Source organism: Camelina sativa, chromosome 2, assembly GCF_030686135.1.
Source record: "Camelina sativa cultivar CO46 ecotype springtype chromosome 2, ASM3068613v1".
Taxonomy (NCBI): domain Eukaryota; kingdom Viridiplantae; phylum Streptophyta; class Magnoliopsida; order Brassicales; family Brassicaceae; genus Camelina; species Camelina sativa.
In genome coordinates this window covers 19,094,556-19,149,684 of record NC_141881.1, presented here as the reverse complement: position 1 = coordinate 19,149,684, position 55,129 = coordinate 19,094,556, and the positions used below count along the sequence as shown (strand labels likewise).

Genomic DNA, 55,129 nt, shown 5'->3' with positions numbered 1-55,129 from the left:
CATTTGAGTTAAATGGAGTTACATGTCTTTAATTATAAATAAATATTTTAATTTTTTATAACCTAAAATAAAAAGAATATCAAGTGGCTGAATCAAAATTCACATGATTTGGTTGTTTGTTGATATAAACTCAACACTTACACATAATATTTCAAAATAAAAAATATTACTTTTTAAGTGACAAACTAAATTAGTTTTCTTATAAAATTATATGAATTCTTCAATCTCAATAATTTTTAAAATCCCAAGGATAACTTATATTTTTTTTGGTTTTCACGTATCAATTTAATTTATAGTGCTAGATTTCATACTAATGGTTTCATCTTTAGAGAATTTAGTGAAATGATATTTTTAAAATTATATTTTATTTTTATATTTAAGTTCCAGTTGAATATGTTTTGTTTTTGGATCATTTTTTTATTTTGATTAAAGACACAAAAAACCAATTGTTAAATTATGTTCTTTTTGTTTTCAAAAACCTCAAATCATAAAAATATATATATATATATATATATATATATTATATTGATATCTGCAGATTTAACAATTGGATCACAAAACAAAATAGTCTTTATAAATGGATAAATGGATAATTATATTGATCTTTAAATATTATATTGATCTTTATAAATTATTAAAAATGATACATGAATATGTGAGATATCCATAGACATAATAGATAATTACATATGGATCATTTCAACTTTATGATCTTATTGTGTGGTGAATATTGTAAGGAAGTATGAAAATAATGACTTATAAGATGTTAATATAAAATAGAAAATGGAGATAAACATTTTAAAAGATTAAAATAAATATATAAGATATACATATCATACAAACTCTAAAACTAAGCTTTTACAATGATATTTGATTTGATTTTTATAACCCATATAACAACAATAACAAAAAAAATACAAAACAAAACAAAACAAAACAAAAAAAAAGAGATTTGAGAGTAGTGGAAGAAGATGAGAGACTAAAAGAGTGATAGACTAAGAGAATAAGATAATGAGTATTTATAGGAAGAGAAATGATGAAAAATTACATTTAGAAAAATGAAAGTTACAATTCTAATTTATTGTTTTGTTTTAATACAATTGATTAATACAACTTAGTGGAGAAATAAAGTTAATGCATAATTTATAGGGAGAAGGTATAAAGATTTCAGTTTTATATTATGTGAGTTAAATGTGAAAATTAATTGTTTTAAATTTGTGTTTTAAGATAATTTTTTTTTGTTAAAATTGCATTGCCAAATGGACCAATAAAGAGAGACTGAAACTCTACTTTTATATATATGATTACAGATGAAGAGTTTCTTACACTTCTTTCGAAAAAAAAAAAAACTTATTAAAGCTATATACAAAATGATCGATTAAACATGGCAAGTCAAATTGTCTATTAATTTTCTTAGTGGTTGCACTTACCCCACGAAGAGTCGGTTACGAGAATCTTTTGACGTTCCATTGACAAATAATGAAATGGAAACAAATTTTGTCAAACTCTCATTGTTCATCAACAACTTCTTTACCCGTGCTTATAACATTGTTCTTTTTGTTTGCGCTGTAGCTCCCGAAGAGACTTTCCATTTCTTCTAAAGCCACACCTCGTGTCTCCGGAAGGAAAGTGAAGAAGAAGACCCATGCAGCGGCTGCAACTCCCGCGAAGAGAAGGAACGCACCACCGATGGTGAGACCCTTAGCAAGAGACAAGAATGTCATTCTGATAATACCACTCATAAGTCTATTCAACATCACTCCCAAACTTGCACCTTGAGCTCTTAGCCTCACGGGGAATATCTCTGAGCAGTACACCCACGTCACGGGGCCTGCACCTATTGAGAATGTTGCCACAAAAGACATCACTGTTGTAACGCTAAGCCCTATAGCCCACTTGATAGTTTGTCCGGGGTTCCTGTTAATTATTGTAAGGCTAGTTCCAAGTGCAGTCAAGGAAATAAACATTCCCCCCATACTTGTAAGCAACAAGGCACGACGTCCAAACCGATCAACCACACAAGTCCCTACCACGATGAAGAGGGTCTTGACAACTCCAACAGCCACCGTAGCTAAAAGCTGGTCATTCTTGGATCTTAGTCCAGCCTTTGAGAAGATGGTCGGAGAGTAAAGCACGACCGCATCGATTCCAGAGGCTTGCTGGGCGAAGTGGATGCCAAGGCATGCTATTAGGATGTGTCGAACGGACGGGGTTGGTCGGACAAGAAGGTCCTTCCATACCCCTTTCCCAGCAGTCTTCTTGTTTGGCAAGACTACAACATCGTCTGTCATATCATCAGGGATTCCAGCCGCACGTTTGATGTCATTGAGCCTAGAGATGGCTTCTTCTTTAGTGTTTGAGGTTTTGTCAAGAACTTTAAAAGCATCTCCAATGCGACCTTGGAGGACTAGCCACCGTGGGGACTCCGGCATTGCCAACACTCCTATGGCTAGGAGTACCGCGGGAACCGCTCCAATGCCTAACATGAACCTCCAGCCGAGATGCTCGGGTAGCTTGGAGAAGAAGTAGTTGGACACATATCCTAAAAGTATACCAATGTTGATAAATATCTACATAAAAAAATAAACATATTATCATCAACCTCCATGTAAAATTCTATATATATATAGTTCAAATAATAATAAAGGTAGAATCTATTGTACCTCAGGGAAAGAGCTAAGGAAACCACGCGAAGAAGCAGGAGCGACTTCAGCGGTGTAAACAGGTGCAATCATCATAGCATAACCGACACCGATACCAGCTACAAAACGACCCACCATAATGAAAGGATAGTTTGTGGCAAAACCCATGAGAAGAGCACCACAAAAGAAGAAAGCTCCTGCCAACACTATGGTATATCGTCTTCCAATCCAATCCGAAGTTCTACCGGCCGCGCCTGAACCGATTAGAGAGTAGATATTTAGAATCCCCATAAGAATCTCAAGTTGTATGTCCGACAGTTTCAAATCGTCTTTTATGAAAATTGCAGCTCCACTCATCACTCCTATATCTGCAACATCCATAAAATGTAAGGATAATTATCTTAACCGTAAAATCAAACCAACCAACCTTGATATGGGCCGTTAGTGAATGATAATAATTCATAACGTATACGAACCGTAACCAAGGATGATAGACGTCATTGATGCTAAGATTGCACAAGCAAAAGCAAATCGGCTTCTATTCCCTCTTGGCGGCTCGGGCTCCGCAACAACGACACCTCGTTCTTCTCCTGAGGAACTCATTGTGTCCACCGTGATTGTAAAACTTACAGTGAAAAAGAAATTGGTAAGGAGAAGAGAGTGTTTTTAGCAGGAAAAAAACAAACTAAGTTTATTGTGAGTTACGAAATCTATTGGAACATGAGAATTTAAATAGATGTGGGATACTCACAGTTGAAGCCAACTAAGATCACATGCTTTAGAAAGTAACAAACAAGCATCCAGTTAATTTAATCAGTTACAGAAACTATTTACTTGAAATTCCAATGATAGAAATCAGATATCAAGATACACATGGTTGTACTCTAATCTACTAGATTTGTCCCAAAATTTGCAATTTATAGTTGGAACAAATCATTCAAGATTTTAAGATTTGTCGTCCCACTTTTTTTTTTTTGTTTTTGGTTATTACCTTATCTAAATTTAGAAACATAAGTAAATATACATTCACAAATTGTTATAATTCTAATTTTAAAGGCAAGAAAAAAACATATGGTTCACCGTAAAAAAGATTTTGTTCTCTCCAAGAGCCTACTGCATAGAACAACTCAAAATTTGTTTAAGTAAAAAGATTACTAGTTATAGTACTAGAATGCAAGCTGTGGAGGTTTTAACTATGATGAATGAAAAAACTCAACCAAGTCACCTTGGTCCAGTGGTAAAGGAAGAAAAGTTCTACCACCTGGGTTCGAGTAGCATTGACCACAGGGGTTCGAAATTTAACATGGTTTCTCCCGACCCCAGAAAATTAGTTTTTGGACCATTCACATAATTGGCCATGGAAAAAAAAGAATGCAAAAACTCATAATTGGCCATTTAAGCGTGTAGTTATTTGCAAGAAGGGAGAAACTCTGAGGACCAGAAAAAACACAACTATCCATATCAACGTAAAACAATTTTTTTTCTTCTTCAAACTCAGTTCAATGAAATGTAAATGTACTTAACCATCCACAATCCAATCTATTTATTATTATTTTCTTTTAATTATCTAGACTTTTTAGCAAAAATCAAAAGGCAAAAACCAATTTAAAAACCCATTCCGTTGCTTGTTTGCTCCTTCGTATAGGTTCCCTTGCTGGCAGCTAGGTTATAGAATAAGGATAGCTTTCCATTCATGGCCTAATTCAAAAAACATATCAACGCAAAACCATTCTTTTTCTTATTCAAACTCACAATCCCTTGAAATGAAAATGTACTTAACCACTATGTGAAAGTGTACTATCCAATTTTTTTATGAGGCATTTAAGTCAGTTGTTACGTGTAGACATGTAATAAGTTAGTAGTACTCTAAGTACCTGAAAGGACCGACCTTTTTAAAAAAAAAAATAATAATAATATAAATATAATAACTACAACTAGTGGTCCCATACCCACTAGCCACCTAACCACATTCACAATCAACAGCGGAATAACAAAACCAATATCCAATAATAATCCAATAATAATCCAATAACAATCCAATATCATAGCATAAGCAATATCAAAATACCAAACAACAAGAAACATGAAACCAGCAACCTAGCAATGTTTCTAATGACTCAACTCTAGCAACCTAGCAATGCCAGACAACATCCAATCGAGTCCCTAGAACATCCTCCTCTTCATTGCCTTGATTCCACGATCACACTTTGCCTTTACCTGCACCACAAACACAAATTGAGATGCATGAGTATTTGATAAACACTCAGTGAGGCAATCCTCCCATCTACTGGGCTATACACACAAGCAACAATGATTCCAATGTTCCAAACAAACAACAAACCAAGCAAACAAACCAGGAAATCAAACATCGTCTCGCTGGAAGGGAGGTGTCGACCGACACCAGCCAAGTGTCGACCGACACTGGCCTTGGTGTCGACCGACACTACCCCACAGTGTCGATCGATGCCCAATTTGCTGGTGTCGACCAAAACCAAGTGGTGTCGATCGACACTCCTTCTGCAACTACGATCCGCGCGAAGTCGATAGTCGAATCTCGCTCTCAAATCTCCTCCAAATCGTCCAATACTCGAAACCCAAGCCTAATACATCCATAAGAACCTGTATCAACCAATCCCAGCAAGAAAAACACACAAACAAGCAACAAACAAGCAAGAACAAGGAAATCAAAGGCTTAGATTAGCCATGGTCATGCACTCACCTCTCTGCAGAAAGATTCTGACCAATAAGAACGAATTCCCTCACTCTTAGCAAGCTTCTAGATCCTTCCTAGCTTCCAATCTCTCAAGAACAGCCAATAATCTCACCAAAAATTACCAAAAAGCTCAAAAACACACTTTTTCCTCCTTTTCTCTCAAAAACAACAAAGCGGCGACAGAAGAACTTCCCAAAACCCTTCTGGTCGACAAAACACTTAAATAACTTGGTTTAATGGTTTTCCCTAAACCAATCCGGTCCAAATCGATAATTAAATCGAACCGGTCGAACCAAAAATAATCAGTGTCGATTGACACCTCCTGTGGTGTCGATCGACACCCTCACCAAAATACCAAAAAAATGATTTGCGGGTATTATAGTACCTAGCAACATGATTACAAGAAGAAAAAAAAAGAAAAGTGTTTCCACTAGATGTTATGACTGGATTGTTGTTTTTGTGTCGGTCATATCTATATATAACATATCCTTATTGGTGCATGTCACCATGAAAATTCATTTTTAAGTGTTGAATTGATACGTGTAAATAAGAGTTGAATTGATACGTGTAAATGATTTTTAGTTAGGAAGTGTGGCGATGAATTTTGGTAGATATAGTTGGTTATCCCCTATATATTAATAGAGAAACATTCTTCACAAAAAAACTAATATGTCGCGTTTACATAAGTTTTGTGTTTTTTTAATAAATGACATTACATCTCATTATTATTTACATAAATATGTCATTGACATGTAAGACAATGTTTTTTCTATAAGTTTTTAAAAATTAAAGATTTAATCAACAATTAAAATTCAAAAATATATTTAATTATCAATTTCATAACATATTTAATTATTGGAAGTAAATTACATTTCACAAACAATAAAAAAATCATTCATTTATTTACCACTTTTATACATTTTTTCATTGCATTTTTTAAACTTAAAATTAGTTTAAATTAAATCGATTAGTCTAAAAAGTTTTTTTAATATATTTAATGGCATAGTGATATAGATGATAATGTGAAACTTAAAATATTTGAATTTGATTTTAAGAAACACAAAAACACATCAAAACTTTCTATACCACCTTAAAACTATTTTCCAAATTCAAATATTTCACGGCTAAAACGTATTTTACAGAAAATAAACGTAAATTTGAATAAACGAAAAAAAGTTTTACTTACATATTTTGTTTTACAAAAACGAATCTTAAATTTTAAATAATAATTTTACTCATAAAATTTTATTTAAATCGATTTATCCAGTATATAGTGCGGGTTGGTACCTAGTCTTTTTCTAATAAACAGAAGAAAAAAAAAGGGAGATTCTCAAAAATAGCACAAAAATAAGTTTTTGTTCCAAACTTAGCACAACATCTCTAAAATTCCAAAAATAGCACTAATTAATCTTCTAAAATTAAATCCTAAATTTAAAATACTAAACCCTACCCTTCAAAACTATACCCTAAATGTGAAATTGAGAACCCAAACATAAAAAAACAAATTCTAAAAATTATTTTAAAATATTTTAATGTGTTAAATAGTGCTATTTTTGGAAATTTATAGAAGATGTGCTATAATTGTCCATTAAACTTGGTTTAGTGCTATTTTACGGTATTTCTCAAAAAAAAATAACTGGCTCATAAACTAACTGAAACCCAATATTTAGAAATTACATTTCTACAAGCCAATTGTACCAACTAAATAGAAACGGTATGTTTCTACAAGCCTCAATAAAATTAATCAGAGTATTTATCATATAACCACATCTTTTTATCGGATAATTACATACTAATATGTTATATTTCCTAACATAAATAAAGGCGACCATTTTGAATCAACAAAACAATAAAATTTCTCTCAGATTCCAATTCGGCAGATCGGATTCCGTTTAATGAGGCCGAGATCCACCTGCGATGAAGAAGAAAATAGGGAATTATATATATATATATTATATGGCAATGGAAACAAGGGAATGTTTAAGAAGAAAAAGATCTTGTGGTTACCTTGTGTCCAAACAAATCTCGGATGTTGTCGATACCATATAATATCATTGTTGGTCTGGTTTATGAACAAAAGAGAAAAACATTAGAGCAATTAACACATCAGATGTTGAGGGGTAGGGAGTTCAAAAAATTATACCTTTCAAGACCAAGACCCCAAGCGATGACTCTGACGTCCTCCGGAAGACCAATTGGTAGAAGCATTTCGGGTCTGAACATTCCCGAGTTTCCAATTTCCACCCACTTGTCTAATTTTTCATGGTAGCTGAAATCCAGTAACAGACAAGGTTTAACCATTTTCAGTTTAGTCTCACAGTTTATGCATTTTACAAGATTCAATATATAGTTTCCACAAAAGCTACCTGAAGATTTCCATACTTGGTTCTGTGTAAGGGTTGTAAGCTGGCTTGAACCGCAGCTTTGACATACCTGGAAAAATATAATCGCATGAGATTTTGATTCACTCTCTCGAATTTACGAGAACCAAAAGTATCAAATGGCGAGATTAGGGAATTAGCATTTACCTAAGCGTGAGAAGAAGTCTTTTAATACACCAATCAGGTCTCCCAATGTAAGGCCCCGGTCACATATCAAACCTGGTCAAAACATGAGATATCATTTAGCCGGTTTAGTATGCAAATCCAAAAAGTTTGACGGATCAATCCCAACAGTGACAACAACAACATCTGCCAATCAGTACTATACCTTCCATTTGATGGAACTCTGCCAGATGGGTCCGATCAACAGCCTCGTTTCTGAACACACGATCAATTGAAAAATACTTCTTGGGGACAAAAGGTTTCTACAGAACAGATAGAAAGAAATCTAGTTATACTACTGAAATTTGGAAACATAACACAGTTAATAAGCTAAAATTGTGGTCAGACCTGTGCTAGTGCATGAAGCATCCTAGAAGAGACGGCCGTTGTGTGAGTTCGGAGAAGATTCTTGTTTGCTTCTTCTCTCTTCCAATCACAATTATACCTTCAATGCAAAAGGCCATGTCAGAGTGATTAAACATTAGTTGCCACTAAACAAATAAATTATACGAGGCACAATAGCCAGAAATACAAGTCACTTACCCTCTTGATCCATATCCACCAGACTCATGAACACGTTTCACCCTCTCAACATAATCTTCTGGAAGTGTCCTAGTCGTACAAGGAGCTACACTCAAAGAAAGATTTGCAACTCAAAATTAAGGGTTGGATAGTCATTGGGGTCATCAATCTAGCAACCGAGAAAAAAAACTGCCCCAAAATAAAATCAGTAGTGACTTTAAGTAGTCAAGATTTTGTACCTTTTAGAAAGAAGGTGTCGTGAGAATCACGAGCAGGGTGCTGCTGCGGCTGGAACAATGCATCAAAATTCCAGAAGCTACATATTATATAGGAAACAGGTTCAAATCAACCCACGGATAGCAAGAACAAGTGTCTAATAACATGTTCATATATAAGCCTAGCTATATACCTGCTCTCCACAAAATTATTTGTTGGCATCTCCTCGAACCTGTTACCACAGAAGGGCTCACCATTAATAATTGACCAGCAACAGAAAAATGGAAAAACTACAATATATGCCAAGAGTCTATCTCACCCCATCTGAACAAATATGTCTTTAAACTGCTTCCGGACCTGAGACAACAGGAAAAAGAAAAGAAAAGACTAAGAAGTTTGTTGAAAACCCAAATCCTAGGAAAACAGTAGAAAAAAGATAGCCATAATATGCAATTGAGCAAATATGAAACAAACACAAGGCTTACCTTGAGAAGAGGGTGAAGAAGACCAGCCTCAACAGGTGCTCCTTTAGCATTGAAATTATACTCCTTAAACTCTAACTCTTTCCAGCTGCAGGAAAGTACCAATTAATGTTATTGTATAGTATAATATCTACCTATTCGGTTAAAAAGAGGCAAGGAATAGGACAAACTTTTGTAGGTTTTCACGAGTCAAATCGGTGGACACCATCTTTCTCTCGGGAGCATAATTAGGACCTTTCTTTATGGAAGAATACCCATTCCATTTCCTGAGAAGTAGAAAGGATAAGTTCTTGATATAGAGCCTCGCAAATTAATAAACAAAATACAAAAGATAAGTAGAGTCAGAGTTACATTTGTTCTATGAGATTTTTCCTGCCTTTGAGAAAAACGATACCGGCCTCGTCAATTTCCTGAAGGATATAAAGAAAAGGACACTTAAATCAATATCAATTATACTATTAAGGCAAATACATCGTAGAAATCTCTACTTAAATGACAGGGCACAAACCTTCCCATCTTGTATATGTAAAAGCAGTGCTTGCACTACATCATCTACATGTTGAACCTGCAATAAAAAGATATATACAGGCTTAATTGATTTTCAAGAAAACCGTACCAAACATCCAGACAAGAAGAGGCAGCAAACAGAAATAACAGGGGATAACGAACCAAAAGCAGATAAACAGAAACTAAATTATTTCAGAACAATCCTGCATTACCTTTCTTGAGACTTGCTTTTTTTCCATCTCCACCCACTTGTTTTCTTTAGCATATTTCCAGGCAAAACTGTCGATCGAATCACCTAGCTTTTTCTGTAAAAGAAAGAATTTGAAGGACGTTTGTTTAATAGCATCATGACTAACAAATCCCACGATATCTATATATACATACATATGCAACAATGTGATTACCTTGAGCTCAACCGCTGATATGCTACCTTCTTCTGGCACAGCTAAGAAAAGTTGAACCTCTGGTGATCCTTGTGCGGCATATTTCTTTCCTTCTTCAGTCAAAACCCATGTCTTCCTAGTAATGTCCTGTAGAAGTAATCAGTTTTTGGTTATAACAGCACAATGAATTAAAATCCGAAGCTACTCCACTTAACCTTGTTAATGATAGAAAAACTTGTGGGAAAATATGTGTAAACTCAGAATCTCGTCAGAATTTCTTCAGAGAAAAAACGTAAAACAAGCTTGATACTAACAACAAGCCACTAGACCCTTGTTAATCGAAACACTATCAGTTTTGTCCTGATACACTGTATTAAGCCTAATAAACGCGCCCGGTGACAAGATCTAAGATTACAAATATACGAGAGTACCTGAGCATCGATGTAACGAAAACCCTGTAGCCTTCTGATGACATTCTTGACTTGATCGTGGTCAAGGTTGTGCTCGGCAGAAAATTGACCTGAATCCGGGATCTGCTCATTGTTCTGCAGGAACCCTAGTATCGCTCTCTCTGCCATGGAATAGCTGAAAATTTGGGATGCAAGGCCAGAGACGCTAATCGAATCGAATTAGATGGTTCTTCTTTTGGTTGGTAATACGAGCCCGAGCCTTTGCCACTGATCTAGTTTGCTAGCTAAAACAGAGAAAACATAAAGCTTAAGCTTCCTTTAACCCCAGCCTATTTACTAGAGAATTAAGGTTAATGTTTACTAGAGCTCTATGCCATCTATATATACATTTTTAAAAACCGGACCAGAACCAAAAGTCTTTCGGGTTACTGGGCTAATTAGTCGAACTGGTTGACCCACAGGTCAATTATTTAATTGGTTTGTTTACATTTTATGAATATAAGAAAATGTAATTTATAAGATTGTACATTTTAAAAATATAAATTAAACATTAGTTATATATATAGTTAATCTATAAAATAAATTACACTTTTTAATAAAAAATAGCTCCGCCGTGTACCGCGAGTGAATGTCTAGTTGTATTTATTTTTAAAACAATTAACAAAATAATAATTAAATATGTTATCATTTCTCACACAAATTTAATAGTAAGGCAAAATTTCACTAAAATTTACTTACAAATATACAAGTCAAAATTATATTAATTTCTTAAAATTAATATAAATATTAATTTCTTAAAATCAATATAAGTAAAATATTCTAAAAGGGCTATAAAAACATATCAATTAATATAAAGTTAATAAAAATAAAAAACATATAACTTATTATTAACAAAATCATATAAAAACAAAATGATATTTTTATGTTAGTATTATCATCTATATATACATTTTTTTTTTTTGAGACATTTAGCAAATAAATCCTGAAGTTGCAACATATTTACGATCATGCCATTAGCATTAATTATTAATTTATTTTTATTTAATTAATTAATATTAAGTTTTGATTTTTGGAAACAAGATTTTCTATCCTAATAAAACTTCTAAAACAATAGGAGCCACTTCCTTTAACATTAAGTATTAAGTTTATAATTAATTTAATTAATATTAAGTTTCCAATTTTACAAAACAATATTTTATCCATATAGATATTTCCTAAACAATCGGCCTAATCAATAAACAACAATATTTTTAAAACCGGACCAGAAGATGAACCAAAAGTCTTTCGGGTTACTGGGCCAATTAGTCGAACTGGTTGACCCACAGGTCAATTATTTTATTGGTTTGTTTACATTTTATAAATATAAGAAAATGTAATTTATAAGGTTGTACATTTAAAAATATAAATTAAACATTAGTTATATATATAGTTAATCTATAAAATAAATTACATTTTTAATAAAAAATAGCTCCGCGGTGTACCGCGACTGAATGTCTAGTTGTATTTATTTTTAAAACAATTAACAGAATAATAATTAAATATGTTATCATTTCTCACACAAATTTAATAGTAAGGGAAAGTTTCACTAAAATTTACTTACAAATATACAAGTCAAAATTATATTAATTTCTTAAAATTAATATAAATATTAATTTCTTAAAATCAATATAAGTAAAATATTCTAAAAGGGCTATAAAAACATATCAATTAATATAAAGTTAATAAAAATAAAGAACATATAACTTACTAAAAAAATCATATAAAAACAAAATGATATTTTTATGTTAGTATTATTATCATAATAATTTAAATAACAAGCTTTCAATAGTTATTATAATTGATTATAAAAAGAAGTATATTACCCCTGAATTATCTCCAATTCATTAAAAGAAACTTAATTCCCAATAAATACAGATTTATATATATTCATAAATAAATATAAAAATGACAACAAATTAGGGGATATCATGATATGTGATTATTTATATATATCTAAGTATGTAAACTAATTAATCTCAACATTTAGTGTGATTATTCATTAAAAATGGGAATATTGATAACCAAATAGGAATATACGTTCTAATTGTATATTCATCTTTTTTTTTTTATTTTGGCCAAGAAAGTTCCTTGAGTTAATTTTTTTTTTTAACGGCAAACAATTATATTATTATAAACATGTTACATAATACATGATATATGAACAATTCAAAAACAACCATTAAAACAAATAAAGGAAATTGAATATAATTTCGACGAAGAAGTGGAAGTAATCCTGCTTTCTTAACGGAAGCCTTATAGGCAACAGATGAAATCTGTTAAGTCCCCTCTTCGTATACTCGTAAAAGGCTAACATCTTGTAGATGAAACTCCTAAATGCTTTTCGCATCACTTTGATTAAACCAATACACTGATATGTTGCTTGAAAAGCTCCTGGATCATGTCTTTTGAAACGTTGTATGCGTCTTTGCCGGTTTGTGAACATGAATTCTCCGTTCATAACACCTAAACTTTTTAACCGATGAATAGAGAGAACATCATAGTCAGACCATGTCGAAAGTAGAAGGCCAAAACAAAGCCTGCGTAAATCAGTTCCTTCAATCGAGATGGTTAACTTGTTGATTCCCGGATCGAAAATCCAAATGATATCTCCATACAAATGGTGCAGAGAAGAATCATCGGTTGAGAACCGGACATAACGCCGGTGAGGAATACCACCGGAAACAAACCCTATATAGGGACAACCATCCCGATTCAAATGAATCGGTATTACATGAGACAAAGGACATCGATCGGATGAATCTGACCAATACGGCAAGTTAAGATGATAGGCTATCGAAATTGAAGAATAAAACAGAAGCGAGTGAAAGCCCAAATCTTGAATCACCGGAAGAGAAGCATATATCACCATCGTCACAATATGGCTAAGAGCATAGATCTGAAATCTGTGATTTGTCGTTATTTACACTATAAAAACCAGAAACTTGCAGAAAAAAAGAGAAGTAAAAACTAGAGAGAAGTAAAAACTACAGTAATTTTAGTATATTTTGTTATAGTTACATAAGAAACATGCAAAATTGTTGTGATTACAAGATAAAACATAAGAATATATGAATTTGATTTTTAAACCACACAAGACATATTGCAATAAATAATAACATTTTATCAATATTTTATCTACCATAAAACCTCTTACACATTCAAATATTTCATGGATAAAACGTATTTTTCAATACGAAAAACGCAGCTTTAAATAAATAAATAAAAAATTTTAGTTACATATTATGTTTGATACAAACAAATATTGGTTATAGGATAATAATTTTCTTTAAATCGGTTTATCCCGCACATAATGCGGGTTGTTACCTAGTTTATATATATCCTTTACAACCGACCTAAACCCTTAATTAAAAGTAAAAATACCAAAACCAATTTTTAATAAGAAAAAGGAAACACTATAATAACTTGAAGAAAATAATAAGTTTTTCAATCCTGTGGACCCAAGTGAGAGAGTATGGGATTACTTGACCCCCATTAATTAGAAAAAAAATATAAATTTTATATAATGTAAATTTACCAGTTTTTAATACAATTTATTATAATCAACCCATAAAAAATCCCTTTTATAATAAAACAGAAGTACATAACATTGTTTTGTAGACTATATAATTAAGTTGATTACAAATAGGTTAATAGATTAATTGATAGATTAATTGGTTACAAGTTAAATAGTGGGTGCAACCTTAATTTATTGTTTTCGAAAATCTTAAAGAGAATATCTAAAAAATCATTTGACATCATCTAACTTACCATAATAATTTCCTTTATTAAATTATTCATCAAATAAAATTCTTTAATATCTAACTTAACATATTAATTTGTTAATTATCTTTATACTTCACCTCTCATTTTTATATGTGAGTCTATTTTGTGAAACAAATAAATTATCATGTTATTTATTATAGTTAAAAAATAGTTTTATTTCTATATATTCCATAATTTTTTTTTTTTAAACAAATATAAATTGTTCAATCTATTAAATATTCAAGCTTTAGTAATATTATTCTTTAAAAATAATATCTATTGAATTAAAAAATTTACTGAGTAATGAGTCAAAATTTGAATATGTAAATTCAATTTCATTTTTTGTTGAATTTTATAATTTTATATGATATAATAAACTTTAAATAATTTATTTTGAAATATTTTGAAAATATTGAAACTTGATATAAAAGTTAGAAACTATAAACCTTGTAAATTGATTTGTTATAGCAATGTCAATAATATGTCGCTATAATATGAAAGAATTTTAAGAAACCAAGTATATTAAAACAAAAAGTATAACAATATATTAAATTACTCATAATATAATAAATCGTTTTTTAAAAACCAAATTTACAAAATTATGTCTTATAATGACATTCATGTCATAATGTAGAATAAACATTGTTGAAATAACTTCACATACATAAACTAATACAACATATTAAAATTTTATTTTCAAAATATAAAATATACAAAATTTTGTATAAAATAAAATTTAACCAGTGTTATAGCACGGATAATTATCTAGAATCATTAACAATATACAACTTACATAATAGGTGTTTTTTTCAAGCCATCATATTTAGCATATGATTTTATTGTATAATGTTTTATTCAAAAAAACTATTAAAAACAATCACATAAATTATATTTTATATAAAATTTACAATATAAATAAAATGAATTTCAACCCGTGCTCTAGCACGGATCTTAATCTAGTATATATATATATTAAATCTAAATAAAACCCATAACTCAATTTTTTTTGGTTCCATTTTCTTTCAATATTTCAGTAGCCCTTTTTTCTATGTATGGAAATACAGTTTTGCTACCAAAAAGAATTGTGAATTAATAAGAGTCAAGGATTAAAAGAGCCACGAGTAAAGATGTCTGGGAAGGATCTGAATTGTAACGTCGTGAGCAACACCAACCACCGAGAATGAGAGATTCTCGTTCAATACTCTGTTTCTGTGTATAAGAAAGTACCCATCTTGAGGCAGAGTTAACCCACCCCTCTCTTCTATCTTAATTCTTAACCAACTCGTTCCTCGGTCCTCGATGATCATTCTTGATCACAACGATACAATTGAGAGTTTCAACGGAAGTGTTTTCATGAAGAGCGGGGTGTTTAGACTAAATATATATGAACTCGACGGTTCAAGCTGATTCTAAGATCGATCTATCTATGCCTTTGACCCCATCCCCATGCATGCATAATCATATAGTATTTAATTTAATGGGGAAAATTCCTAAAAAAAACCTCAACTTATTTTTATTTGGACGTTTAATACCCAATGGTTTTTGGTTGGAACAAAAATACCCGATATATTAAATTATTGTCAAATAAAACCTTATCTTTAAATTGTTAGTAAATTTTAACCTGGGACTTAACAGCGTTAATTGGCCGTTACAGAATTTTTAACAGGCGTTAAAATTCAGTTAGACGTTTTTAAATGTATATATACAATCTGTTTACTGAAAATACAAATGTGTCACTGTAGCCTAGTGGTAGTGTGTGTATTCTGTACCCAACCGAACCAGGGTTCGAGACCCTCCACTTGCTGTTCCGGTTTATCTTCCTCTTCAATCGCCGGCGTAAGACAAAGACCGTGACCTTATCTCCATGGACTTTTCCGTGACCTCGCTCCGATAAGTCTGGATCGTCTTCTTCTTCTTCCTCTTTGTCTCTATCTATCTTCTTCTTCGTTGTTGAGATTTTCAGAAATCTGATTCGATTTAGATCTCGTCTTCTTCTATGCTCTGTTCAACCAATGGTTCAGATCCAGAATTCTCTACAACAGCTTGCGGTATTACATCAAAAGCAGTCGACAGTCTAAAAAAAAAAGGCAAACAAAAAAAACAACGATGCAGGAGGCTACAGCGACACATTCATATTGTTAAGTAAACGGATTGTATATATATGTTTAAAAGTGTCTAACTGAATTCCGTTTAACGCTTTAAGATAAAGTTTTATTTGACAATAATTTAATATATCGAGTATTTTTATTCCAACCAAAAACCATTGGATATTAAACGTCCAAAAAAAAATAAGTTGAGGTTTTTTTTTAGGAATTTTCCCTAATTTAATCTTAACTCTCTTATATATGTAACACATCTTCCTTACATATTGATTTTTTGTTTCCTTCTCTTTTAGCCATATCATGTTTTATTTTCTTGGTTACATTTTCTTAAAAAATTGTTCTTAACATATATATATATATATATATATATATATATGGAAAACGATCTGTATCCCCATAGGAACTTTCATATAGCACCACAACTACACAGAATTTGAATCTCGATCTCGGTCCACACAAACAGGAAGTTCCAATCTAGTTTTCCCCTAATTTCAAAATTTAAAACCCAGAAACACATAATCATGGTTTACAATTGGTTTACTGTTGCCCAGGTAACCATTAACCATAAAACAATAAAACTAAACCGGATTAACCAAAATTCAATATCAAACCGAGAGAAATTTATCACTGTAGTGTAGGGGTTCATCGTTCGTCTTTCATCTCTTTCGACTCTCTCAAAAATTGTAACTTTGCAATTTCAAAATATTATTATTTTTTTTTTCTGATTTGATTCTTCAAGCCCATTCTATTTTAGAGTCAAAACTTTATTATAGAGCAACATTTGCTCCAACCCTACTCTATATTTTACTCTAAAATAGAGAAAATGATGAGATTGCTCTATATTTAGAGTAACTCTATTCTTAACTCTAATTTTTTACACTATCTCTATTTTAGAGTCAAGTATAGAATAATACATTGGAGAAAAACCATGCTCTATTTTAGAAATGCTCTATTTTAGAATTATTCTATAATAGAGTAAAAAATAGAGATATACAATGGAGGTGGTCTGATTAATTTGTGACCAAAGTGTTTATTCGTAAAAAGCCTCTAGTCGAAGAATCTTGAACGTCGATTTCTATCCTTATTGATTTGATCCAACGGTTAGATTAAGCATTGTTGATATAGGTTGACAACGCAGCGTTTTGAAGACAAATATTAGATTCGCTGACAACAAAAGGAAAGAGAACATAATTAAAATTAACATATCACACGAAAAAAACATTTATTTCATGGATTGACAACGTTAACATAACTTTGCATAAAATAGCCACTAAATAAAATATTAACGAAAATACCCTTGTAATTAAGTAACTAGTTTTTTGTTTGGTTATCAAATGTTACATTCTTTTAGTTTCTATAAAAAAAACAAAAAAATAATATAAAAATAAATATTTGGAGGTAAATGTCAAATTAAAAACAAAAAAAAGTGAGAAGAGATAGAGAGAGAGAGCAGAACTTGAACTACTAACCAAAACTATTAACTTGAACTTGAGGGAATTTTGCACTTACACCCACTTTTCCCTAAACTATTAACATACACACCCACTTTCTACTATCACTATACTTTTCTTATGTAAAATTACAATTTACATCCTCCAACTAAACTAACATTCTCTTTTTATTTTTTCGTTTTCTTTCTCATTTCTCTCTCTATTATCTCTTTCTCTTTTAATATTTTATTTGTTTAACATTTGTTTTTTATTTTCATTAATATGTTTAAGTTTAGTAACTTTAGTTGTTCACAAAAAAAAAGTTAAGATAAAATAATTTATGAGACTAATCTAAATCAAATACAATTGAATTGGTCTTGATAGTCAAATCAACAATTTATAACTCTAAACTAAATTAATTAAATAATTTAGAAATTAATGAATTTATTTAACTAAATTTTCAATATGAAATAGACTGTTTGTTCAATATGAAATAGACTGTTTGTTCACATACTTTAAGTTTAAATTAGATGCATAATGGATTAACAAAATATTGCATTCATAAGTAGTTATCCATTTGGATAAGTTTTAAGGAACTTTGATTTGTTAACATTACCCACAAATTCTATTGGTATCCACATGACCATGAACATATGGATTTGATTTTGTCGTTGTATCCTAAACCCTAAATTTCTATAACTTGCAAATTCGGTTGGTATCCACATGACTACAAATATATGGATTTGATGTGTTGCTAGTACCACATTTATGGTCATGTATTATGAATTTGATAAGAAACTTTGATGTGTTACTAATACACACATTATGGTCATGTGTTACTAGTACCCATAAATTCTATTGGTATCTACATGACCACGAATATATAGATTTGATGTTGTCGTTGTATCCTAAAACCTAAATTTCTAGAACCCACAAATTTTATTCGTATCCACATGACCATGAACATATAGATTTGATGTTGTTGTCGTATCCTAAACCCTAAATCTCTAGAACCCACAAATTCTACTGGTATCCACATGACCATGAACATATGGATTTGATGTTGTCATTGTATCCTAAATCCTAAATCTCTAGAACCCACAAATTCTATTGGTATCAACATGACCATGAACATATGGATTTGATGTTGCCGTTGTATCCTAAACCCTAAATCTCTAGAACCCACAAGTTCTATTGGTATCCACATGACCATGAACATATAGATTTGATGTTGTCGTTGTATCCTAAACCCTAAATCTTTAGAACCCACAAATTCTATTGGTATCCACATGACCATGAACATATGGATTTGATGTTGTCGTTTTATCCTAAACCCTAAATCTCTAGAACCCACAAATTCTATTGGTATTCACATGACCATGAACATATGGATTAGACGTTGTCGTTGTATCCTAATGTAGAGTAGTTCATTTAAAATATAGTAATATGAATCTTAAAATATAGAAAATATAAAATCATAATTTATTGTATAAAAATAAATAGATAATTTTTTGATAATAACTATTTAAAGTGACAACAAAAGAAAAGTAAGAGTAAAAGAAAAATAGGAGAGGGAGAGAGAAAGAGAAAGAGAAAGAGAAAGAGAAAAACCATACCTTCAACTTTTATTTCTTATCCACAAACAATCTTCACATCTACTAAAACAATTGGCAACAACCAATCCAACGGTGGAGAATAAAAGCAACATAAAGAATAGAAAAGTTTTAACTTACCACTTACCTTCTATGCTTCTGAGGACAAAAATGTAAAAGAAACAGGGACACATAAGCAGCAAACTTGAGAAAGTATAGAGAGTTGGAAAAGTAGGTTATTGTGAAAGAAGTCTCCACCAAAGTGGGTGTGGGTGTTAATTTCCCATATTTTGATTCCATGTTTGTATATTATATTATTTTATATATTATATCCTTAACTATTAACTAGTAACTGAAACAATAGATTTAAATTGTTTCCAAATCTCCATATATGAACTAATTGTTTTTTGAGAATATGCAATAGATACCACAAAAATAAAAAAGAATTAAGTAACTACCATTGATGTGACAGAGTGTTCTCTCTCTTCATATACAATTACTCTTATACTCATTACATATATTACATGTTATTTGTTTAAATATCATACTAGGTGATACTCCGTGCTACAGCACGGGATTATATATTTAATTAGTTACTTTTTTTGTAATTTATATTTTTGTAATGTAGTTTTTTTTTACTTATTTTCTTTGTTTATATAGTGTTTATTTGTATATTTGGAGTTATACAATAAATTGGAAATCTTAACAGAGTAAGTAGTTTGTAGAATATAGTTTTTTACGGAAATAGACACACCGCCATATTGGATAGTAGTTTTGTAAGAGAATAGACACTTTACAATATCGGATAGTAGTTTTGTAAAAGGATAGACACACCACAATATTGGATAATAGTTTTGTAAGAGGATGAGTTTTGCTTTCTTCTGGTTTGTCATCAAAAGAGGAGAAGTTGCTTGTTAAATTTTAGTGTGAGATATTTCAGTGGTTAGGAAACCATTGTATTTACAGTGAGATTAGGTATATTTAATTTATCATTTAGAAGTTAATATTTGATATATCAAATCTCAGTAAAATTGTAAAAAACCAATAATTTATAGTTTGATAAAAATACATGTTTTCACGGATTTAACTCAAACTTTTTTTATATTTTAAAAATTTTAAAAGTAAAAATATTAATATTACTGAAATATTTTATAGACTTTAATATATTATAATATTTTAAATTTTTGACGAAATTCAAATATTTATAATAATTTAAACATTCTATAAAAATTTAAATATTTATAATATCTTAATTTTTTTTAAAAAGTAAATATATTATAATATGTTTACTTTTTAAAAGTTTAAATATGCTCAAATATAGAATTAAATTAAACTGTTAAATTTGGATACCTGATAAATCAAGCTTCCTACTCATTTGTACTCAAAACATATTAGTCATATATTTATAGTGATTATGAATCATATTCCTCAATATTTAGTCGATGTGGGATATGTAATACACATTTTCTAAAAATTAGTTCACAACTTTACATATATATAATTTCTGCGTTTTTTATTCTTTCCATATGTACTAATCATAATTAATTACTATAATTTTGTTAAGGAAATATTGAAAAACTTAAACTAAATTAAGATTTATTTTTATTTAATTGTATTAAATTGATTTGTTTTTTTGTAAATATCTCACAATATAAAAGCAAATCAAATAAGTTTACATATATATACAATTTCGTATTTAATCTATTAATTATTTTGGAAGCAACAAAATCACAATCAATATTAAATCTTTATCATATAAGCAGAATGATTTATTTATTTATTATATAGTATACTATTTTTGTTTATCTATACAGTTAACTACATACTAATTTGCCATTTTAAATATATTTGATATAATTCATAACATAAAATCATTTAAAATTGAAACATGTCAACTTTTTATCAATACAATTTAATGTCACGATCCAGTTAATAGCTAACTTTGATAACCAAATTTTATATTAAAAGATTCGGTTCGGTTATTGATCTCCATGGAAATCTTTTACTACATGAAAATTTTTTGCCCCACAATAGACACACTTTTGAGTTATAAACTTGCTAGTAACTGAAACGCACCTTAACAATTCGTCCAAAATAAGTAACTTATTAAAGCTGTATCTTACTCTTTTTTCGCAAAAAAAAAGAAACTTATTAAAGCTGTTCAAAATGTCCGATTAAACATGACAAGTCAAATCCTCCGCTAATCTTCTTTGTAGTCGCACTCGCCCCACGAAGACTCGGTTACGAGAATCTTTTGACGTTCCATTGAACAAATAATGAAATGGAAACAAAAAATTTCTCACTCTCATAGTTCATCAACAACTTCTTTACCCTTAATCGTAACATTGTTCTTTTTGTTTGCGCTGTAGCTCCCGAAGAGACTCTCTATTTCTTCTAAAGGCACACCACGTGTCTCCGGAAGGAAAGTGAAGAAGAAGACCCATGCGATGGCCGCAACTCCGGCGAAGAGAAGGAACGCACCACCGATGGTGAGACCCTTAGAAAGAGACAGGAATGTCATTCCGATAATACCACTCATAAGTCTATTCAACATCACTCCCAAACTTGCACCTTGAGCTCTTAGCCTCACGGGGAATATCTCTGAGCAGTACACCCACGTCACGGGGCCTGCACCTATTGAGAATGTTGCCACAAAAGACATCACTGTTGTAACGCTAAGCCCTATAGCCCACTTGATAGTTTGTCCGGGGTTCCTGCCGATTACTGTAAGACTAGTTCCAAGTAATGTCAAGGAAATAAACATTCCGCCCATACTCGTAAGTAACAAGGCACGGCGTCCAAACCGATCAACCACACAAGTCCCTACCACGATGAAGAGGGTCTTGACAACTCCGACAGCCACCGTAGCCAAAAGCTGGTCATTCTTGGATCTCAGTCCAGCCTTTGAGAAGATGGTCGGAGAGTAAAGCACGACCGCATCGATTCCAGAGGCTTGCTGGGCTAAGTGGATACCAAGGCATGCTATGAGGATGTGTCGAACAGACGGGGTTGGTCTGACAAGAAGGTCCTTCCACACACCTTTACCGGCAGTCTTCTTGTTTGGCACGACTATAACATCGTCTGTCATATCATCAGGGATTCCAGCCGCACGTTTGATGTCATTGAGCCTAGAGATGGCTTCTTCTTTAGTGTTTGAGGTTTTGTCAAGAACTTTAAAAGCATCTCCAATGCGACCTTGGAGGACTAGCCACCGTGGAGACTCCGGCATTGCCAACACTCCAATGGCTAGGAATACCGAGGGAATCGCTCCAATCCCTAACATGAACCTCCAACCGAGATGCTCGGGAAGCTTGGAGAAGAAGTAGTTGGACACATATCCTAAAAGTATACCAATGTTGATAAATATCTGCATAGAAAAAGAAACATATTATCATCAACCTCCATCTAAAATTCTTTATCTCAATTAATAGTAAGGGAGGTCGAAACTATATATTGTACCTCAGGGAAAGAGCTAAGAAAACCACGTGAGGAGGCAGGAGCGACTTCGGCGGTGTAAACAGGCGCAATCATCATAGCATAACCAACACCGATACCAGCTACGAAACGACCCACCATAATGAAAGGATAGTTTGTGGCAAAACCCATGAGAATAGCACCACAAAAGAAGAAGGCTCCTGCCAACACTATGGTATATCGTCTTCCAATCCAATCAGAAGTTCTACCGGCCACGCCTGAACCGATTATAGAGTAGATATTCAGAATCCCCATAAGAATCTCAAGTTGTACATCCGACAGTTTCAAATCGTCTTTTATGAAAATTGCAGCTCCACTGATCACTCCTATATCTGCAACATCCATAAAATGTAAGGATAATTATTTAAACCGTAAAATCAAACCAACCTTAGTGACTGATAAGAATTCATAACGAAATACGAACCGTAACCAAGGATTATAGACGTCATTGATGCTAAGATTGCACAAGCAAAAGCAAATCGGTTTCTATTCCCTCTTGGCGGCTCGGGCTCCGCAACAACAACGCCTTGTTGTTCTCCTGAGGAACTCATTGTGCCCACCGTGATTGTAAAACTTAAAGTGAAAAAAAAGTAATTGGTAAGGAGAAGAGAGTGTTACTAGCAGGAAAAAAAATTAAGTTTCTTGTGAGTTAAGCAATCTATTGGAAGATGAGAATTTAAATAGATGTGGGATGCTCACAGTTGAAGCCAACTAACAAACAATCATCCAGTTAATTAATCAGTTACAGAAAATAGTCACTTGAAATTCCAATTATAGAACTCGGATATCAAGATACACATGGTTTTACTCTAATCCACAAGATTTGTCCTAAAATTAGCAACTTTTAGTAAGAACAGATCATTTACGATTTTAAGTTTTGTCATCTCACTCTTTTTTTTGGGTTATTACCTTATCTAAATTTAGAAACATAAGTTAATAGACATCCTCAAATTTTTTATAATTTTAAATGCAAGAAAAAAACATATGGTTCACCTTAAAAAAAGATTCTGTCTCTTTCTCTCCAAGGGCTACTGCATATTTTACTATAATCAACTTTTTAGAGGTATTAAAAGTCTTCTTCTCTTCCTCTTTGTCATTCTCTCTTTAGCTGTTTTTTATCATCACTCTTAAGAAAAACAAAATACACATCGTATTTATAAGAGAAACAAAATTAGTGTAAAAAAGGAAAAATAAAATGCTAGTGTACGAAGGCAAAAAAGAAACTTAAATTTTTTTAGAAAAACTCATAAACACTCGGTGAAAGTGTTCTAACGGCCAATCATTCATATTAAATATTATATAAACATACTGATAAGACTTTGTCCACACATTATATGTTAACATTCTGATTTTTACCAAATTTTGTCGCACAATACATAAATTAGTAACTAAATTGATGATTATAACGTTGATCATCTAAATTATGTTTATTGATGTATGTCATATTATAAATCCTAGTCTTTGTGAGGCACTTAATTCAGTTGTAACGTGTAGACATGTAATAAGTTAGTACTCTGTGTACCTTGCAGAAAAAGAAAAGTTTTCCACTAGATGGTATGACTGAATTGTTGCTTTTGTATTGGTGATATATGCAAGTGCGATAACGGCGCGAGAAACCTATGAGCATCGATCGATGCCATGTGGAGCTGTCGGTCGATACAATAAGGGATTTTGGGAAATGTCGAGCATGCATCGATCGACACAACGAGTGTGTCGGTCGATGCAAGGTGCCTGCATCGATCGACACAGGGTGTGTAGGTCGATTCAACCTTCGTCTGGTGACCCTGTCGATCGACACCAGGAGAGTGTCAGTCGACACAACCTTTTTAAAACGCGGCTGATGTCTGTTTTTACCTGGTTTGATTGTTTATTGTTGTTTATTGGTTGAAGTTTCTCAATTGCTTGTGTCTAGAGTCCAGTAGATGGGAGGATTGTCTCACTGAGTGTTTATGACAATACTCGTGCATCTCAATTTGTGTTTGTGTTACAGGTAAAGACAAAGTGCGATCGTGAAATCCAGACAATGGATGACGATGTTCTAGAGACTTGATTGGTTGTTGTCTGGCTCTTGTTAGGTTGGTAGAGTGGAGTCTTTAGAATGTTGTCTAGCTCTTGTTAGGTTGCTAGAGTGAAAGAAGGCAAAAAAAAAAAAAAAAAACTCAAAACTTTTTAGAAAAACTCATAATTTGTTTAAGTAAGAAGATTACTAGTTATAGTACTAGAATGCAAGCATTGAAGGTTTTAACTATAATGAATGCAACAGTGAAGGTTTTAACTACAATGAATGCAAAAACTCATAATCAGCCATTTAAGCGTGTATTGATTTGCAAGAACTAGAGTGTTTGATGATAATAGTTGGACTTCAAAGATCCAAACAACAAGAAGAACAGAAAAATCACAACTATCCATATCATTTTCATTGTTAATTCAAAAAACATATCAACGCAAAAACAATTTTTTTTTTGGTTCAAACTCACAATTCAATGAAATGAAAATGTACTTAAACACTCCGTGAAAGTGTACTAACTGCCAATCATCTATATTAAAATGTTGTATAAGCATACTGAGAAGACTTTGTCCACACATTATATGTTAAGTTTCTAATTTTTACCAAATTTTGTCGTGCAATACATAAATTAGTAACTAAATTGATGGTTATAATGTTGATCATTTAAATTACGCTTATTGATGTATGTCATTTTATAGATCCTATTCTTTATGAGGCACTTAATTCAGTTGTTACGTATATACATGCAGAAAAAGAAAAGCTTTTCCACTACTTTTCCACTAGATGGTATGACTGAATTGTTGTTTTTGTGTTGGTGATATATACATACAACATATGCTGGTTGGTGCATGTAACCATACAAATTCATTTGTAAGTATCGATAACTGTAAATCATTTTGAGTTCGAAGTGTGGCGATGTATTAATTTAGTATATATATTTGCTTAACATTTTTTCTAATAATCAATATATATATATATATACTAGATAAGGCATGTGTTATTTTTATTTTTTGTCGAAAATAAATTATATTGATGATGAATTATGATAATCCAAATACAACTGTTTGTAGAGCCAATCCGGAGGATTGAAACAATCAAAGTAAAAATTACAATTAATACTTCCATATTGTGCCAACAGATGAGCAACTCGATTACCCTCTCTCTTAGTAAAGCTGAACCCAAGACATGTGAAGTATGATGCCCATATTTTAATATCCTGTATTATCCCTTCAATTGAAATGTCTATATAATTTGAGGTGAGGATCTTGTATAATATTTGACAGTCTCCTTCAAAGCAGACTGAAGTAAAGCCCTTAATCCATGAATGTTGGAGAGCCATTAGTACTGCCTTTGCTTCTGCTTCCAATGTCGAGCTTGTTGTTCCGAGACGTACTGAACCCCACCCTTGTGATATCCCTTCTTTATTTCGTATTATCCAACCTCCATTTGATTGATTTGTGATATTATCGAAACAAGCATCATAGTTGCATTTCCATAAAGTCTCCATAGGTCTTTGCCATTTGATCACTTCCTGCAAATTTCGTGTTCCTCTTGAAGGTTTTTTAGGGTTAAAGGATATCCAATCTTGAACATCATTTTGAGCTCTCTGTATTAAGGTATTCGGATGGTTTGTTAGATTTTCAAATATAAATATGTTTCTTGACTTCCATATATGCCAAAGTAACCAGAGCGGTAGTAGCTTTGTTGTATAATTGATATTTTCAGTACAGTCGATATCTAAAAAAGCAGTTATAATAGTTTCACTATCATAGTTCCTGTCCAAAAGTATATCGATAGGTACTTGTGCTTGTCTCTATATTAGTCTCGCGTATCTGCATTGGAATAGGATGTGTTTAATTGTTTCATCAGCTTGGAAACATCTCGGACAAACAGGATCAATATTCTTTCCTCGTGTATTCAGTCTTGTTATTGATGGTAATGCTTTGGAAAGAACTCGCCAAAGGAAATGTTTCACTTTAGGGAGAATATTAAGTTTCCAGATCCTCTGTTTCAAGATTACAGAGACATGTGGTATGGGCGGATGATCCAAATGTAATTGGTTTTGCATACTTAACCAGTAGCCTGATCTTACAGTATATTCACCCGAATTATTATAGTGCCAAACAATTTTGTCAGGTTTTGGTACACTTGATAAATACAGAGATCTAAGCTGGTCACGGTCCTCCTGTTGGATATGTGCTAGAAGTTTATCATCATTCCAAAAACGGTAGGAACCTGTATTTTTGATCAGGTCACAAACTCTGAGATCATCATCTGTCGAGAAACTATGAATTGGTTGTGGGGGTGCTGTTGGTAGAACATTATCAAGATTTACTGAATTGAAGTTACATCACCAATTTGGTATCTATAGCCTGCTTTGATTATCGCTAGTCCCTCTAAAATTGATGCCCATCCGTATGATTGATACGGTCTTTTCTTAGCCTCTAAAATGTGTGTATCAGTGTAGTATCTTGCCTTCATTATTTTTGCGAATCTGGATTCAGGGTGCTGTATCAACCTCCATACTTGCTTAGCAAGGAGGGCATCATTAAATTTAGCTAAATTTTTGAATCCTAAACCCCCTTTTCCTTTAGAATACTGTAATCTTTGCCATGCTACCCATGAGATTCCCCTCTCATTATTACTCTTTTCCCACCAAAACTTTTGTAGAATTTTATCTATCTCTGTTATCACACTCGTTGGTAGCTTAAAACACGACATAGAATATACGGGCATTGATAGGGCAACAGACTTGAGCATTATTTCTTTACCAGCCTGCGATAATCTTTTTGTACTCCAAGATGAAGTTCTTTGTCGAACGTTATCCACTATATAATCAAACATCTCCGCTTTTTTCAGACCAAACTGTTCAGGTAAGCCCAGATATTTTCCACCACCCCCATGATTTGGTATGTCAAGAATTTTCTTTAAACGTTCTTGGGTCTAACCATGTACCTGTGCTCCAAAAGTGATCATTGATTTATCTTTGTTTATCATCTGACCAGAATAGTATTCATAAACCTCAAAGGTTTCCTTAATTGCTCTGCAATTTCTAGTATTTGCTTGATAGAAGAATAAGGAATCATCTGCAAATTGCAGATGACTGACCGCAGGGACTCCATTACCAATCTTAACGCCTTTGATATCTCCACTTTGTACTCTAGTTCTGATTAAATGGCTCATAATGTCAGCACATAAAATGAATAGATAAGGGGAAAGGGGATTCCCCTGTCGAATTCCTCTTCCAGACCATCTCCAATGGTTTTCCCTATTTTTTCCTCTAAAATAGAGAAACTCTATAATAGAGGTGACTTTTGCTCCAATGGATACCTCTATTTTTTCCTCTAAAAAAGAATATTCTGTAGAGATTCCTTTTTTATTTTATTATTAATACCTTTTACTTATAAAATTTGCAAACTAACCCATTTATTTTAGTATTTGTGAAACTTTCATAAAATTATGATATTATTTAAATTTATAACATTCATAAATATTATTTAAATATCACATTTATTAAAAGAAATACATTGCATCATATAAAATAATAAAAATGTTAAAAGTTTAAGAACCATTAAATATATAATTTATTTATTTTGATCATAAATATAAAAGTGTTAAAAGTTCAAGGACCATTTTATAAATAAAAAAGTTCAGCTCTATTATAGAGGAAAAAATAGAGTTCCTCTATATATAGAGGAAAAAATAGAGATCTCTATTATAGAGGTAGAAATAGAGATGGGTTGGAGTAGATTTTACTCTAAAATAGAGTTAAAAAGCAAATATAGAGGTGGATTGGAGATGCCCTCAGGGATAATCAAGCCATATGGTGATCCATTTATTAATACAAAGTAGCTGACTGATCGAACAGAAGCCATTATCCATTTTATCCATTGCTCATTGAATCCAAATAACTGCAATGTAACTTCGAGGAAATTCCATTCTACACGATCGTAGGCTTTAGTGACATCAGTTTTAATGGCCATATAGTTTTGTGCTACTCGTTTCCTTGATTTTAGTGAATGCATAACCTCATGAGCAATTAAAACATTGTCTGTTATTAATCGACCAGGAATAAAAGCAGCTTGTGAATCAGAAACTATGGAGTCAAGGTATTGTTTTAATCTGTTCACTAAGCATTTTGAAATGATTTTGTATATTACATTACATAATGCGATTGGTCGAAAGTCAGCCAGGGTAATGGGGTCTGTTATTTTCGAAATCATACGGATGTTTGTGTGATTCAACCCTCTCTTCATGTATGATGTCTCGAAAAATTCTCTTACTTCTTTGATTATATCCGGTCCAATAATGCCCCAATAGTGTTTGTAAAATCGAGCTGTAAGTCCATCTGGTCCCGGAGCTTTGTCATCTCCAATGGAAGATAAGGCAGCAAAAATCTCTTCACTTGAGAATTCTTTCGTTAGCTCAGCATTTATCTCGGGAGTTACCGTAGCAGGGAAGTCACCAAAATCTATTGGAGAGACCGGAATACGGCTAGATGTGTAAGCGTTGGTGAAATATTGTTGTGCATGAGCACCAATTTCATAGTCCCCTTGAATTATATTTTGCATTCCATCTCGAACGTCCTTGATATGATTTTTAGCATGTCTTATCTTAGTACTAGCATGAAAATATGCAGTATTACGATCTCCAAGAGTCAGCCATTGATTTCGGCTCTTTTTTTTCCAATAATACTCTTCATCCCTATATGACGTATTCAGCTTCCTCTGTAGACTCGGAATTTTCCTTCTCTCTGATCTATTTAAGCTTGACATGGCTCTGTTTAGAGCCGTCTGCAAATGAACTATACGTTTGGCCCCATTTATATTTTCTGTGTGTTTTCTCTTTGCCATAGCTTGTCGACATCTTGTTATTTGGTCACAGATATTATAGTAGTCTTGGCTTTTACAGAAATTCCATCCTTGCTCAACAACTTTATCAAAGTCTGTTATGTTTGTGAGTCGCTTATAAAATCGAAAAGGTTTATGAGGACCATAGGATATAGGATCAAGATTTATCAGCAATGGTTTGTGATCAGAACCATTGAACTCGAGAAACTCTGTTTCTGCAGTTGGAAAAGCCGCAGTCATTTGAGAGTTCACCAATACTCTGTCAAGACATCATTTGATTGTTTGATTTTGTCTTTCGCCTACCCATGAAAATCTGTCTCCTCTTGACCTCAAATCAGAAAGATCACAATTCGATAACAATGATTTGAACCTGCGGAATGTCCATTCTTCCCTTGGAGGTCCACCTACTTTTTCCTCATTGTTTAAAATTTCATTAAAATCTTCTGCTAACATCCAGGCATCACATCTTGTTTCATTGATAGCTTCTAATTGATCCCAAAGAACATGTCTTTGACTTGGAACAGGATGGCATACACACCCGAAAAATAGAAGCTAATATTATTATGTTCATGTGTACATCAATTATCCTTTCATCTTGATAAACAGATGATAAGGAAACATCGTTTGCCCACATAAGTGCTAAACCTCCACTCCTTCCTTGAGGGGGTTGTGTTATTACATTAGAGTATCTTAAAACAGAAGCAAAATTACATATTACTGAACATTTATTTAGAGTTTCACACAAAAACAAAAGCTTAGGTTTTAAACTACGACATAAGTATTTAAGGCGAGATTGTGTTGATGGTGAGCAGATGCCCTGACAATTCCAAGAGACGACTCTCATGGGGGAAACAATGAGGGTACCGGGCCCCCCGCGCCTCCGTCCAAAGCAGTACCACTGCAGGAACCTGCAGACTCCACCCGAGACTTTTTACCAATCTGGTTGATTGCGTTATGATCTTCTATTGCTTCACGACACTGGTAGTACTGTTCCATGTCATCTCTTGTTCTCTTCTGTGTGTAACCCTTTGGTGGAAAGGAAAGGGTCACCACTTCTTTCCCTTTAGCATACTTCATGTAGATGTATCGTTGTCTTTCAGCCGTAAGTTCCGTATCCTCAAACAGGCTTGGGGAGGAATCATCATCTGATTCAGAAATGATGAATTCTTTGTTTGTCTTCGAGGGACCAACACCAGGGATCTCACCATCCGGAGCGATGGTTTCAAGTGTGTTCGTGTCTGTGTCTGCTTCATCGGGGTTGTTCTGGAAATCACGCTCCTCATGATGATCATAATCATCTGGATCATACTCTTCATCACCATTGTGACCACCATCATCCCCGTGACCATCAATACCGTCATTGTCAAAGGACAAAGGGCATTTTTTACCATCATGTGTTAAGGCACCACATCTTGAACAGAAGTTGCGGAGCCTTTCATACTTAAACTTCAGAATAGTGTTGTCATTGATACCACCAAATTGGAAATTTCTTTGAAACCTTAGAGGCGTATCAACATTCCAATTCACACATATTCTCACAAACTCGACAAGATTAGCATTCTCATCAAAATCCACATTTGCAACATTACCCAATTGATTCCCTATATAGTTAACCATGGCAGAATTGAGAAATTGGATTGGAATTCCTCGTACCTGGATCCAGAAAGGAATCACCTTTGTTTCCGCTTCAGAGATATTGGGATACCATCTATGAACCGTCAGCATCCAGTCGTTAAAAGCCCATGGACCACGCTGGAGGACCAAGTTCAGGGCTTCCTCTGTTTTGAACACAAATAATGCTCTGCCCTTGCCGAGAATCCTCCCACGACACGCATTAGCGAACCCCCAGATCTTTGGCATCTGACCAACTACCGCCCTCAAGTTTTGCTTCTTTGGGTTCACAACGCAAACAATTAGCGAGAAGCGGTTCTCATTAACGGCCCTTCCACATAACTCATCTGGTAACACGATTGGGGAATCACTGATCCCCAAATCAAGGTTTTGTAAAGACTTCCGTACGTTATCACTCATTTTGAGACACCCAGATAGTGTTGAATTTTGGCGGACACAAGCGGATGAAAGTATTGTAACAGAAAACAATCCTGACTCACTGAATTTATATAAGATTGACCATGGCGGTTTTTGTTGACAGTTATCCCTCGATATAATCGGGGATACATAACTGCTAACAGTTATCTGTCGCAGACAACAACCGTCAAAATCCAAACCAATAACAGTCTGTTTTGTCGGAAAGATACTCTCATCAATAGGAATTGAATCAATTGATCGTCGGCGGTTAAGGAAACGGGAATCGCCTTCCCGATCGCCACGAGAGAGAAAAGACATTTATTTTTATTTTAAGGCAAAAATATATTACGCGGGTAAAATTTTTTAAAAAATATATATTGAAAATAATTAAGTAGTAATATACATGTTTTTAAATTTTTATCTTGTAATATTTTCATATTGAATATGAACCTCTCATATTTCATTTTAATACTCACTCGTTTCTATTATATAAGAGTTTTAAAGCTTTTTTTACTCAATTTTTTAATAATTTTTCAAATTTATATGTACAAATTTTATTAATATAAAAATTTATGACTATTTGAACTATGCAGTATATTTCCTATTGGTTAAAGTTTTATAAATGAAATAATATTTTTTATTTATTAATCTATGTGTTTTTACCTAAAACTCTTATAGGACAGAGAGTACCATTTAAATATTTATACCATCATAATAAACCATATTTTAAGTTTAATTATACATTTCATCTTAATGCATAGAACTAAATATTTTATATCAAACACAATTAATACATCATATCAAATCTCTATCTTAGTAATAATTGAAAATACAAATAAAAATTAACAAAATATAGTTCGCAAAAAATCTGAATCAACATTATTTAAGATTTATTTGTTATGTTGTTATCTCAAAAGTACTAATTTTACCTCATGTCATAATCAATTTTAAATGAGTGAAATTTATAAAATAAAAACATATATAAAGATATAGAAACATTCTCATCAAATAACTGAAGATCCATTCCTATAAATTATAATCCATTTGGGAAGTGTCTTTAGTCAAGTGGTTACAGTACCACCTCTGCGACCGATCCCACCGGAGTTCGACTCCACTAAGTCGCGTTACCCCGCGTTGTAGGGATTGGCTATGAATCGGGCCTTGTCGATTCAATGATGACAAAAAAAAATTATAATCTATTTCGAATTATCTTATGTTTTAACGTATGCATTACAAAAATACATGTGTTAAAATTATAAAATCAAACATAAAAAATTACTAATATTCTTAAATGATACAAATTAAAATTTGAAATTTTTTTAATAAGAATAAATTTCATCGTTAGACATTCAGTTTAGTAATCATGTTTAACTATCTATTTCATCGTAAAACCATAATTCACTTCTTCATGGATTAGAGTTAAAATTGTAATAAAAATAATAATATAAGCATCATATGAGATTATATGTATAATGGTTAGTATTTTAAATTTAACAATAATTATAATCAGTAAAAAATCAGTTAGCATTCACAAAAATTTTGGAAATCCAAAAATATCCTAAATATTATTCTTCTATATGTCATAATTTCATAAGTAATGCTTTTGTCAATTTTCATCAATTAACCAAAAATTCATTCCTACAAACTCTTTTTTTTTTTTTTTCAGGTTTCTCATATTAGTACATCCATTAAAATCTTTCAAATAAAACATGTAAAACTATACTAATACACATCATGTATTGAAATTTTTTCTTTTTAAATTCATTATTCTTTCAAGGTTTTGTGTGCTTGCTTACAATAAAAATTTATATTACAACAATAAATACAATTTATATTCCACTAAAATTATGTTAAATAACTTATGGTATTCTTTCTAACTTTGTTATTCATTATTTATTGCTTAATATACATGCTTAATTAATTTCGTTTTTGCTTATACATGTCAAATTTTATTGGGAACACACGTATCTTATTATATAAAGCTCGATGTCAAAGTTATTCATTAACAAAATCGTGACACGTGTCAAATATATTGATTAGATATTGACACATGTCAAATTTTTTTTTTTTTTTATAAACGTAGTAGGACAGCTAATTATATTTACATAATTTTACATGTTTATATTTTTAATATGTGTGTTCTCAATAAAATTTGACATGTGTAAGCAAAAATGAAATTAATTAAGCATGTATATTAATCAATAAATTGTGAATAACATAACTAATTTAACAGAATTTTAGTTGGATATAAATTGTATTTATCGTTCTAATATAAATTTTGATTGTAACCAAGCACACAAAACCTTGAAAGAATAATGAACTTAAAAAGAAAAAATTTCAACACATGATGTGTATAAGTATAGTTTTACATGTTTTATTTTAAAGATTTTAATGTATGTAGTAATATGAGAAACCTAGGAAAAAAAAAGAGTTTGTAGGAATGAATTTTTGGTTAAGTGATGAAAATTGACAAAAGTATTACTTATGAAATTAATTATGACATATAGAAGAATAATATTTATGATATGTTTAGATTTCCAAACATTTTGTAGATGTTAGCTGATATTTTTACTGATTATTTTTACTATTAAATTTAAAATACTAACCAAATACATATTATCTCATATGATGCTCATATTATTTTTTAATTAAAATTTTAACTCTAATCCAAGAAGAAGTGAATTATGGTTTTACGATAAAATAGATAGTTACATATGATAACTAAACTGAATGTCTAACGATGAAATTTATTTTAAATTAAAAAAATTTCAAATATTAATATGTATCATTTTAAAAAAAAAATTAAGAATATTAGTAATATTTTTATGTTTTATTTTATAATTTCAACACATGTAATTTTGTAATGCATATGTTAAAACATTAGATAATTTGAAATAGATTATAATTTATACGAATGAATCTTCTGTTATTTGATGAAAATGTCTCTATATCTTTATATATGTTTTTATTTTATAAATTTTACTCATTTAAAAATTGATTATGACATGAGGTAAAATTAGTACTTATGAGATAACAACATAGCAAATATATCTTAAATAATGTTGATTCAGTTTTTTGCGAATTATGTTTTGTTAATTTATTTGTATTTTCAATTCTTACTAAGATATAAATTTGATATGATGTATAATTGTGTTTGATATAAAATATTTAGTTCTATGCATTTAGATGAAATGTATAATCAAACTTAAAATATGGTTTATTATGATGATATAAATATTTAAATGGTATTTCCGGTCATATAAGAGTTTTTGGATAAAAATACAAAGATTAATAAACAATAAATATTATGTCATTTATAAAAATTCAACCAATAGGAAAATATACTGCATAGTTTAAATAGTCATAAATTGTTATATTAATAAAAATGGTACATAGAAATTTGAGAAAATATTATAAAATAGAGCATAAAAAGCCTTAAAACTCTTATATAATGAAACTGAGAGAGTATTAAAATGAAATATGAGAAATTTATATTTAATATTAAAATATTTCAAGATAAAATCTAAAAACATATATACTACTTAATTATTCTCAATATTTTTTTTTAATTCTCAATACATGTAATAACACGGGCCTTATCTAGTAATATATAATTAGCATACAATGAAAAATATATTGATTTTGTTAGTTTTTCTTTTTGATTTAGATTTTTAAAATATAAACATGTAAAATTCTGTAAATATAATTAGCTGTCCTACTATGTTTTTATATATAAAAAAATTGACATGTGTCAACATCTAATCATAAATTATGGTATTCTTTCTAACTTTGTTATTTATTATCTATTGATTAATATACATGCTTAATTAATTTCGTTTTTGCTTACACATGTCAAATTTTATTAGAAACACATGTATAATATATAATTAGCATACAATAGAAAATATATTAATTTTGTTAGTTAGCATAGAAAATATAATTAGCATACAATAGAAAATATAAAATAAAAACACATGTAAAAGATGGCTAACTACATGAAGTATAGGAGAATGCATGGTCACACATGCCAAGTATAATATTGTATCCTCAACTACACAAAATATATGTATTGCATGGCCACATGCATGAACTATATGACGTTATGTGATCAACACCATAAACATACAATCCGGTACACCAGTCGAAAGATTCCGGCGAAGACCAACGTTGACTCCGGCGTTGACCAACATTGACCAACAAAAAATTGTATTTTAATTTTTTCTATGAAAAAACAAAATAATAAATTATTATATTAAATTATTTATGATTTTTCATGATTAGAAAACATTCTATTCAATATCTAAATATCTTAGGTATCTCTAATGTATTTATTCTTATAATTAATTAATTTTTATTTTTAAAGCTAAAATAATAGTTAGATAAAAATAATTAATAATTATTTTCAAGATATATATAGATTTTATCTGGATTTTAGGATATGTTTGCAAAAGGATATAGAATAATAGGATTTTTGCAAATTCCCTTATATTATATACTGAAAATAATAATGTATCATTATATTTTATCTATTAAAAATAAATAGTGTTAATTTTTTTGTTATTGTTTACATGAGGAGTATGTAAATTTTTTTATACCAAATAGTATCGATACTTCATGTAGTTAGCCATCTTTTTTCCTTTTTTTTTTTTAGATTTTTAAAATAGAAACATGTAAAATTCTGTAAATATAATTAGTTGTCATACTATGTTTATATTAAAAAAAATTGACATGTGTCAACATCTAATCAATATATTTGACACGTGTCATGATCTTGTTAATGGGTAACTTTGACATTATGATTTATATAATAAGATATATTAGGCTCATAAATCAATAAAACCCGAATGTTTGGAAATTACATTTCTACAAGTCAAGGTAACAACTAAATAGAAACGATCTGTTTCAACACTTAAACCTGCAAAGATTCTTAAAACACAAAAAAACTCTCTATAAATAAAACAAATACCATGACTAAAAACACATGAAAACTATGACATCACATAATCTGTATGAAGAAAAAAAAAACCCTAAAACTTTTTGGAAAAACTCATAACCTTTTTAAGTAAAAAGATTACTACTAGTATGCAAAATTGCACATCTCAACTAAAATACTTTATTTTTATATTCTCTCTATTTATATATTTTTCGTCTTTTATATCGTAATTAGCCATTTAATTGTTTTAAATACAATTAATCACTTACTTTAGTGTAGTGGCTAATGAATTGTAGTATCCTAAACCAAGTCAGATTCAAACCGAGAACCACAACGGAAATCAAATCTAATTTCGATTTATTCCGGTTTTATATTATAATTGCTCTCAATTGAATATGAAGAAGAAGAAGAAAAACTTGTGAAAATCACAACATTAAAAAAAAAAAAAAAAAAAAAAGAGACTGTTGGATAACTCGCTTAAGATGCAAGAAAAGAAGCTTCACTTCTCCACCAAATAAAGTTTCAATCTTTTTATCTTCTAGGGTTTCCTCTCTCTTTTCTTTGGGAGATTTCAATCGGAGGAGAGATATCAAAAAATGATCGATTTCAGTCGAGTCCAGAAAGAGCTTCAAGATTGTAGCAGAGACAACGACTCTTCGGGTATCCGGGTCAGCCCGAAAGCCGATAATCTCACCCGACTCACCGGAACCATCCCTGGTCCTATCGGTACTCCTTACGAAGGTGGAACTTTTCAGATCGATATCACCATGCCAGGTCTGATCCAAATTCTTCTACTTTAAGGCCCTTTGATTGTGAAAATTCCAATACCCAGAACCTAGTTTTTGGGGATTATCAAGTTATGGGATTCACTTGATTTTGTTTCGATTGGTGTTTTGAGATTTTAGGGTTTATGGGTGTTTGGTTTTTATTGTTTTATGTTCGTAATCGATCTTTGTTTTGAAAAATTGCAGAAGGGTATCCATTTGAGCCTCCAAAGATGCAGTTTTCAACCAGAGTTTGGTAAGAAGATGTTGACTCTGATTCTTATGTTAAATTCTTATCTAATTTTCTTATTGAGATTGATATTGTGTAAGAGCTTAAGCAAGTTTAATAGAGATTGAATCATTGTTATGCTGCACAACGATTCATCTCTGTCATGGGGTAAATGTTTTGGTAGTATCATATCTTATTTTCCTTGGGGTACTTGTTTGATAATGTCATATCTGTGGTCAGAAGTTCAATCTCAGGTAAGAAGTTGTTTTAAAGGTCACTACATATTTGGTTGTATGTTAGTATGTTAATGCAATGTGTGCTTAAGGTTTTATCTTTGTTGATTCAAGGCACCCAAATATTAGTAGCCAAAGCGGTGCTATATGCTTGGATATCTTGAAAGACCAGTGGAGTCCAGCTCTTACTCTGAAGACAGCTCTTGTTTCAGTTCAGGCATTACTCTCTGCACCTGAGCCCAAAGACCCTCAAGATGCTGTTGTAGCTGAACAGGTTATAATATTCTTTACATCAACCTTTCATCATCTTCAGTTTTTCCCTGTTTTTTTAGTCACTTTGAAGCAATACATTATCTCTGATGTTTACAGTATATCAAGAACTATCAAGTATTTGTATCAACAGCTCGCTACTGGACTGAGACTTTCGCCAAGAACTCTTCTCTAGAGGAAAAAGTGAGTTGTTGAAATGGATTTCAAAGGTTACATGTAGTGTCTGGGTTTGTGTAGTTAAAAGATTCGTGTTGGATTGATTTGTCCACAGGTCAAGAAACTTGTGGAGATGGGTTTTGGAGATGCTCAGGTTAGGAGTGCTATTGAATCAAGTGGTGGTGATGAGAATCTGGCGCTAGAAAAGCTCTGTTCTGGGTAGAATCTATCAACACAAGCCTCATTGGCGCTAGATATATATGATTTAAATTTGGTTTATAACTCTTATGTGCTGTGTTTCTGCTCTTGCCTGCTGATAAGAGTGAAACTGCTTTAAAAAGATTACTAAATGCATTGCTATATCCATAAAGGAGATCTTATCTAGTAGATCATTGAGTAAAGGAGTGTGTCAGGTTTATTTATGATTTATCAATTCAATGTCTTTGGGTCGATAGAATTGGTTGGTTTAGGTCGGGTTTCCATCATAGAACCGATGGGTTTCTGTAGGTATGTCCGATCCAGATTAACCAAACCAATCCCCTCTGTCACCAAACCGAAGTAAGGATTCCAAATATTTTAACCCTTTACAACCAAGATGGTTAAAATTGAATAATAAGAAGAAAATAAACTCACTTTGAAATAGAAATGTCGTAATTGATTTGATGGACGATTAAACTTGAATCAGAACCAAAATCTTACCAAAACCATTCAGACTATACTAGGGTTTTTTTACTGTGGTAACTAGTGTTTTCAGATTGAACAGCTCTAGTCTTTTTGAAAGAGAGGGATAAGAGGTTGGGACCATTAAAGACATAAGTAGCATTTAGTGAAAGAAGAAAGCCAAACGTCTAAATTGGTATGGAAACTCAACTACCCAAAAATTCCAACGTTGACCCATTCATTTACATCTTTCTGCCTTTTCAAAGTTCCCTTTTTATCATTGTCTTTGAAGAAGAAGAAACTCAACAACATTCTATTCGTCTCTCTACTCGACAAAACGTGAATAAGCAATGTCGTCGGCGTGGTCTTTGGGTTTCTTACTTTTTTAGTTTTTGGCTTTTTCAAAACTTGAATTTGAATTAGTCTTTAGAAGAGACTTATATTTGCTTGGATAAATAAAAAAAAAAATTTAGTGGAACATTACTTCATAATTATAGATAGTGTGGACCGCATTGATCATTATGAAGTTGCTTTTTGATGTTGTTATTTGTAAATAAATTCTCGAATAATAATAATAAAATTATTGTTATTGGTAATAAAATAAGTGAAGTGGAGAGTGCAGCAATGAGGAAGGAATCTATAGAGAGAGGACCAAAACACTCACTTGGTTCGTTCGTATCCTACAATTTCAATTATGGATTGGTTTAGTCCACGTGTCGGTCATACAATAATGAATTAAAAAAAAAACTGTACTTGCTGATGATGTACACATAATTCTATGAAATCCAAAATTGATTGATAGGTACCAAACTTATGTTTTTTTTATTAACCGAAAATACTGTTTCAGTGGAGAGACCCGAGAGATATTTTGTGTAACATTTTTCTTTTGTTCTTTCTATGCGATTTGGTAATGTAAATCTTCTAGAGAGAGTGATCGAATAAGTATTTTTATTTACTATTTTCATGTTTGACTGGTTAAAAAATTGAGTGAGATCTATTATCTTTAGATTTTTTTTTTTTTGTTTGCCCTTCTTAGTTCTTAATCAGTGTTTTCAGAACATATACAATATAAAGTAGATAAAGTCGAATAAATTTTGCCCATTCTTTACAAAAAAATGTCCTGCTAGAAACTGTAGATTTTTTATTTTCGTAACTGGAGATAAGTTTGCTACAAGAGCAATCAGTTATGTACATCAGAATTCAGAACGTACCACATCTTTTTCATATTTTATTTGTAAACAAAATATCTTTTTTCTTTTTAATTTCCAGCAATATTTTTTTCGTTGACAAAATGAGTATAATATATTTAAATGATATTAAAAAATGCATACAGAAACTACAACAAAGTCAAATTTATCTGAGAAGAAAAGAAAAAAGTAGAATAACTTTTGTGCTTCGAATCAATATTTTTTCACAGATGATAACAATACATAAAATAAAATTAAAAAAAAACAGAGCTTTTTAAACAAAACCTTTAACCACTTTTTTCAGAGACCTTTCTCTACAAAAATACCATAAAAGAGAGATTAATTTTTTTTATATCAGAGTTACCCTCAAAATTCTTAACGTCAAACCACCCGTTATATATTAACGGAAAACCGCCATTTTTCACTCCTACGTGCAAAAGACTCGACTCGACTCTCCTCGAAAACGCCGTCGTTTTACATAACCCGAATCTCACTCTCTCCAAGAGGAAAAAAAAAAAAAAAAGCTTTGAGCTCTTCGGCGATGATAATGCTAAGCTAAAGAGACAGAGAGAGAGAGATAGCTTCATTGATTCAGCCGATGGGATGCGTTTTATGCAAGGAATCCACCGGAGACAACAAACGTAATCGTACCAACAATAATAACAATCCCGATGAACCTCCTCCGGTAGACCTCCGTAAGACGACGGAGGATGATTTGCCTTTTTCTTCTGCTTCAACCACAACCACCGCCGTTTCTGTAGTGGAAATCGAAGATAAGAAGAAGAAAAAGGATTTGTCTTCGATTCAGATTCAGCCGGCGAGAACATGGCACACCGGCGATTTCTCCGCCGGCTCTTCTCGTCGTCCGGGTATGAGTCTCCGTTCGACTCCAGAAGGATGGCCTCCGTGGCTTATTGCTGCTTGCGGCGATTCAATCAAAGACTTAACACCTCGTCGAGCTACCTCTTACGAAAAGCTCGAGAAGGTACCTTAAAAAAAAAAGCTCAGTTCTTTAAATTATAAAGTTTCTGTTTTTGTTTTTTGGTTAATTAAAGTTTTGATTTTTAATTATATAGATTGGGCAAGGAACGTATAGTAATGTGTACAAGGCGAAAGATCTATTGACTGGGAAGATTGTAGCTTTGAAGAAAGTTAGGTTTGATAATTTGGAAGCTGAGAGTGTTAAGTTTATGGCTAGAGAGATTCTTGTTCTGAGACGGCTTGATCATCCTAATGTTATTAAGCTTCAAGGTTTGGTTACTTCCCGGGTTTCTTGTAGTCTCTACCTTGCTTTTGAGTATATGGATCATGATCTCTCTGGTCTTGCTGCTACTCAAGGTTTCAAGTTTGATCTTCCTCAGGTCTGTTTTACTTATCCTTATGTTATTAATGATAGATAGAGAGTGGGTTTGTTCTCATTTGTGATAAACAGATAAGGAAGAAGTTAATGTGTTAATGATAGATATCCTTCTTGTGATGATTTTAATGTTTTTTTAAGGCTTTTTTTTTTTTTTTTTTTTTTTTGTCTTTAGGATACTTTATTTTAGGTCACATATGGTAATGTTATCGTCTGATTGGTTTTTGTTTCTTTTGTGCTTTTGGTGATACTAGAATTATTTTTCGGTGGACCCAATTTTGAATTATGTTTTTCTGATTCTGGTGAATTTTCAACGTCTTTTCTGACTCTCATTCATTGGATTTAGGTTCCTTTATTAGCTGTGCATATTTGACTTAATGTTAAGTTAGGTAATTAAAATCAGATTAGTATGATTAGTACAGTACCAAAGATACAAACGTGTATCATATCTAGATCATTCATAATGGAGTTTTTATTTCTTGGTGGTTCTTCAGGTCAAATGCTTTATGAATCAGCTACTATCTGGATTGGAGCATTGCCATAGTCGAGGAGTCTTACATCGAGATATCAAAGGTTCTAATCTTCTTATAGATAATGATGGGATACTCAAGATTGCTGATTTTGGGTTGGCTACGTTTTATGACCCGAAGCAAAAGCAAACTATGACTAGTCGTGTTGTCACGCTCTGGTACCGTCCTCCTGAGCTTCTTCTTGGAGCTACCAACTATGGAACTGGTGTTGATCTTTGGAGTGCCGGTTGTATTTTGGCAGAGTTACTTGCTGGCAAGCCCGTTATGCCAGGAAGAACTGAGGTAAACAAAATCGTGTTTATCTTGTTTTAGTTAGTCTGCTTAAGAATTTCTTAGTTTCTATTAGACACAAATTTGTAGGCCCTCTTATTTGAGTGGCATTACAGAGAGCAATAACTACTTCTTGGTGAATTGATTTATCTTTGTGTATGATCGTGGACTACAAAAATACCAAAAATTTAATAGGGTTGTTGTTTACCGTTTTTCCTACCTAACTTGTTCTTTGTAGGTCGAACAACTTCATAAGATATTCAAATTATGTGGCTCCCCTTCAGAATCGTACTGGAAGAAGTACAAACTGCCAAACGCAACTCTTTTTAAGCCGCAACATCCGTACAAACGCTGTGTGGCTGAAGCCTTTAATGGTTTCCCTCCATCCTCTGTGCATCTAGTCGAGACACTTCTCGCTATAGACCCTGCTGATCGAGGAACTTCTACCTCGGCCTTGACTAGTGAAGTGAGTAAATCCTTTTCCTCCAATCTTTCAATTGGTTAGTGTGTGATCAAATCTTATGCAAGCAAATGCACACTTCCTGATCAAAGTGCTATATTATTTGGTTTGCATTTGCAGTTTTTTACTTCTGAACCGTTACCTTGTGATCCTTCAAGTTTACCAAAGTATCCACCTTCCAAAGAACTGAATGTAAAGCTGAGAGACGAAGAGGCAAGAAGGTACGTAATTTTATAACTCTTTTTGTTTGTTTCTTGATACTCATGCTATCAATTAGATTGATTTATGATTGGAATCTTCTCGTGGCTGCATTCATTGTAATTCTAGGCAAAAGGGTCTTGCTGGAAAAGGTAGTGGTATTGATGGAGCCAGAAGAATAAGGTATCGTGGGGATCGCACTGGGCGAGCTGTTCCAGCCCCAGAAGCTAATGCCGAGAGCCAATCAAACTTAGATGTGAGAAAATCCTCATCTCATCCCATTTGCACTAAGCCACACACACACAAACACAGTCTTCATATGAGCATACATTTTTCTATATAGTATCCTCTAATGCGTTCACTAGTTTTTGTCATACTGCTTGCATCAAGTTACGATAATATATGCATATGCTAAGACTTTTAAATCAGCTAATATGTATCAACTATCTAGCATAGTACTTTTTTGTTTCAACGTGAGAATTTGCAGAAGATTCTGTAATGTTTCCCCTTACTAATGTGTGTTTGCAGAGATGGAGAGCAATATCACAAACAAATGGAAAGAGCAAGAGTGAGAAGTTTCCGCCTCCTCACCAGGACGGTGCAGTTGGGCACCCATTGGAAGATCAGTCAAAGAAAAGATCAGTATTTGGTGGAAAGCCTGAGACTTCTTTGGGGTTATCGAGATCATACAAGTCCGGGGAAGGGACATCAATGAGAAAGATATCAAACAAAGACGGTGCTCGTGGGGCTTCTTCTAGAAAGTACATATGGGGACTTAAACCTCCTCCAGCGCTCGGGCTATCGATGGACTTACTTTTCAGGAGCAGATCAGAAGTTTTTGGGATCCGGAGATAGGAAATAGATGAATGAGAAATGAGCTGTGGGGGAGTTATATCAGTGCATCAAAATAAGAGATTGCTTCCGTTACGATTCAGAGGAGAGAGATTGCTTTTTTGAAAGGAGTTCAAATTCTTTGTAGCAGAATAGAGAAAGAGAGAGAGAGAGAGAGAGTGCACAAATGGATTTTGACTCTGATGTAAAAACACATAATTCAGGTAGTATTAGAATCCTACTTTTAAACTGTATAGTTGTTGAAATGGATTTTGAGGCTTCAAAGATTGGTGTTCTGTCGTGAATAGATGTTCAAACATCTTGATTGCTGGTTCAAATATTGAATCTTGTTTAAATTTGCCTTCATGCTGTGACAACACAAGCACAGCTAAATTTCTGGATGTGAAGCAGAGCAAAAATAACTATTTAGATTCCTCTAAAAAACAAACGAGAAGCCAAAACGTCAGTTAAAGTAGAACCAAACTAACATGATAAAGATGAATTATCTGTAGTCGCCGTTACTACAAATGACAGAGGTGGTGATGTAGAGGCTAGTTATGTCCCTTCGAAGAAACGAAACCCATCACCAGGCACTTTTGTGGCCACAGACCTGAAGCCTGTCCGAAACTACTCTCGCTTGTCCATTGAATTGAGACGATCACAACGAGCTCGTGTTTCTTCTCTCTTTCCTAAGGGCCTAAAGGGTGTAGGCCTTAAGGATTACACAAAGCGTTCGCCATGCTCGCCAAATATGTACCTCATTTTCACACCAAAGCTTTAACTTTTTTTTTATCCATATGGGTTGATGATCAACGCGTTTAAATCAAATTACAATCATATCAACCAAATTATAGTCAATGCTATCACTGGATTTAACTCCGTCTTACACTCCTTTAACAACAATACCAGAATAGAAGAACTTGAATTAGGCACACCTCATTCATTATTTGTTGGAAAAAAAACGTGTTGTGAACTCCTTTACTAGCGTTCTCGATCAATTTCATCAATTAAACCCCAAAGATTAGAATTATCAACTTGGGAAGGACAAAAAGAAGAACGAAAACCGCTGCAGCAAAGAATCATAGCAAACGATGAAATAAATCACGAGAAATGGTGGTTTTATAGCAAAAGTGAGAGGTCATTTTTCTCCTTTTTTTTTTTTTCTTATTTTCCTTTCCCTTTAAAGATCCAAAGAAGAAATGTGTTGATGTTGACGATTTTATTTCGATCTGTAACAAGCTCTCTTTGCTGCTCGAACGATATCCTCTACCTGCATCATTATAATCTCATTTCCATCAATAAAGAACGAGATATATATCATTGGAACAAGTTTCTATGCAAAAAATAAGGGACAGTAACAAACCTGAGGAAGAGCCAATCTCTCTAGGTTAGCTGCATAAGGCATTGGAACATCAGCTCCTGCAATCCTCTCCACTGGTGCATCCAAGTATGAAAAGCTCTCTTCTACAACCGACGCACTGATCAACCAAAAAAATTTAAACCCATGTTTTAAAATTTTTATACAATTCAACTGAATATAAGATCTCTATTGAGTGACGGAAATGAAGCTAACCAGATTTCTGCACAGACTCCATGTTGAGGGAAACCTTCTTCAACTGTTACCAATCTACTTGTTTTCCTCACTGAAGCATTGATGGTGGCTCTGTCAAGCGGACGGATTGATCGAAGATTTATTACCTAAACATTTTATTAAAAAAACTTCAGAGTTCATGAAGTGCTTTTGAGCAGAATCACAATATCGGTTTTAGGTAGAGAGAGAAATCTGAAATCAAAAATCTTCATACCTCAGCGCTTATTCCCTCTTCTGCGAGCTTCTCAGCGGCCTAGAATCGGGTACATTGAAAAAAAAGGTTAATGACGGAAGTCACGGAACAAAGTGAAGCACCAATTTGTAAAAACAAAGCATGTGCGGTAAATATCCATACAAAAGGAAGATTTGAGTAATAGCCATGAAACTAACCAAAAAGTTCTCAATTTTGATTACTAAAAGGTGCTCGTGGAAGTGGGAAATGGCATACCTTGAGAGCAAAACCGACCATCTTCGAGAAAGTTACTATCGTTACATCCTTTCCTTCTCGTTCAATCTGTTATAGGCCAAGACAACATTAAAGCATCTAACTGCTACATTGAAGACAAATTAAAGAGACATATAGATACCGAGTGACTGTACCTTGGCTTTGCCTATGGGAAGACAGAAACTTGAATCAAGTGCTTCTTCTGAAATAGGGAATGATTCACCATATCTGCATGATTGAACCAAATTAAAGGGACATTAATATGTGACTGTGGGATCTATTTACATGTCAGAATTCAAGCTAGGCATGCTACTTACAGTAACTCGTTTTCAAGGAAGACAACAGGGTCAGGGTCTCTAATGGCAGCTTTAAGAAGACCACGAGCATCTTCAGCTGAATACGGAGCGAGAACTTTCAAACCAGGAACTGAGGCGTACCATGCTGCATAACACTGCAAAATGTAGACCAGAATATCCCCATTTAAAATCCAGATGTACAAATGGAATATCCAGCCAGTCATCAACATGGATAATTCCTCATATCTTGTGTTTGTGTTGATCATATTAGTCATATAGTGTAATGACCCACTAGAAAGACAGTGATAATTCCTAAATGCATGTATCATCAAGTTAGTCATACAGTTCAAGATGGTACGCCCTTCTGAGAGACAAACAGTCATACTTTCATGTTTGCATTGCCACATCAAGAGAAAACAGCTGCATGCCACCGTACTAAGAACCTTTATCTTAATCATACAGCCGAATGCCTGATTATTTAGGGGAAATCTAATCCATTTTAAAGCCATAATTTAATTCCTTGATCCTATTCGACTATCATTATCAGTTTCAGAGAAGCTGAAGGTAATGTTTGAAGGAATGCAAAGCAACAAATTATTCATTATAAGAAAATTTTGTTGCACAAAGCTTGCGTTAGCATTTACCTGAGAATGTTGAGCTCCAACACCAGCAGCTGCACCATTGGGTCCTCTAAAGACAATGGGTACATTTATCTGTCCAGCAGACATGTAATTTGACTTTGCAGCAGAATTGATGATATGATCAATTGCCTGAAAAAAGTCCAAAAGATATTAAAATACACATTGGGAAATAAATAGGAATTTTGTGCACCTTAATGTCAATCGTATAAGATGCTGAAAGAAAATTAAAAGTCAATGATGCCTGGAGATATATTTGTACCACAGTGCATGATTCCGTGACTCAACAAATGATGCATAAATCAAGTCAAAGAATGAGGCAAACTGTAGTATGAACGAAATACAGACAAACAAGGCCAACCTGCATAGAGAAGTTGAACGTCATAAATTCGACAACAGGCTTTAACCCAGCGTAGGCGGCACCAACTCCAATTCCAGTAAATCCAGCCTAAAAAGTGATTAAAAGATGGACTGTCAGAAATCTTCTCAATCTATAAACATGGACATACGGATTGCAGCTGCACACTACAACATAATAGAATAAGATTTTCAAACCTCGGTAATAGGGGTATCGTATACTCTCTCAGGACCATACTTCTCCAAAAGGCCTTTAGTGATCTATGAGTACATGATAGACCTCCAGTATCAGATCAGGGTAAAAAACAGAGATAATTAAGTGGAAAAATCAAGTACCATTGTAAATAATTCTAACCTTGTATGCACCCTGATATTGGCCAACCTACAAAAGAAAAGATAAAAAGGATGAATAAATATTTGATTAGAAATGGCAGATGAATAAATCAAAACATGTCAGCTGCAACTAACCTCTTCACCCATGACAAATACTTTAGGATCTGCAGACATTTCCTCATCAATAGCAGAATTTAGAGCATCTCTCACTGTCATCTAAACAAGGAATTGCATACAAAAATGTAAGCAATTACATAATAATCAGGGAAAATCCATATACAAGGAAAAACTTGTTTCAGATATATTGACAATAAATTGAAGGCTCTCAAAAATTGTAAATACAAAAATCTAACTTAAGCCACACTCGTTGGCTTTTCTAAAATGTTACTACCACATTATCTATGAGAGTCCCTCTAAAATCCACCATTTTCCATGACCGAACCCAGGAGAGAACCCAAAAGATAAAGCCAAAAGCCAATATAGCTCACTAAACTCGAATATGGGGGGTGAACACAAAAAAAGGTAAGCTACATAGTCAGCAGTAGCCAACATGATCCTAAATTGATCAAAATATCTTCCCTAGCTCATAATGACAAAACATCACAAAACCTACACAAGAAGCGCATATAAAAACATCCGATAAAAGACAGTTACCTCTTTGGCACCAGCTGCATAGCTCCTAGCAGAAACCAATGCGGATCGCGTCCTTCTAAGAGTCTGACCAAAATCCAAATTTCGAAAAATCAGATAATTACGATAGCAAAATCAACAAAAAAAATCCGATCCCAAAAAACTCCAACAAAAGTAAACCTCAAATCATCTCAGCGTAGAACAGATTACAAACGAAAACAAGAAAAAAAAAAAAACGAGTAGAATCATCATCATACCGAAGCAGCCAAGCCTCCATCGATGGCTCTTTGCCTCAAAATTCCCAACATTCTCCCTAACTGAACAATAATCAAACACGAATGATCAAAAGCCCCATAGATCTAACTGAACAATCACCGGAAACCGAAAATGAATCGTAATCCGGGGAAAACAAAATCGGAGAAAGCGAAATAAACGAAGATCGGTACGGCAGACAAAAACGATTACCTGAGGTTTGCACGATCTAACCACGCCGGCGAAAAGACGAGAGACGGCGGATTAAGAAGAGAGGAGAAGAGACGACTCAAAGCGTGAGCGAAAGGGCACTGTCTCTTTTTTTTTCTTCTCTAAACACAAAACAAAAAAAAAATGATTTCAATTAGATGAAAAAGATATGAGTGAGTAGGTCTGCTTCATCATCATATTCACAGGAGCCGTCCGATTAAACAAGACTGGTCAGCATCAATGGTTGACATTTGTTAATATACTTTTTCTTTTTCCAGTATTATTATTCCATTTTGTTGTTGAAAAATTATAAAGGCGATGTGACTCAATTTAATTTAATCAGAGAGATTCGCATATTTTTAACGAACCGAATCCATAACCATAAAGATGCAAAACCAAATCATATCATAAATATTCATTACACAAAATTCACAAAACCCCTACACGATTGAAATTTATTTCGGTTCAATTGGTTTGGTTCAGTTTAAAACTGAACCAACAACAATCATCATGACTTTCATATTCATCAAATGGTACTAGTAGCAAGAGCATGCACTAAACTATATGGCTCATTGGTTGTAAAGACAACGTCAAACCAGTTTATCGTCCCCCAAATCTCTCCGTTTTGGCGTCTTTCAATCGCAATTTCCGCACACCAAATTGTCTTTTCGTATTCGTGGTTCTTATCATACACATACTCTTCCCACAAAACCACCATTTTCCCTCCATAATCCACCAATGTACCATTACGAATACGAGGACAAGTAGGCAATTTTTCCAAACCTTTCAAAGTTGTCCATAACTTTTCTTTGTGATCATACCAATCGATCGTCATGTTTTTGTAACGGTAGAACACATTCTCTATCACACAATAAGATGATGCAAGAGTCCATCCAGTATCTATTGCTAAGTCTGCTGTTCTCCATCTACCTTTGTGCAGTTTATAAGTGTCTTGTAAGTAGTTGGACCTCACATAGATAGTTCCTTCATACCCAACACTATTGTACCTAAAGCTACTACATAACTTTTTGCTAGGGATCTGTAAAAACTCCCAAGTTTGGGTTTTTGTATCAAAAACTTCTAACCAATTCGTTGAATCGAGATTTTCGCGGCCTCCAAGTACGAATACTTTTTCATCGACAACGCAAGCAGATGGGAACACACGTGCCACTTGCGTGCTTGGTGCCTCACGCAATGTGTGAGAACGACAGTCAATGACCATGACGTTAGACGAATAATTCTTATCTCCGCCAATGACGTAAATATCAGAACCAAGCATTGCAACATTTGACCTTGATGTATAGGGAGAATCAAGGTAAAAGATCGGCACCAATACTTTTTTGGAGCTATTTGGTCTCAGACAAAGAGTAAACCAACGTAGTGTTTTATAGTCGTTACGGCTTTGTAAGCATACGTAGAGACAGTTCTCGGTGCGGCCTAAAAGAGTTCGGGTTTGGTAAAGCTCCGTTGAAGTGAGGATAGAACGAAATTTCTTGGAAACTAAGGAAAGAGTTGGGTAGTATAATCTTGAGACGCGGGCTAAACAGTTTAATATCAGATCATCCGGAAGCATCATAATTGTTGGTGGTCGCCATTTTTTTAAAGATAACTCTTCTCCAGTATTCATGGCCGTACGTAGAAGTGTGGTCAACAAACTTTATTTTTCTGCCTTGCGATTATTCGTGCGCTTGCTTTTTTATGTCTCCACCAAGAACATTGTTATATATGGAATTATTATTCCTAATCTCATGTGTATTATGTAATTCTTGACTTCTTGTTAGATCTAATCCAGTTAGGAATCCCTTTTTAAGTTTGTGTAATATATCTGTAACAATATATATGTGTAATATATCTATAACAATATATATATATATCTTATTATATAAAATTTAGTTTCAAAGTTATTTATTAATAAAATTGTGACACGTGTCTATTGTATCGTTAAGATGTCAACACATGTCAATTCTAAATTTACTAATATATATAAATGTAAAAAAATAAAGTTCTAAATCTATTATGAAAAAAAAAGAAATCTATACATATAAGTAACAAAAAATACTTATTTATATATTAAAGTAATTTCTAATTTATTGAATTAACAACCTAATTTCATTAGATTTTTTTTTGGTATTTATGTAATCTTATAATGTAAAATTTGGTTTTGAAAGTTAGTCATTAACATGATTGTGACAATTGTTTTTTTTTTTGGTTAAGATAAGTCTAGATTTAATTTATAAAGTAATTTGTTCATTATTATACATATTTTAATAATTATGAAAGAAAACTAAATAACATATACTACATTACATCTTGCAGAAATTATGTGTTTAATATACATATGAAAATAAAAATCATTGTTATAGTGTCAAAGTATAAGTTTTAATTATTTGCTTTTTATTCAAGTTTTTATATATAATATAATGTATATTATTTTTGTAATTTGATTAACTTATTCTTTTTTTACCTAATTAAGATTATGAAATAAGTATTATATAAAACTTAGTTTCAAAGTTACTCATTAACAAGATCGTGACACATGTCAATTGTATCAATAAGATGTTGACAAATGTCAATTCAAAATTTACTAAAATAGTTTTTATTAAAAAAAAGTAAAAGTTCTAAACCTATATTATAAAAAGAAAATCTATACATAACTAACAAAATTTATAAATATTTTTTAAAAAAGAAAAGTAATTTATAATTTATTGAATTATCAACCTAATTCCATTGGATTTTTGGTATTTATATAATCTTATAATACAAAACTTGGTATTGAAAGTTAGCCATTAGGAGGATTCTGACAATTGATTTTTCTTTTTGTTAAGATAAGTCTAGATTTAATTTTTAGCTTAATTTTTTATCATTATACATATTTTAATAATTATGAAAGAAAACTAAATCACATTTACTACATTCCATCTTGCAAAAATTATGTGTTAAATATAAATATGAAACTAAAAATCATTGTTATAATGTTAAAGTATAAGTTTTGATTATTTGCTTTTTATTCAAGTTTTTCTATATAATATAATGTATATTATATTGTGTATTTTGATTTTCTTATTCTTTTTTTACCTAATTGAGATTATGAGATAAATTTTTTGTTTCTCAAAATTTATTAAAGATTCAAAGATTCTATAAGCAAATGAATGGTCGATAGCCCAAAAATAATTTGTGAATATTTTTATTAGCTTACACACATATTCGATTAAACAACATATTTTTTAGTAGCATTTTTAATAAAGTCTTAGAAAGAGGATAGTTTTGAAAATTAGTATATGAAATCCTCCTTTTAACAAAATTGTAAAAGTGTAGCTAAAATTTTTGGATGGTTTATATCGACATAAGTCGTATGTGATATTTAATAAAAATATATTTTGCCACAAAATTATTTTTAAACTATATTTCAACTTATCTTCACTAAATTTGTTTATATTTGTTTCTGTAATTGAATTTTTAACATATTTTTTAGATTTCAAACCCTAACTCTGTATGCTTAAATTTATGGTTGGTGTGAAGTTTTGTAGTTGATAATGTAATTGTTTAAAATATAACTGAATAGATTTAGCTAGACCAATAAGTGAATTATCTGTCAATAACTGATCTCAACAAACACTCACAAATATATTTTTGTACTAAAATTGTTTTCAAGTTTGAGAATTGGAATTGCAACTCCCATTTTTCTAAATATATTTTTTCATCACTTTTCCTATAAATACTCAATCTCTCATTCTCTCATTCCCTTCCACTATATTTCAAATCTTTTTATTGAATGGGTTAAAAAATCATGAACTAATCTTTGTTCAGATTGCTATTCTAGAAAATTACGTTATTCCAGACTAATTGCTAATTATGAACTTTGTTTTGATATCAGGAGACCAACATGAGAATGATAAAAATGTCATTTACTTGGATAACTACGAGAGATGATGTAATTGGCGAACCTCCCACCTAAATTGACTGTAAGCTAGATTTTTTATCACATTCAAATTGACAATAGACCAAGAAAGAAAAACAATTGATAGGGGATTGTTGGGCACACACACTTTCTAGAGACCATTCGGCAGCTGTTCAGCTTGCTATGTCAGGTATATAACTTCTAACATCTGACATGATCGTTGAAGGTGTGGACACAGAGCATTAGATTAGTGAAAAAAGAATTAGCGCTTTGAGACAGGCCAAACCATTCATGGAAAAGCATTGCAAGGAGATGGTCATCCATTCTAGGCCCGTTGGAGATCCTTTTAAAGAGTATGAACAGTTTGAGGAGAAAATCTTACAATTGCTGGAGGAAGAAGCACCAGTGGGTGTGACGATATATTATCTCCCAAGTTATGGAGACTATGCCGGAATGGTAATGATTTAATTACAATTTCTTTTTGATTCCTCATTTGTTCAAATTGCTATACTAAATCATTAATACTTTGAATTTAGAGAGTATTTTATGCCACTGCCTTTGACTTTGTGCAACGTGCCCATGAAAAATTATTGTACCACGTTTTGGTGTTGAGTGGACATGGTGTTGAAGTCTGCGGTGAAGAGAGAAGAGAATTCTGGAATTTCAAGAGTCGAATGGCCGATATTTTGGAAATGATGGTGAGTATGTCAAGCTTGCTCGGCATCAATGCATAATCAAACAAGGGGTGCAGTTCAAGGTGGTTGTATTTTTCTTTGTTTGGTAAATATAAGATATGCCTCTAATATCCTTTGGATTTCTTATTTAATTGTTGGTGTCTGTCTCCACTCTCCAGGTCTGAGATCTCAAGGAGATACTATATTTCGAAGTTTGACCTTTTGTAATTAGGCCTATCTCTCAAGTGAATACTCTTGCATGTCAAGTGGATACCAGTTTAACCTTTTGTATTCACGACTACAGTAGTATTTTGTGCTTTATTGATTCCAGTTGAAGTGAATATTTTATTTCCAACTCAAGTGAATAATTTCGTAGTTTCAAACTCAATTGTTTTATAGTCAAATGTGACAGATAATGCACCATCCAACAATTCTTGTCGTCCGTCTATTATTTAGAAAATTTCCCACGACTTCCTAAAAAGACAAGAAATCAAAAGAAAAAGGAACACGCGAACAGAAAGCGTGAGATATTCTGGAATGTTGAGAGACAATACAGCCAAACATATAACAAATAGGCACTGTCTCCCAATACAACAGTAACAAATGGGCAATGTCTCGTAATCTCTTCTCAAGTTCTGTTTTGAAAACAAACAGAGAGCTCTGCACACACATTCCAACTGGAAAACGAACTCCGGAAATGATTGGTTATTTACACCCATTAGTGATTGTGATTTACTGTCAAAAAGCTGAAATATCGCCAATGTGTTCTTTGTTATTGTGCCGAAGCCTTTCTTATCTCTTGTGTTAATGCTTCATAACTTCATTATACACCTTACATCACATAATATATACTTAGGTTAACACTTTAACCTATAGTTTGTAAACTAACAACAACCCATTATCATATGGGCTTAAATAACTAATCCATTCACGACTTCTCTTCTTTTTCTCCTCAAACACATCGATTCTTTTCCTTGATTCTTCTTCTTCCAAACACTCTGATTTCACCAATTTGTTGTGCATTAATCAAAGATTGACTTCCAACACAATGTCGATTCCCCCCATTTCAGATTGTGCATTAATCATGCATCTTGCTCAATCGCAGATGTCCATGCTTATGGATGAATAATTTTGGCTAAAAACCAAACGTCACTTTATTCCCCCCCTCCCCACCTCCTCACTAGCAGCAGGGGAGCAACAGTGTGACACCCCGGTTTCAGGGACATGCGCAGAGCTTTAAAAGAATTGATTTGGCCACCTATGTCACCAAAGTGAACTTATCTTTTCGGTCAAAGGTTCTGAGAGAACTCCACAGTTAAGCGTGCTTATGTTGGAGTAATCTCAGGATGGATGACCTTCCGGGAGGTGACTGTTGGAACTGTGCGAGTGAGGATAAAACACAGGGAAAGATCATGTGGTGATTTTTATGGACGGTAACAAGTCTTTAAAGTCTATTGAATGTAGCAAACCGACCGTCAGATATAGATGGGCTTACGGGCCTAGTGAGAGAACGTGAGGTCTATTAAGGAAAGTGGGCCAATGGACTGGGATTGGACATGGGGCCCACTAAGAGGTGGCGGTCGGAGAGTTACAAACGGAACCATCAATATTTCATCTCTCAACCAACCCAAGTGAAAAGGGCTTTTAACGGAAACCTTCGAGACTTGGGAAGAATGAAAATGATCATAAGGGCCTTCAGATTCATGATGAATTGATGATGTGAAACGGGAGCACGCCATTCTCCTTCTTCTACTGGTGGAGGAGCAACATTAGGTATGCAACGAACTCGGCCTCAGAATTGGTGGTCAGATACCTTGTGGCATGTCTTTATTAACGAATCTTTTAAAGGAATCATTAAGGCCTCAGAACAAAAGTTTACAAAAAAGAGACGAACTTATTATCATTCACTAAAAGGACTCTGAAAATATAATGAAGCCGGATTACAAGTAAGACTCTGGATTTGATATTTTTTTCTCTTGATGGCTAAGCTTGGAATCCTGGTCGAACAGGAAACCCAACAATTT

The 55,129-nt window shown here is 32.7% G+C and overlaps 8 protein-coding genes, 1 long non-coding RNA gene and 1 pseudogene across 11 annotated transcripts; 3 read left to right on the top strand and 7 right to left on the bottom strand.

Annotated features, from left to right (window-relative positions):
* Window positions 1-1,508: 1,508 nt before the first annotated feature.
* On the bottom strand, window positions 1,509-3,245 carry LOC109126783 (putative polyol transporter 2). The gene is made up of 3 exons (XM_087477408.1): window positions 3,119-3,245; window positions 2,664-3,010; window positions 1,509-2,570 (listed from the first exon to the last, which is right to left on the bottom strand). The coding sequence occupies exons 1-3, from the start codon at window positions 3,243-3,245 to the stop codon at window positions 1,509-1,511; spliced, it is 1,536 nt and encodes a 511-aa protein (XP_087333534.1).
* A 3,759-nt stretch (window positions 3,246-7,004) lies between these two features.
* On the bottom strand, window positions 7,005-10,785 carry LOC104725500 (phenylalanine--tRNA ligase alpha subunit, cytoplasmic). Of its 2 annotated transcripts, none has more exons than XM_010444172.2 (18): window positions 10,440-10,785; window positions 10,030-10,155; window positions 9,838-9,930; window positions 9,627-9,683; window positions 9,470-9,528; window positions 9,289-9,384; window positions 9,122-9,206; window positions 8,956-8,993; window positions 8,830-8,868; window positions 8,660-8,736; window positions 8,442-8,526; window positions 8,247-8,343; window positions 8,065-8,161; window positions 7,884-7,955; window positions 7,722-7,788; window positions 7,499-7,624; window positions 7,363-7,417; window positions 7,005-7,267 (listed from the first exon to the last, which is right to left on the bottom strand). In XM_010444172.2, the coding sequence occupies exons 1-18, from the start codon at window positions 10,584-10,586 to the stop codon at window positions 7,217-7,219; spliced, it is 1,467 nt and encodes a 488-aa protein (XP_010442474.2). In that variant the 5' UTR covers window positions 10,587-10,785; the 3' UTR covers window positions 7,005-7,216. The 2 variants fall into 2 exon arrangements, with proteins under 2 accessions (XP_010442474.2, XP_087341932.1); XM_087485806.1 differs by having other exon boundaries at window positions 8,044-8,161; window positions 10,440-10,770.
* Window positions 10,786-12,636: 1,851 nt separating this feature from the next.
* LOC147948858 (uncharacterized) lies at window positions 12,637-13,326 on the bottom strand. Its single transcript, XM_087468909.1, has one exon. The coding sequence runs from the start codon at window positions 13,324-13,326 to the stop codon at window positions 12,637-12,639; it is 690 nt and encodes a 229-aa protein (XP_087325035.1).
* A 7,958-nt stretch (window positions 13,327-21,284) lies between these two features.
* On the bottom strand, window positions 21,285-23,563 carry LOC104725477 (putative polyol transporter 2). Its single transcript, XM_010444146.2, has 3 exons — window positions 23,242-23,563; window positions 22,803-23,149; window positions 21,285-22,710 (listed from the first exon to the last, which is right to left on the bottom strand). The coding sequence occupies exons 1-3, from the start codon at window positions 23,366-23,368 to the stop codon at window positions 21,649-21,651; spliced, it is 1,536 nt and encodes a 511-aa protein (XP_010442448.2). The 5' UTR covers window positions 23,369-23,563; the 3' UTR covers window positions 21,285-21,648.
* A 3,593-nt stretch (window positions 23,564-27,156) lies between these two features.
* On the bottom strand, window positions 27,157-29,915 carry LOC147948857 (uncharacterized). Its single transcript, XM_087468902.1, has 3 exons — window positions 29,071-29,915; window positions 27,781-27,991; window positions 27,157-27,690 (listed from the first exon to the last, which is right to left on the bottom strand). The coding sequence occupies exons 1-3, from the start codon at window positions 29,913-29,915 to the stop codon at window positions 27,157-27,159; spliced, it is 1,590 nt and encodes a 529-aa protein (XP_087325028.1).
* A 7,053-nt stretch (window positions 29,916-36,968) lies between these two features.
* Window positions 36,969-38,689, top strand: LOC104725466 (ubiquitin-conjugating enzyme E2 27). Its single transcript, XM_010444135.3, has 5 exons — window positions 36,969-37,410; window positions 37,608-37,656; window positions 37,977-38,136; window positions 38,232-38,315; window positions 38,404-38,689. The coding sequence occupies exons 1-5, from the start codon at window positions 37,233-37,235 to the stop codon at window positions 38,509-38,511; spliced, it is 579 nt and encodes a 192-aa protein (XP_010442437.1). The 5' UTR covers window positions 36,969-37,232; the 3' UTR covers window positions 38,512-38,689.
* Window positions 38,690-40,286: 1,597 nt separating this feature from the next.
* On the top strand, window positions 40,287-44,066 carry LOC109124644 (putative serine/threonine-protein kinase At1g54610). Its single transcript, XM_010444125.3, has 7 exons — window positions 40,287-41,120; window positions 41,212-41,496; window positions 41,987-42,304; window positions 42,531-42,758; window positions 42,873-42,973; window positions 43,080-43,206; window positions 43,479-44,066. The coding sequence occupies exons 1-7, from the start codon at window positions 40,734-40,736 to the stop codon at window positions 43,803-43,805; spliced, it is 1,773 nt and encodes a 590-aa protein (XP_010442427.2). The 5' UTR covers window positions 40,287-40,733; the 3' UTR covers window positions 43,806-44,066.
* On the bottom strand, window positions 43,086-48,834 carry LOC104725444 (pyruvate dehydrogenase E1 component subunit beta-1, mitochondrial). 2 transcript variants are annotated; one of them, XM_010444116.3, is made up of 15 exons: window positions 48,537-48,751; window positions 48,329-48,388; window positions 48,096-48,158; window positions 47,577-47,657; window positions 47,464-47,490; window positions 47,307-47,369; window positions 47,113-47,199; window positions 46,758-46,883; window positions 46,135-46,268; window positions 45,973-46,045; window positions 45,821-45,886; window positions 45,587-45,625; window positions 45,355-45,479; window positions 45,145-45,259; window positions 43,086-45,051 (listed from the first exon to the last, which is right to left on the bottom strand). In XM_010444116.3, exons 2-15 carry the CDS (start codon window positions 48,377-48,379, stop codon window positions 45,001-45,003), a joined length of 1,101 nt encoding a protein of 366 aa, XP_010442418.1. In that variant the 5' UTR covers window positions 48,380-48,388; window positions 48,537-48,751; the 3' UTR covers window positions 43,086-45,000. The 2 variants fall into 2 exon arrangements, with proteins under 2 accessions (XP_010442418.1, XP_087341922.1); XM_087485796.1 differs by lacking the exon at window positions 47,464-47,490 and having other exon boundaries at window positions 47,307-47,388; window positions 47,573-47,657; window positions 48,537-48,834.
* A 55-nt stretch (window positions 48,835-48,889) lies between these two features.
* LOC104725437 (F-box/kelch-repeat protein At4g23580 pseudogene) lies at window positions 48,890-50,293 on the bottom strand (annotated as a pseudogene).
* A 1,006-nt stretch (window positions 50,294-51,299) lies between these two features.
* LOC147948856 (uncharacterized) lies at window positions 51,300-53,488 on the top strand. Its single transcript, XR_015580643.1, has 4 exons — window positions 51,300-52,495; window positions 52,658-52,887; window positions 52,968-53,188; window positions 53,285-53,488. It is a non-coding gene; the product is annotated as an uncharacterized LOC147948856 (long non-coding RNA).
* Window positions 53,489-55,129: the final 1,641 nt, after the last annotated feature.

Bases quoted from the DNA above. Each gene is read 5' to 3' on its own strand.
- LOC147948858 (XM_087468909.1), bottom strand. From the start codon at position 13,326: ATGGTGATATATGCTTCTCTTCCGGTGATTCAAGATTTGGGCTTTCAC.
- LOC147948857 (XM_087468902.1), bottom strand. From the start codon at position 29,915: ATGACTGCGGCTTTTCCAACTGCAGAAACAGAGTTTCTCGAGTTCAAT. The intron at 27,992-29,070 runs GTTGAATCACAC...CCATTTAATCAG, and splicing joins ACATCATACATGAAGAGAGG to AACTAGAGTACAAAGTGGAG. The intron at 27,691-27,780 runs GTACATGGTTAG...TTACCTGAACAG, and splicing joins TGATCACTTTTGGAGCACAG to TTTGGTCTGAAAAAAGCGGA.
- LOC104725477 (XM_010444146.2), bottom strand. From the start codon at position 23,368: ATGAGTTCCTCAGGAGAACAACAAGGCGTTGTTGTTGCGGAGCCCGAG. The intron at 23,150-23,241 runs GTTCGTATTTCG...TGGATGTTGCAG, and splicing joins GTCTATAATCCTTGGTTACG to ATATAGGAGTGATCAGTGGA. The intron at 22,711-22,802 runs GTACAATATATA...TTTTCTATGCAG, and splicing joins TTCTTAGCTCTTTCCCTGAG to ATATTTATCAACATTGGTAT.
- LOC104725444 (XM_010444116.3), bottom strand. From the start codon at position 48,379: ATGTTGGGAATTTTGAGGCAAAGAGCCATCGATGGAGGCTTGGCTGCT. The intron at 47,491-47,576 runs GTTAGTTGCAGC...TTTCTTTTGTAG, and splicing joins TATTTGTCATGGGTGAAGAG to GTTGGCCAATATCAGGGTGC. The intron at 45,260-45,354 runs GTTAGCTTCATT...TTGGTTGATCAG, and splicing joins GGAGTCTGTGCAGAAATCTG to TGCGTCGGTTGTAGAAGAGA.
- LOC109126783 (XM_087477408.1), bottom strand. From the start codon at position 3,245: ATGAGTTCCTCAGGAGAAGAACGAGGTGTCGTTGTTGCGGAGCCCGAG. The intron at 3,011-3,118 runs GTTCGTATACGT...TGGATGTTGCAG, and splicing joins GTCTATCATCCTTGGTTACG to ATATAGGAGTGATGAGTGGA. The intron at 2,571-2,663 runs GTACAATAGATT...TTTTTTATGTAG, and splicing joins TCCTTAGCTCTTTCCCTGAG to ATATTTATCAACATTGGTAT.
- LOC104725500 (XM_087485806.1), bottom strand. From the start codon at position 10,586: ATGGCAGAGAGAGCGATACTAGGGTTCCTGCAGAACAATGAGCAGATC. The intron at 7,789-7,883 runs GTAAATGCTAAT...ATATTTTTCCAG, and splicing joins AGACTTCTTCTCACGCTTAG to GTATGTCAAAGCTGCGGTTC. The intron at 7,625-7,721 runs GTAGCTTTTGTG...ACTGGATTTCAG, and splicing joins CCAAGTATGGAAATCTTCAG to CTACCATGAAAAATTAGACA.
- LOC104725466 (XM_010444135.3), top strand. From the start codon at position 37,233: ATGATCGATTTCAGTCGAGTCCAGAAAGAGCTTCAAGATTGTAGCAGA. The intron at 37,657-37,976 runs GTAAGAAGATGT...TGTTGATTCAAG, and splicing joins CAGTTTTCAACCAGAGTTTG to GCACCCAAATATTAGTAGCC. The intron at 38,316-38,403 runs GTGAGTTGTTGA...ATTTGTCCACAG, and splicing joins ACTCTTCTCTAGAGGAAAAA to GTCAAGAAACTTGTGGAGAT.
- LOC109124644 (XM_010444125.3), top strand. From the start codon at position 40,734: ATGGGATGCGTTTTATGCAAGGAATCCACCGGAGACAACAAACGTAAT. The intron at 41,121-41,211 runs GTACCTTAAAAA...TTAATTATATAG, and splicing joins CTTACGAAAAGCTCGAGAAG to ATTGGGCAAGGAACGTATAG. The intron at 42,759-42,872 runs GTGAGTAAATCC...TTGCATTTGCAG, and splicing joins CCTCGGCCTTGACTAGTGAA to TTTTTTACTTCTGAACCGTT.